General features: G+C 60.4%; 1 protein-coding gene across 1 annotated transcript; it reads left to right on the top strand.

Moving 5' to 3' along the window:
• The first annotated feature begins 33,087 nt into the window (after positions 1–33,087).
• MYT1 (myelin transcription factor 1) lies at positions 33,088–68,023 on the top strand. The gene is made up of 21 exons (XM_060122998.1): positions 33,088–33,142; positions 34,131–34,161; positions 39,335–39,397; positions 40,387–40,634; positions 42,037–42,801; positions 43,916–44,050; positions 44,515–44,605; positions 45,683–45,796; positions 48,987–49,201; positions 50,554–50,678; positions 51,206–51,463; positions 54,087–54,241; positions 55,222–55,284; positions 55,399–55,467; positions 59,703–59,765; positions 60,095–60,178; positions 63,540–63,761; positions 64,336–64,427; positions 64,991–65,094; positions 67,419–67,562; positions 67,883–68,023. The coding sequence occupies exons 1-21, from the start codon at positions 33,088–33,090 to the stop codon at positions 68,021–68,023; spliced, it is 3,237 nt and encodes a 1,078-aa protein (XP_059978981.1).
• The last annotated feature ends 289 nt before the right edge of the window (positions 68,024–68,312 follow it).

The raw sequence follows: 68,312 nt of genomic DNA, 5'->3' as shown, positions 1-68,312 counted from the left end.
CCCCCTGCTCTTGCGCGCGCGCGCACGCGCACACACACACACACACACACGTGCACACGCACATGCAGATGAGGTGTGACCCCTGCAGGGTGCAAGGCCTCGAAAAGGACAAAATCAGGGGAGGCTCCCAGCCAGCGCTCGCAGCGAGGGCAGCTGCCGTCCCCGACCCCGGGGCCCGTGGCCTTCTTACTCCCTCGCCTCTGTCTGTCTGTCTGTCTGAGCCCGTCTGGTTTCCGCCTCTCCTCTCTGCTGCTTCTCCCTGTGTCCCGTGCGTCCACCACCGTGCTCATCCCTAGCCCTGGCCTCCAGCCCACTGCCGCCGGCCCCTCTTCCCACCCAGTCGGTTGCCCGCTCTTCCTCTCGGCCCCTCGGTCCGGGCAGCACCGTGCCCACGGGAGGCTCTCGTCCCCGCGGGCTGGACGTCCTGCAGAGTCACAGGGCCAGCTGCTCACTCCTTTCTGGGTCTGGGTCCTTCTGTCTCCTCTTTCCTTCCTCCCCTCCTCCCAATGGCCAGGGCGGGATGAGGGGCCACCAGACCTGCTGTCAGCTTCCTGGGGCCTCACGCTTGGGGGTGGCCTCTCAGCTGGAACTACAGCCCCTCACCCTCTGAGCCCCTCACCCTCTGAGCCCCTCACCCTCTGAGCCCCTCACCCTCTGAGCCCCTCACCCTCTGAGCCCCTCACCCTCTGAGCCCCTCTCACTCTGAGCCAGCAGCCCTCTGATACCAGCCTGCAGGGAGGAGACACGAGGTCTCTCTGGGTCCATCTGGACCTGGGTGCTGAGCTGGGCTGTGCTCGCCCTGCCCCAGCTGCCCCCCGGCCCTTAGCTGAATCTGCTGAGAGCTGCCTGCAGACCCCAGGACCACTGGGCTCCAGCCTCCACCTCGAGCCCTGAGGGTCCTGCAACCTGGCATCTGGCCGTGGCCGCCACCCTTGGGGTGAATACGTGCAGAATCCAGCCGCGGTGCCCGTGTTCCCAGGCGACGGCTCCTGCCCTGGCGCTGCCCCTTCCTCTTCTGGGCAGCAGGCAGGCCTGTTCATGGGTCGAGCCATCCCTCCTGCCTGAGGAAGGTGGGGTGCCTGGACCTCTGCAGTGCCGGCTAGCGGCAGGGCCGGCCGTAGGGGAGCCACCAGGCAGACCCCATGGGGCGTCTGGGGCCCACGTGGGGCTCTACTGAAGCACCACCGGAAACTACCCTCCCAGCCCGCGTGCCTCATGTCCCCAGGAACCCCTGCAGCAGATCCGCCCCTGGGTCACTTCGGTCCTGCAGGGCAGGGGCCTGTGTGAGCCTCCGCTGGGAATACGGCTGAGGGTCCCGAGGGCTTTCCTGGGGCGGGCTGGCTGTGCTCAGCTGACCTGGCTTCTGGTCAAGGGGAGGGAGGGGCCACAGGTGCCCAGAGCCCAAGAGAGGCTGGTGTGACCACCACCCTCGACAGCCCCGCAGGTGGGGAGCCCTCCCGGGGCTGCTGGCCAGAGGTGAACGCTCTTCAAACTCTAAGGGGCCCGCAGGCCACCTGGGGTCTTGTTGGAATGAGGATTCTGACCCAGCTGTCCAAGCTCTTGCGCTGGACCCCCAATCCCTGAGCGCACTGAGCGGGGGGAGGGGATGGAGGAGCTGAGGCCCCCGAGGCCCCAGGCCTCCAGGGAAGACACCGGCTTTGTCTCACTGGACTTTGAACTTGTCCGAGGGCTTTTGTCACGGGCTGGGTTATGAGGCCATTTGGTTTCATTAAGGGGAACAGCACAAGTGTTCCGAGGTTGCCCCCGTTGTGCCTCTCGGTAATTAACTCCCTAATTAACTGCATCCAAGGACACATGTCCCCAGGGTTTGGGAACCTGGGGGACTCAGAATCACTCACTGCAGGAGGCTGGTGTCTCCAAGTTTGGGAGGCCGGGCTGGGAGGCGGGAAACGGTCAGCAATGACTCAGCGCAGGCCGACCGGTGTGGCCCCATCTGGGCACCCGCAGGGCAATGTCCCCGATGCCCTCGCTTTGCAGACGAGTCAAGGAGGGTTGGCTCATGCGATGGAGGTAGGCGTATCTGTCACTTGAGATGAGGGACCGTGACAGACATGGAAGGGACCTCCTGCCCAGCTTCACCATCCCTTCCCCGTTTATCCCTGTTCCCCATCAGCCACTGTTCCCCTATCTGCCCCCAACTCCCCCCATCTGTCCCTGTACCGCCCCCCCATCTGCCCCCGGTCTGCCCCCGATCTGTCCTGATCTGCCCCCGGTCTGCCCCCCATCTGCCCCTGCCCTCCCCTCTCTCCCCGTTCCCTCACCAGCCTCTCAGCACATTTGCCCCCCACCTTGCTGCCCTGTAACCAGGTGGCTCACCTTTATTTCTAGCCTCATCTTGCCCCTGAGCCCCCGACTGGAACCCATGTTCTGGGGTCAACAGGGCTGTCAATCTCCACAGACCTGCTCTCCCCCGTCAGCCCCTTTCGTTGCCCCTCCGAGGGCTCAGGCCAAACCCTGGAGTCCCATGTGTCCCTTGATTGGCCCCCACAGACCCTCAGCAGCCGGCCCTTCCCCCTGCCTGTATCCTAACCTGGGCAGCTTCCCCCTGGGACCACCCGCTTGCCCGTTTCCTGCCCAGCTGCCCTCACTGGAGGCCTCAGAACAGGCGTGGATACAGCCAACTGCTGGCAGTGAGGGGCTGTGAGGGGACGGGATGGCCCGGGTTCTGTCCACATTTCCCTCCTGCCGGCTCCAGGATGGTGAAGCCCGCCCCCCCAGCACCCATCCCTCTAGCTTGCAAAGCAGCCTGGGCTGCCGCGACTCAGACTCACGCTGGCCCGAGTGCTGTCCTCACCACCCTCACGCTTTATTTAAGGGGCGAGTCTGTGAGGATGGGACCATCCCACCCCCCCAGGGGCCAGATCTGAGGACTTCTGCTCTAGAGGAACGTCGGAGGGGGGCCCTCGGGTCTCATCTGACCCTTCCCACCTCCCAGGGGTCGTCCTCAGGCCCTTTCAAGGTCTAAGAGCTCACCCAGCCCCACCTCGCAGGTCTCCCGTAGAAACAGTGAGTGTGGGGCTCTCGCCACGGGCTGTAGCTGCCGCAGGCTGCATGGGCCTCACCTGTCAGGGGCAGACACCTGCACAGAGGCAGGGGAGTACCCGAGCTGAGGGTGCGATGGAGACCTCGAGGAAGGTGACACCTGAGTTGCCTCGGGGTGAGTGGGAGCTTCCTCCCGCCATCAGGGAAGAGCTGGGAGGGTTCAGCCGGGTCTTGTGATGTCCGACCTTATTGCTCCAGAGGCCCTGGTGTGCGGCAAAGGTTCACTGACAGGGGGTAGGGCAGGAGGGGTCACCCCAGAAAGGCCTAATACATCCCACACCGACACGTGCCCCTCCCCTGCCCCTGTGGGTCCCCCTCCGAACCCCGCATCCCTGAGGGAGTTGGTCCTCTCTTCACCTCCCCCCCTCGCCCCAAGCTTCACACCTGGGTGGTGGGGAGTCCATCGTTCCGGGGGCCACAAGGGCCTGCCCCCTTGGTAGTCAGTGTTTGTGTTGCAGGCAGGTCCAGGCTATCCAGACCTGATCCCATCCCACTTATCGTGACTGGTCTTTGACTAGGTTTCTGGCCTAACTTGGTCTGGGGTTAAGTGGGGAGACAGGGAAGTGGGAGGAAAGGGAGGGGGCGGGGAGGAGAGGGGGAGGGGAGGGGAGGGAGGGAGGGGGAGGAGAGGGGAGGAGAGGGGGAGGGGAGGAGGAGGGGAGGGGAGGGGGAGGAGGAGGGGAGGGGAGGGGGAGGGAAGGGGAAAAGTAGGAGGAAGAAGGGGAGGGGCAAGCGGGAGGAGGGGCATCTTCGGGAAGGGCCCCTCCCACCCCTCACTTGCTGGTCCCTCAGTGTGAGGGGCTGTGTCTTTGCTCCCTCCACCTGCAGGCGGGGCTCATTGTCTGGGGCCCGGGGCCCTTTTGTGTGGGGCAGGGAACCTCATTGGCAGGGCATCGATTTGTGATTATCTGCTCCCTGGCCCTGATTGGCTGCATGAGAAGGGAGCTCTCCAGGGCCCTGGGACACAGAAGTTTGTGTCACAACTTTTTGCAGCATGAAGTGACCGTGTGTACCAGCTTCGGAGTGGAGGTGTGTCTGCCCAGCCAGGATGATGCTCTGCGGGACCTTCCTGGGTGCGTACCTCCCCCCTCCCCACACTGAGCACCAACCCCCCCCCCCCCCCCCGGCACCGCCCCCCGCCCCCGCCTTGTTCACAGGTTTCTGCCAAGACGCCAAAGGGACTAATTAGATGTGTCCCCATCAGCTCTCAGTGCTCTTTTCTGGGCAGCTGAGGAGGTGACAGACACATGCTCCCTCCTGAGCAAGGCCAGGGCCCGTGGACACTGATGGCGGGGCCTGCAGGGCCCCGTGCCGCCTACCCTGTCTTTGGCAGGTGGGGGGCCGCGGGTGGGGTGTGTGTGACTGGCGTGTCCACCCAGGACTTGCTGTAGTAAAATGCTTTCCCTCACAGGCAAAGTTACTCTGCGTGTGAGAGACTTTAACACAGTGCAGTACTCTCCCAATCATATGTGTGATTGTGTGTGTAAGTGTGTACACAGCGTCAAAGGGTTGGTGTGTTTGATGTCTCAGCGCGAAACAGTCTCACAATGTAGCCAGAGTGTGTGTGTGAGTGTGTGTGAGCGTGTGAGTGTGTGTGAGTCAGCCCAGGGTGCTGGAGAGAGTGGCCCTCGGTTTTGTTTGCTCCATCTGCCAGAGCCTGCCTGGGGCAGGGCCCCCCCTCGCCCTCAGCTGTTCGTATACAATATTAATGCTGACCATTGCGGCTCCACACACAACGGCCCTAATTGTCGTCTGCAGCTTTAAGGCGGGCGCCCATCTGCAGGGAAGCTTTCAGAGGGAAAGAAGAAAACCCTCACCCCCAGCTGGTCACCGGAGAAGGCGGTGCCAATTACAGATGCAGAAAGTTTAGACCAAAATTACTTGAAAGAGTTTTTATGAAACAAACGAACTGACACTTGGAATGTCTGTGTGCAGATTTGCACAAGTAATTACACTTTATTTGAAATGATCTTACCAGCTAAGCGATCCTTGAGCCTGCCTGCCCAGCTCCCACAAAACACTTCCTAAGCGAGTGCTGCAAGTTTGGTGTTGCACATCTCCCCATTTTCTCCCGCGTGGCGTTCAAGGACCCTCCCATCAGGCAGAGGGTGTTTCCCTGTGGATCTTCCGAACTTAAGAGTCACAAGCGTCCTCCCCACAGATCTTTTATGAAATAAAGCTTAGAGGAACAACGTGCTCCTTGCTTAGTTATGGAAAAGAAAATATTTTATGATTTAAAATAATCCTGACAGTTTCCCCCGTGTGAGAAAGAAGGTTTTTAGTGACACCTTGCTGCTGTCACTTACAAGCAAGGCTGGGAGCCTTGGTTTGGAATCGCCTCTTCTGCCGGGGCTCAGCGACCACGGAGTGCAGGTCCCGGCCGTGCCAGGGAACAAAGGGCCCGCGGGCGAGGGAGCGCTGTCCAACGTGCTGATCAGAGCCAGGCTCGTCTGGATCCCACACTTAAGCTGAAGGAAGCCACCAAACCTCAAAACTTGCCGGCTAAGGCCCTTCCCTGCTCCCTTCCTGTAACTTCTGCTTGTTCTCTCGATGGAGTGGGACGAGATTTTGAACCTTTACACATCTGAACCGGCTCCTGCAGCTATGGCCTCCTTGGCGTGGGGCTCCCAGGGCTGCTTCTCCCCAGGTTCTGGGAACAGCACCAGTTTGAAGTTGCTGAGCTCGTTCGAATGCTCCCTGAGCAGCCTCACGTGGAGTCCAGAGGCCCCACTCCAGACCGCCGGGCTGCACGCCTTGGGAAGCTGTTTATCCAGCGGGGAGGTGTGAGAGCTGCAGGCACCTGAGGGTGTGAGCAAGTGTAATTTGTTGCCTGCAAAAACAGCTATGTCATCCCAGGTCCTTTTGTTGCACATCCTGATCTCTTCTTGCTGTTACCTCTGCTTGCTCTTGTTTCCTGAGTTTGACTGCTCTGTATGTGAATTAAATGCTTTCATGAAACACTGGGTATTGTTGGGGAATTGGCTGATTCAGCGCCAGCCCTCCCTTGATTCCATCTCCATCCTGGAACAACGGCGTGCAGGGCTGTCTGAGCCTGCAGCCTGCCGATAAGAGTTTAATAGAATTTCTGAATGCCAAAGGTTTGGGATGTAAAACATCCCAGCACTCCCAGCGTGTCCAGAGGAGACAGAATATGGCTTTTCAGAAGAGCTCTTAACTGAACGTGTCCTTCTATGCTAATGGATGTGAGCTTAGAAAAGAATAAAAACAATGTTCAGCTGTCATGGCAGGGGCCTCAAGCTGTTCTCGTTTGGCTGATTAATATTTCATCCTCAGTTTGACCAGTGAGGGCTTTTGCCTTTATTTCCTTTTGCTCACACTAAAAGATCCCTCTGAGTACATTTTATTTGTTGAGAAGAACGTGTGTGTATAAGAACTGAACATACTTGCTTTTCGGATGAAGCTTGTTGGTTCACATGTGATGTGGAAGCAGCTCTGCAAGTCGAAAATAATTGCTTGTGGAAGGGTTTTAGCTGACCTTCAATAATGTTCTCTTAGAGAAAGCTAAATGTTTCAGTTCTGTCTCATTCATGCTTTTGGGGGCCTGAGCGCTTCAGTGCTAATTAGCGTAGGGGCGGTGTGTTCCTGCGTAACTTACCAAGATCTGATATTTACTGTGTCGCAATCTCTGCACCGAACTTCTGGGCCACGGGTCTCGCTGGCCCTCGTGCTGGCCTGTGACAGTCCCTTCTGTGCGGGTGTCTGCAATTCAGCTTGTGTCGTGTTTCACAGTACAGTTTCTGACAACCTGATTATGATAAAGGACAATAGTTTGCTAGCTTTATCTGTAGGGAAAGGGAATCTGGATAGCAAGCAGGAATACCCTGGCTCCTGGGTACTCTTAACTGAGGAAAGTCCTACATTTATCCTCGAATGTGGAAAAAAAAAAATCACAAACCCAGTACCTAAAAAAGCAGACGGTTGGGTTGCTTGAAGAGCGGGTGGGCACTTCCATTGTGTGTGTTACGAATTTTTTCTCTCCCGATTTTCATTGGCCAGCTCCTTGCAGGCAGTTTGAAAAAGACTGAAAAAGATAGAACTTGAGTGGTTGTGCTTCCCTCTGGCTGGGATAAACTTAGTGGTTTCAGGGCGTAGGATACTTGTGGCTTCGGGAGTGCTCAAGCTCTCTGTGAGAGGGTTTTATTATTTTTAGACTTGAAACAAAAAGGGAATGTGTGATAAAAGCAAAGTACCTTTTCCTGATCTACTCTTTGTGTATGTGACTATGTTTTGGTCTGTGGCCGTAGGAACCTTTTATGCACTTGAACAATATATCCGTATCCATTTAAGTCACTGGTACTTGAATATGCAGATGAGCCAATATGTAACCCTGCTGGCTCATCTGAGTAATAAATTCTGCAGCTCGTGCTTTATGATGGTAGGTCATATTCCTAACCACCGATAAATATTGTAAAGTACTTTCGCTGCAGCCGTGCTAACCCAGGGCATCTGTCATTCCGGTCGCTGCTATTAGGAATTATTGGACTGAACCACTGGTGGAGAAAGCAGAGGGGGGTGAGCCTGGTGATTGTGACGCTCCCTGCCCTTTTGTGTGTTTTGCATAAAAAAAACCCAAATCGTGCTGCATATTAATTATGAATCAGTGTGGGCAAGCGCGAGCACCTTCTGTGGGCTGAGGCTTGGGGCGGGAGACAGGGGCTCTGCCGGCCTGGACACCTCTCGCTCCCCGTCAGCAGATCCATCTTTCTGATGCTATACTGTAAATTTATTTCACCTCAGAGAGTAAACAGATATATTGGAGCCCCAAGGGTTCATGGGTAGCGTATTTACAAAGGAGCCTCTCCGCCAGCCCGTGCCACCGCTGCTAATGAGAGCGGTCATTAAGTAAATGAGACGTCGCCTTTAGCTGGCTTAGGAGTTCGCACACTAAAGGGAGAGGATATTTAATTGAAACCCGCACACAGGCTTCCCCACATGCGACCACCGGAAGGGAGGCAGCTGCCTTGCCTCTCCTCCCCGAACACCCGCACCCCCATGTAAATTTCATGATTGCTTTCCGTGATGTCATTTTGAAAGAGGACAGACAATAGCTGTGGGGAAAAAGGTAAGTCAACGTTACGTTCTTTCGCTGACAAAGGCAGATGCCCAGCGCTTGGCTTCTCCCCTCGGGTGGAGACGGGGAGAGAGTACGCAGGGTTAGTTTCTGACGTGAAGGCTTTCTTTGCTGGAAAAGCAGGTCTGGGGATGGCTTTTTAAAGCTGCTCTGTTGGACCGAGGCTTTCTTTTCCTCCTGGGTCTGCCCGCGGCCGTTTTCCTCCGAGTTCTCTGTCCCTCCTTGGCTTTGCTCATGCGCTTGGCCACTCTGAGAATCTAGGGGACACATTGTGCGTCTGACAGAAAGACACTGGGGGACCTTGTGTCGAGACGAGAAACTTTGTGTGCTTTTCTGAAAGAGAAACACAGATGTATCTGCAGCCGTGGGACCCAGGAGCTAAGTTCCCCGGGAGAACGCTGGCTCCTTAAGCAGAAGACCTCTCTCTCGAGGGGGACGCCGTCGGGACCTCATGCGTGCTCCCACCCAAGACAGAGCAGAGATGGTCATGTGAGCGTCCTGTCTTTGCGTGTCACGTATTTCTAAACTTAAGGAACAACAACTAGGGTGCGTGTGTCTGCAGGATAGATGCCCTGCAGTAAATATCGCTGTCCCTTCGCCTCCTTTTCTCATTATGTGATCGGGGTCACAAGTGTGGTTGCTTATAGCGTTAGCGTAACTGGATTTTTGTATTTAAAACTAGAAATCGGGTTTAGGCAGGAAGTCCGTGTGAGCCTTGAATGATGTGATGCCGTTGCCTGGAGGGTGATGTGTTCTGGGCCGTGGACTTTGTCTGCTGGGTTCACTTTCCTCTTTGTGAATCAGGAAGGTAAACAAGCTGCCCGTGGCCCCTGGGCTGTGGTGTGGCGGGTCCTTGTTGTGAAGCTGCTATGAGTCACCGAGGGCTTCTCTGCTCTCAGCATCACCTTTGCATCCGTGGACATCATTGGCCGGTAAAGTTGGGCTTTAATTTCTGAAACAAAACCTCTGAGAGGTGGGTCTGGTAGCAGGATGTGGGCTCTGTCTTGGGCCATCAGACTGTGTCACTGTAATGGCGAGAAAGACGGCGATAATTATCATTATCCTTTTGGGAGAGGGAGACGAGGACTTTTGCCCCAGTGGTTAAAAAAAATCAGAGAGACTTGAGGACACCTCTGAGGCTAGTGGCTGAGTGAACAAAAGGCAGGAGAGTGTTGGGGCAAACCAGAGGAAGCGGGCCCTCAGCCTCGGTGTGAGAGGATGTGCTTGGACTTTGCCTCTTCCGGCCCAGGGAGGCTGGGTGGCCACTGGGGAGAGGTCCAGGTTCCTCACCACCAGGGCTCCCCTCCCACTGGCCCACGGCTGTGATTCTCACCTCCTTCCATATGGCCCTGTTAATTAATGGTAAACAGAAGAATGGGAGAGCAGGGCTTGGAGTTTTGTGGCGCCAGTGGGAGAGAAGGCTGGCTTAGGGCTCACGGGGCAATTTGCTTGCAAAGAGAAGGAAGTAGCTTCACGAACCCTCTGCCCCGCAGGGCTGGAGACTGAGGCCCCTGCAAGGTGCCCCTGCCTCCCGGGCACTCCCGGGGTGTCCACTGGTCTAGGGGGCTGACCAGGGCCCTCAGAGAGTTGGACTTCGAGACCTCTCATTCTGGACCCCGCGGGCTCTGACCCTTTTGGGCCATGGCCCCAGATACGGGCCCGGGAACTCACTGAGGGCAGGGGCTGCTTCTGTCTAAAGTGTGACCCGGGGTGGGGAGTCTCTGCGACCCTCAGGCAGTCCCCACAGGTCTGGAGGCAGCCCCAAGTATTTGGAGCCAATGCTCCAGACCCTCTCGGAAGAGTCTGCCAAAGGCAGTGATTGCCCGTTGCCCCGAACGCTCCTGGTGCCTGAGGGAGTAGGACCCGCCCTGAGAGGTCCCCGCACACGGGCAGAGCCTTTGGGTCTGCAAAGTGGCCCTGTTCCTGGGATCAGAGGAGGTTGTCCTGGAAAGCCCTGTCAGCCCAGAGGCGTTCGGGAGGGGCCCGCAGAGAGTGCACTGGCGCAGGAGAGCGCTCCGGGCCCTCAGCCCCGCGGGTCGCCGACCCACAGCTGCCCGCTCTGGCCGGAGCTTGGCCTGTCCCCTGGCCTTGGCTGGGGTGGGGCTCTCCCCGGTGCTGCCCTGAGCCAAGGCCCTTCCTCTCTGGGCCCTACTGTCCTCCTCCGGCCTGGGGTCGCCGAATGTGCCCGCGAGGACCTGGGTCACTCTGTGTGATGGAGCTGGGGCATTCGGGGCGGGGGCAGAGGGGATCTGAGCCAACGCTGGGAGCCGGTCGGGGTGCCTGGGGTGTGTGTGCAGCCCGGCCCCTGCGGGTGGTGCCCAGCCCGGGCGATGGTTGCACGGGTGGAATGCTGCTTTGCATGGCCCAGCACTGGCAGAGACGGCAGGACAAGGGGCCTGCAGACTGAGGTTGTGGGGCAGTGCCCCTGGGCCTCGGGCCACTGCTCTGATGGCTGCTTGGGGCCGAGCTCCCCCTGGTGCACGAGGCACTTCCACTCTGGTGAAGAGGGGGCGGGGGAGGGGCTGCTCAACGCCTCCCACCCCCCACTGCCTGGGCTGGGGAGGGGGGCCAGGGGCGACCAGAGCACGTTGCTCAGCCCCGGAGTGGACAGGGTGGCAGGGGCGAGGGTGTCTGCCGGGTGGGCAGGGGCTGCCTTGTCACCTGGCCCCCCAGGCAGGCAGGGCACTGGGCAACCGGTGAGCCTTGCGCGTTGGAGGGATAAACGCCGGTCCCAGGCCTGGAAGACCCGTCCAGATCCCCTTCTTGCTGACGTTTATCTTGTGGAAAGCCTGGCTGGGGGCCCTCCCTCCACCCCTGGCAGCTCCTTCCTTGTAAACTCACTCCGAAGTCAGCTGTCTACAGAGGCGATTTTAACGGGAATTTTGCGGTGTGAGTTTATGGGAAGACGGTCTTTGGGACCCGGCACCGCAGGGAGATTGCTCAGCCAGGGAAACGCTGTTCCCGGAGGCATGAGGGCAGCTGCCACCGGAGCTGCCCCCGCGCGGGCTTTCTGCTCCCTGAAGACCCCAGGGCCACCCTCTCGGGACCCCTCCCGGCTGCTTGCAGGGCTTTGGGGTGGAATGCCTCGAGGTCCTCGGCATACGTCCTGTCCTTCACAGATGGCTGGATTCCCCCAAATGTTGCTTAAAAAACCCTCAAAACGAAACGAGAGATGTCTTCCACCTGGCTTAAAATGCTTTGCTCTCAGACGTGTTTGGGCTGATGGCTCCAGAGAGGACGGAGTGGCGAATGCTCGCCAGCAGGGGGCGCTGCTCGTGCTTGGCCTCCCTCTGCTTGGAGCCTGGTGTCCATGCTCCCTCCTGTTTTCATTTTTGAATTTACGCTTTAAAAAATGCAGTGTTATTTTAATCAGATGCAATGAAAGTAACTCCAAGGATGGTTTAATCTGCCTCTGTCCAGGATTAGTCCTGGCCGGAGGGGGCAGAGCCCTTGCCCAGTGCTGGCCGCTCTGCGTCCCCGGGCCCCCCTTCTGCCGCTCAGGCACCCGGCGGGGCCGTGTGGGGTTGTGCGGACACGTGTGGTGTGTGAGGGGTTATTCCGGACTGCAGCCTGGGAGCAGGGTCCGCACGGAGGGTGCGCCGGGGACAGGCCCGAGGCACCGCGTGGCGCAGGGTGGCGGGCAGGGCGCAGGGCTGTGTCCATCCGGACGCGCCATCTGGCCGAGCTGCCGCCAGACAAGCCCTCACGCCTGGCTTCACACCTTGATCCTGCTCGATGTTGGTCTGAGGGCTCCTGGGGAAGCCATCTGGGGCCTCTCCTTTTCCCCCATTTTGTTGCCTAAAAACTCCACATTAAAGCAGCAGCGTGAGAGAGAGCTCCCCGGGGCTCCAGGCTGGACGGCTGCCCTCCCCTCGGCCTGCAGCCCCCGACCTCTCTCGGCTCAGACTCCGGACCCAGGGCCCACCTGCCGTTGCCGGGGAGTGAGGAGGGTCTGGCTTCTCCGTTATTCTTTATCCCCGTGCCTGCTTTACTCGGTCCTAGAGGGTTAGACACCTCGGGTCGCAGGTCTGGGGCGCGGCCCTAACTTCCTGCGTGCCAGGCGGTGTCCCTTCACTCTTCACACCTACAGGGTATAAAACGGCTTGGCCCCCGTTGTCCCCTATGGGCAGCCCGGTGGTTCCTGAGTGAAGGGGGGCACAAGGCGTTTCACAGACTCAGAGCTGCACCTGTGACATAACTAAGGTGCTCTGAGACTGTAACTGTACTGGGCTCCCAGACTCAGTGGTTCACGACGGCCTGCTTGGTTACCAGACTGCTAACTGAGCAGTGGATTGATTGGTTAACCATCAGTTTGCATGTGTAGTTATGGAACTTCTCACTCAAGTCCCACACCTGCACAGCCTGACCGCCCAGGAGGTCATCCTCAGACCACACTGACCCTCGCTGCCCTCCTGGGTGCTTTCCCACTGCGTGGGAGACGTCCTGGGTCTGTCTCCAGCCTGTCTTCCAACCTGATTCTCCCTCCCCCATCTGGGCCACCCCAAGATCCCTGATCCACCTCCTGTCTCCTTTCACCTCCAGCTTCTCTTCCACGGCCTCTAACAGACGCCGCCCGGGGCCCCTTGGCGGACCCTCCCAGGCGTCACAATCACGCCCTTAGGTGTCCGATAGTTGAAGCATCTCTGCTATGGTATTGGATCCGCCTTGTGGGTGTCCCCCCTTGCCTTGGAGGAGGGCCTGCAGGCCACCAGATCGGGGCCTCCTGGCGGGCAGTGCCTCAGCGTTCGCGGTTCTGGTACGTACGCAGGTGCTGGCCTGGCTGCCCTTGTAAACACGGGCACTGAGCTGTCAGTGCTGGGCTGGAGACAGCCGGGGAAGGTTCTGAATCAAGGTGGCAAGAGAGTGCTTAAGTGTTCAGTTCTGAGTTTTCCCTCCACCATCTGTGAGCGAAGACCCTGTTGGCCTGGGTGTAAGGTTAGGCTCTGTTGTCCAGACGGAGGGGGTGTTTCTGTCATTACCTTTTGTGGTCTGATTAGGTTCTGGCTAAATTACTTAGATGTTCGTGGCTCTCCTTTTAGTTCATGAAGCCCACGCCCCAGCCCTGGCTTCCTGGGGTCTCAGTGTTGTTTTCTTCGGCTGCACCGCGCGCGGCGGGTGGGATCTTAGTTCCCTGACCAGGGATCGAACCCACGCCCTCTGCATTGGAAGCACGAGGTCTTAACCACTGGACCGCCAGGGGAGTCCCACGGGGTCTCATTCTGCAGGAAAGCATGTTAGCTGTGAGGTTCCCCTCCCCCAGCACACATAAGGCAGCACTTGTCACGGCGTGTGAGAGCTGTGAGGAGCTGTGAGCTTGCCGCCTTCCTGCGTCCCGCCATTCTGATGCTTCTAGAAACACCACTGAAGCCATCAGAGAAACCCGTGGAGGCCCCGAAGTCAGTGCATCAGCCCAAAGGGAGAGGAAAGGCGGCTTGTATTTGATACTGAATCGCATTAGCAAACTTTGTAGCCCCCTTGAAGGCTGCGAACGGGTCATGGGACCGGCTGTAGGCTTCTGGGCCAGGATTTGCTGGCTCAGCTGCAAATCACATGTGCAGCTTCTGGGTTCCGAGCCTGCTGCCTGGTGTGGTTCAGACCCTGCAAGCCCCAGGGCCTGAGCGCTCGTGCTCCGCCGCGGCCTGCACCTCTGGCACGAGGGGGACCCCAAATGGGCCCTGGTGTGAGCGTCAGAGGCCCACTGTTGCTGTGATGCCATCCCAGAGAGCATCCTGACAGCTCCCGAGCACGCGTGTCAGCGAGGGGGAGGAGGTGGGGGGCGCAGGGCCTGGAGGGGCTCTCCCCACCCTGCCATGCCCCCCTCCTGGCGATGGACGCCTTACTGCCCAGAGCCATTTGGAGGCAAATGTATGGTTTGCGTTCTCTCCAAATTCTGTTCCGTGTTAGCGCTCTGCGTGTCCCGCATGCCCATCCAGACTGGGAAATTCACATGCACAGCCCCCCAGTATTTCTAACTTAAAAGGCAGCAGAGTGGGCAGTGTAGGAGGCTGACAGGTGGGTGTCTCTGCTGGCCACCCCTCCCCCGAAAATCAGCCAGCACATGGGGGCCATTCTGAGCCCTGGGGCTGGGGCTGCAGTGGCAGCCCCCTGGGTTCACTCTCCTCCCCCAGACAGGAGTGCTTCCACGTCCTGGAGGTAGAGGGACTGGGGTGGGAGAAGGAGAGTGGGACTGTTGTCGAACCCCGTCCCCCAGGCTTCGAGGCCCCAGAGCTGCCCGGACCTCCTACCCCCGTGTCGGTCCCCTGTCCTGAACGGGACATGAGCCAGGGCATGGACAGACCTTCAGGGAGCCGCGAGCAGCTTGGATTTATCCTGTTTGTACGAGAGAGAGCCCGTTCTAGTCGGGTTAACTGCAAGAACCTAAGTAAAGTGTGGTCTCAAGGAAGAAGGAAGCGGCCATCTCTCCTCTCCTCGGGCAGGACAGTTCTGTCTCCTGCAGGGGAAATCCCGGGGACCCTGGGGGTGTGGGGGGCGCGGCGAGGACGCGGGCGCCTTCCCTGGCCTGCGTCCTCACTCGGTCAGTCGGGTGGGTCAGGGCCGTGGAAGCCCCCAGCCCAGTGCCGCCTGTGTCCATTTCCCAGGCCCCGTCTCCAGCCTCCTGTCCAGGCCTTTCCTGTTGGCCTGGGGGGTTGAGGGAGGGCCTCCCCCGACCCCCACCCCCACCCCGACTCCTCGTCTGGGGGTGAAGCACGTGTGCCTGGGTGGGGGTCAAGGTCGGGGTCACTCGTGTTGACCGCTAGCGCTCAACTCCTTTTGGGGTGCGAAGGCCCTCTGTGAAATCCTGTGCCTCCGCCTGGAGCAGACACGGCCTGCGGCCTGCGGTCCCCGCACCCGCCCGGGTGTCGGAGGCCGGGCTCCACACCATTGTGCCTCTGCCGGGACGCTCAGCCCGCCCTGGGGCTGCGAGGCCCCCCACCCCTCGGCATCCGGGGGCCCCTCCCCTGCTGGCAGGCTCCCTGACAGGCCGCCTGGGGAGCCGGTCCTGTGATTGGGTTTGGAAAGTCTTCATTACTGCCCGGCAGTGTAGCTGTTGTTTTTACAGCGTGGGTAAGGTTAAAAGAAATAATAATAATCATATAAGAAGGACTCAGCCTCAGCAACTGCTTGCAACATGCTATTTGCATTTTTAAGGAGTCACTTCTTTGAGACAGCCTGGGTGAAAGGTCACCATTTGCATATAAATGGAAAATAAAGTGTACGATGCTGGAAGTTACATCTGTATTATTTTCTCAGCAGTGAGCTGCTGTTCGAGAGATTAGGGGACGTGGCTTGCGTTTGGCTTTTATTGAATAGAGAAAGCACCAGCGCGGCTGATTTAGAAGGAAAATAATGAGAATCGTGCAGAGCGATGGAACTGCCGGCTCCCCTGCCCCCAGCGCTCTTCTCTCATTTTCACCTAAACTCAGCAAAAGCAGGTCTGTCTTTGCTCCACTCAGCAAGTCTTCATTTTACTTCTCTCTGAATTCCAGCAAGAAAGAAAAAAAAAAAAAGGAAAGAAAAAGAGCAAACCTTGCCCTCATTTTCCCATCGGCCCTGTTTGCATTTCCTGCCGAAAGCTGGTCCAGTGGGTGCGACACCAATGCTGCCTCCAGACCCTGGAAACCAGGTCACAGACAGGCCTGGAGCAGAGAAGGGACCGGGGGAGGGGGAGAGGGGGAAGGGGGAGAGGGAGAGGCCACCCAGTTCAGCGCTCCCGGGGGCTCAAGGTGCTCCACCTGTCCTGTGCCTGGCCTGGGACCCGCAGCGTCCAGGGCACGGGTGCCGCTCCCTCTTGGATTTTCCAGGCTGTCAGACTCTCCCCGGGGTACGCCCTGCCGCCGCTGTCCCCGCCTCTCCAGGAGGTCCCTGGGAAGCCAGCCTTGACCCAGGACATTTTAGCCTCTTCGAGGAGCTAGGAAGCTGGAGACGGGCTGCTGGAAGGGCCTGGGGAGCCCCCGGGCCCCGGCTTCAAGCTCTCTTCGCAGAGGCCTCCCCTGACCACTGTTACTGCAGTCACACCCCACACCATGTCAGTTTTAAAAATAGTTTTTGAAGCAATCTCAAACTCACAGCAACTTTTCAAAGGGTGTCCCTCCTGACCACGTGAGGGTGTGTTTGCCACTCTGTGCCACTCTGTGCCCGTCACCCGGGGTCATCTGCTCCTCAGTAGCGTCTCGGGGGGGGCTCGGAACCACGCGGTGTGTCGGTCTTGGTCAGGTGTGACCGCCCCCTCGGAGGGCGCTGGGCGCCAGGTGAGCTGTCCTGGGGCCTGGACGTGGGCTGCTTGGTGACACCCAGGGGTAGCTCTGTCCCTGGGTTGGGGGCCGTCATCCCAGCATCTCTTGCTGCAGGGACACTTTCCCCTTTGCCATGAATCAGTTATTTGGGGGAAATAGCACATTCCTCTTCACATACCAAGGTATTCATTCTGATTGACCTCTGAGCAGACACACGGCTTACTTTATCTGGTGGATTAAAATCATTATTTTGATGCTCAGGTTATCCTGAGTGCTGGCCTCTGTGTCCTGCTGATGCATCTGTGACTCTGAGCACTCTGTGCCCGGGACCTGGAGCCACCCCTGGACCTGGCGTGGACGTGCTGCCAGCCTTTCAGTGGACACACGTGTGGACACACACACATCTGACTTTATTTCTTGCTGAGAACCACACGTCCACACTGATGCCTCTGACTGCATCCCCCGGGATACGTTCTAGATCTCTCCCTTTCCGCACGAGTGGCTTTCTTCCTTCAGCAGCGAGGGACCCAGTCTCCTTCGTGTGCTCACTTACTCCATCAGCCACGTCTCTGCACCAGATTATTTCTCACACAAGTTTTGCTTTTCTTGCAGATAATCTTCCCTGTCCCCTCTGCTAACTTTCTTAGCGTCCAGTGGGGAGCGTGCTTTTGAGACTGTCTCTGGAGGCGTTTTCCTTGACGGATATTTTGTCTGGGCCCAGAGGGCAGAGGGAGTTGATTTTCAACCTTACAGTTTGCAGGTCTGGCTTCGCCGTTGGAATGCCGTCCCGAGGATATCTTCCGTGTGTGACCTTCCCGCTGGGGGGGTCTCGGGCCCTCTCGTTTCTCCTGGTGCGTTAGGATCTCACGGTGCCTGGCTGGGTTGGAGCGACCTTCCCGCTGGGGGGGGTCTCGGGCCCTCCTGTTTCTCCTGGTGCGTTAGGATCTCACGGTGCGTGGCCGGGTTGCAGCAGGTCTTTTTCATTCACTGTGTCGGGCACTTGATGGACCTTTCAATCTAAAAACAGAATTTCCTTTAGTTTGGGGCAATTATCTGTTCTTATTTAGTAGATGTTTCCTTCTCATTTTCTTGGTTCTCTCTGGAGCTCGGGGGTTGGCCATTAGGTCCTACGCAGCTTTTCCTCCTTTTCTCCCATCTCTCTGTCTTTTTCTTTCTTTCTTTCTTTTGGCTGCGCCGCACAGTATGCGGGGTCTTAGTTCCCCAGCCAGGGACCACACCCTCGCCCCCTGCAGTGGAAGCGCGGAGTCTTAGCCACTGGGCCGCCAGGGAAGCTCCTCTCTGTCTTTGTCTTTCATTTGCTTTGCTAGCGTGTTTCTTCGACTCTCTCCCAACTCTTCCACTGCATATTTCATTTTGGTTTTACATCTTATTTCCAAACTGGGGAAGACAGACGTGATGGTGTGAAGCCTTCTAAAAAAACTCCCATACCAATCTCCATGTGCTCCTGCTGGGGCCAGGCCACTTCCACTCTGTCCAGCTGTCCCTGGTTCTGTCCTGGCTCCCGCTCTTAGCCGCCATCCACGCTGCAGAGGAGGGCCGCTTCCTACGATGCTTACTCACTCATCCACTGAAGGTTCCCAGGTGCATTCCCAAGGTTCTGGCCCACAGGTCTAAGGAAGGTCCTGGGAACTCCCTTCGATGTTGGAGGGATGCTAAACCTCCTTCTGCAGCCCTGGGAGCCGTGCAACGTGGCCTGGGCCCTCCCAGGGCCTCCAAGGGCCTCCCGTGTCTGGGAGCACCGTCTGCACCTCAGGGCTTTGGGGTCAGAGGTTCTCTGACTTCAGAGGGTAGAATTCTGGGCTGTGGCTGCAAACCCCCAGCTCCCCCGCCCAGTGTCTACTGTGACCTGTGGTCAGTTTTGTGTGGACCTTCAATTGTTGCTACAGTTTTATTCTAACCCCTTTCTTCCTGCCTTTCTGGGCTTTGCCTTAAACCCGAAGAGCTGGAAGGGGAGGGCGAATGAGGATTGAGATGAAAGTACGAGAGAATTTTTCTTTTTAAATGTGTTTATATAGTCGCCCTTGGGTCTCTGCTGAGGATTGGTTTTAGGACCACCTCTCCAGGATACCAAAATCCACAGATGCTCGAGTCCTTCATATAAAACACTGGAGTATTTGCATGTAACCTACGCACATCCTCCATAGACTTCAAATCATCTCCAGAGTACTTATAACACCTGATACAGCGTAAATGCTGTGCAACTCGTTGCTGGCAAATTCAAGTTTTGCTTCTTGGAACTTTCTGGAATTTTGGGGAGTATATTTTCCATCCATGGTTGGTTGAATCCGTGGATGCGGACCCTGCAGACATGGGGGCCGACTGTACCCGATTCCAGGGTCCAGGCTTTCAGTGGATGTGTTCGGTTCATGGCTTTGAGGTGGAGAATGTTCTTCCAAAGTTGCCTGAGGGCTGGTGAAGGCTGAGGAGGCCTGCCCTCTCCAGGACAGTGGGGGCCCCGGCCTGGCAGCCCCACCGATGCACAGGCCGGACACAGGGCCATGTGGTCAGTCTTGGGGGTGAGGGGAGGCGAGGTCGGCTGCAGCCCTGGCTCAGCCACGAGCTGCCGACAGTCCTGACGTGGCAGAGTAGGGCCGCGTGCGCTGCTTGGGGTCACGGTGCCCCTGCTACACAGAAGCACTTGTCTCCTCGTGGCCTGTGTCCCCAGAGCTGCTGCGGGGTGGGGTCTGAGACGCCTCACCCTGCCCCCCAAGGCCCGTCCCACACTGCTGCCATTAGCTGTCCTCTTCCTGCACCCCTGGACCCAGCCCTGCCTCATCTCCAGGTGGGCCCGGAACACAGGCCCACAGAAGCCAGGCTGGGGGAGCCAAAGGCGGCCTGCTCGCACCTGCTGCCCCGTACGAGGGTCTTGGGTTGGGGGGCCTCACGGACCAGCCCCAGGCCTCCGGGCCAGCGGCTCACACATCCCGGAGGATGCAGTTCACCCCTTGTCCTGCAGCTCCTGTCATCAGAAATTTATTTTTGATGTGAGCCTCCACTGCATGGGTCTCCTACAGCACCCAGAGCACAGCGAGCCTGCCGGCTGGACGGCCCTGGCGATCGGCGCATCCCTCGCCCGCCCTGCGCTCCCGGCGTGGACGGGAGCCCCGGCCCTGCCCCAGAGCACAGCAAGCCTGCCGGCCGGCTGGACGGCCCTGGCAATCGGCGCATCCCTCGCCCGCCCTGCGCTCCTGGCGTGGACGGGAGCCCCGGCCCTGCCCCAGAGCACAGCAAGCCTGCCGGCCGGCTGGACGGCCCTGGCAATCGGCGCATCCCTCGCCCGCCCAGCGCTCCTGGTGTGGACGGGAGCCCCGGCCCTGCTCGTCTCCTCAGGTTTGCTCACTTGGGCCGACCCGCGGGCCTCGGCCCTCTTTAAAGTCGGTCATCGCACCCGTGTCCGGGTGGGAGTTCCGTGCGTCAAGAGCTGGCCTGTGGGACTCTCACCATTATGCTCCCTCGTGTGTGCCACTGACTTTTAAAAAACAGCTTTACTGAAATATAATTTACTTGTCACAAAATTCACCCATTAGAAGTACACAGTTCAGTGGTCTTAGCATATATATAGGGTTAGGCATTGATCACCACAGTCTAACTTCAGAACATTCTCGTCCCCACAGAGAGACCCTGTGCCCGCGAACAGTCGTGCCCACTGCCCCTCCCTGAGCCCCGGCACCACTGATCTACTTTCTGTCTCTGTGGGTTTGCCGTTTTCGGACACTCTGTAACTAAGGGACTGTGCAGTCTGGGATCTTCTTCCACTGAGCTGCTTCCCCTGAGGTTTCTGAGGTTCACCCACATTGAACCCTGGACGGACACTGTAACCCTTTTTATTGCCAAATACTATTCCGTCATGTCTTGTGTCGTCCGTTCAGCAGTTGATGGGCATTTGGGTTTTTTCCACTTTTTGGCTAGTATAAATAAACCTGTGATAAAGAGTTGGGTACAAGGCTTTGTGTGGACATATGTTTTCACTTCTCTTAGATCTATACCCGGGAGTAGAATTGCTGGGGCCTATGGTATGTCTATGTTTAATATATATTTTTTTGCGGTACGCGGGCCTCTCACTGTTGTGGTTTCTCCCCTTGCGGAGCAACAGGCTCTGGACACGCAGGCTCAGCGGCCATGGCTCACGGGCCCAGCCGCTCCGCGGCATGTGGGATCCTCCCGGACTGGGGCACGAACCCGTGTCCCCTGCATCGGCTGGCGGACTCTCAACCGCTGCGCCACCAGGGAAGCCCGATGAGGAGCATCTTTTATATGTTAACTTTGGAGGAATGCCTGTTCAAATCCTTTGCCCACTTTTCTTTTTTTTTTTTTTTTTTTGGCGATGCCGTGCGGCTTGCAGGCTCTTAGTTCCCCCACCAGGGATCGAACCCGGGCCCTGGCAGTGAAATCACCGAGTGCTAACCACTGGACCACCAGGGAATTCCCCTTTGCCCACTTTAAAATTGGGTTATTTGTTTTATTCTGGAGTTGTAGGAGGTCTTCCTATACTCTGAATACAAGTCCCTTATCAGACATGTGACCTTGCACATGTTTTCTCCCAGTCTGTGGGTTGTCTCTTCACTTGACTCGTGGTGTTATTTGACTTCCCAAAGTGTTCAACTTTGATAGTGTCCAGTTCATCCATTTCTTCTTTTGTCGCTTGTGTTTTAGGAGTCAGAGAAACCACTGCCTAACTCCAAAAGTCAGGATGATTTACTCCTGCGTTTTCTAGGAGTTTAACCCAGATGTTGAGATCTCCGATCCGCTGTGTGAGTTTTTACGTATGCTGTGAGGCGGGTGCGCCTTGATTGTCCTGGTTATTCTGTGTTCCTTGATCTGCCGTATCAGTTTTAGAATCAGTTTATCAATTTTTGCAAAAACAAAACAAAACAGCTGGAGAGTCAAAAGTGCTCAGATACTGGTGAGAGCCAGAAAATGACAGGCAGGATTCAGGGCGCAGGACAGGCAGCAGGGAGGGGAGAAGTCAGAGGAGGAGGTGGTAGGATGGTCAGTGGGGCAGAGGAGCAGAGGCTGGGGGTGAGCCGGAGTGCCCCAGGCGAGGAGGGAGGGAGCGAGTACCGGTGCAGGACGGGCAGGCGGCCAGGATGGTACCGGTGACCCTTCAAGGGCTGCTGCTTTGGTGGAGGGCTGGGAGCTGGCCTGGGGAGCAGGGACGGAGTCAGCTTCTCGGGGCCCCTTAAGAAATCGGGCTGTGAAGCAGGTGGAGATGTGGAGCCCCGGGGCTGGGGTGCGGAGTCCAGACACATTGTGTTTTGTGAGTGTGGACGCCTCAGGCTCGTTGCAGAGTCGAGAAGCCCCAGGAAGGGTCCAGTTAGGGCAGGTCAGCAAACATCTGAGAGGAAGATGGTCTACGGTTGCTTCTTCGAGGACACTTCGATTGGCTTTGGGAAGAAGGGCCTGACAAGCCCCGGGGGCAGAGGTGGGCTCAGCCAGGACGGGACAGAGCGGGGACAGAGGAAGGCGGGGGATCGGGGGCTGACAGGTCCTCCCGGGTGGGGGCCTGGGAGGGCCGAGAAGTGGGCTCCCTCTAAGCAGAGACCCTCCTCCCTTGCTTGCCGGGTGGAAGGCCGATAGCGACAGCTCTTGGTTCCACAGGCAGGTCACAAGAGACGCACACTCTAGTGAAGACTCTGAAAGCATTTTGACAGGACTTTCTCTTGAGTCCACAGGGTCTCTACTGCCTTCGGAGCTAAACAGTCCACATGCCAAAGTGGCACGTGTTGGGGAGGCCTGATCTGACCCTGAACACTGGCGTCATCAGAAGAGGGACAGACCTGACTCTGGCCCCAGGAGGGCGATGCCAGTTGAGCTTCCAGGAGCCTCCCTGCCCTGTGGGCCCGAGTGTGGCTGTTAACAGGCCCTGGTTGCTTTTCTGAGCTTGTCTGGCAGCCGGAGTCCTGCCAAAGTGAGTTTGGGGCCTCTGTGGGGTCAGGCGCTGGGGCGACACGGAGCAGGCCATCCTGAAGAGAGGCCACGGCCAGGGCCAGCGGTTCCCAAGCGGCCTCTTTGTTCTGTGTGTCCCGGAGCGGGGCTTCAGATGAGCTCACTAGAGACCTGAGAGCCCAGGAAAAGGGCCGGTCTTGAGGAGAGCGCTCCCCACTTGTGACCCCGGGCAACGGAAGCAGGCCACCCTCACGCGGCCACTGTGCGCCGGGCGCTCGGGCTCCGATGGCTCTTCCTCCCGCCCTGTGGCTGCCGGCCGCGGTTTGGGCGTGTGTGGGTGTCAAGTGCTGCCTCTGCGGCAGCTGGGCTGCTGCAGCTCAGCGCGTCCACGCAGCGGAGGGCTTGTCTGCGGTGGGACGTAGGCGGGTCCCAGTGGGGGACCACGGGGCCCTGGGTTATCTCCAAGCAAAGGAGAAGCACCATCACGCTTTACTGTGGTGGCTGTGGTTTGCTACCAGAACATTCCCGGGAAAAGGAAGGAATCGTGTCAATTACGGACCCACGTCGTGCGGTACTGGTCTCGGGGTGTGTGACCCCTGCAAGTTCCCTCCGCCTCCCAGGGCTGGTGCTGAAGGCATCGCTGGGGTGCTGTTGTGAGGAGATGCTGGGCACCTGTTCTTTTTACTCTTTCCTCTTAAGCTTTACAGACCATAGTCTTTATTTTATTTTTATTTATATTTATTTATTGATTTATTTTTGGCTGCGTTGGGTCTTCGTTGCCGCGTGCGGGCTTTTCTCTAGTTTCAGTGAGATGGGGCTACTCTTCGTTGCGGTGCGCGGGCTTCTCATTGCGGTGGCTTCTCTTGTTGCGGAGCACGGGCTCTAGGCGCACGGGCTTCAGTAGTTGTGGCACATGGGCTCAGTAGTTGTGGCATACGGGCTTAGTTGCTCCGCGGCACATGGGATCTTCCCGGACCAGGGCTCGAACCTGCGTCCCCTGTGTTGGCAGGTGGATTCTTAACCACTGCGCCACCAGGGAAGTCTGGGGTAGATGTTCTTAAGGTCCTCTTGGTGTGGCCTGAGCAGGCGTGGGGCACAGGGAATGCAGGTGAGGGGAGGGTTCCCCTCAACAGGGCTTCGCTCCAGGAGAGGGTGGCGAGGCCCAGTGAGCTGGTTCCCTCCCGTCACAGAGCACAGAGTCCCCCTGGCACAGACTCGCGCCCTTCACCTGCTGGGCTTCTCCAGGAAGCATGTGGGACCGAGAGCAGGAAGGCCTGGGAGGGAGGCTTCCAGGACACCTGCTGGGACGCCGAGGGGGAGGGACCCGTCCTGCTCGCAGCAGCACAGATCTCAGGGTATGTCCTTCCCTCCAGCTGCCAGGGAGATATGCCCAGTTACCCCACTCATTCACATATGTCACCATGGTAAGAAATTCCCCTGGAGCCTCGCAAACCAGCCCAGGATGAGGGTACCTGCAACGTCTCCTCTGACGGGAGGTATGTGTGGAAAGGGAACCCCATCTGTGGCCAGGGGTCTCCCAGCCTCCACTGTCACTCTAGATGCAGAATTCCTACCACCCGTCTTCAAGTGCGATGCATACCCTGTGGCCAGGGCCGTTCTTGTCAACTCGCCTCCCCGGTTTCTTCCCTTCCATCGCCTTTGGAGGAGACTGTCTGCTCCCTCCTCACCACAGATGCTGTTTGCTGTCTCCTCCTCTGGGGTCCGGGGCCCTGGGTGACTCCTCTCATAAGTTTGATTGGGTGGGGCTGGCTCCTCTTACCGTGCGCTGATGGCCATGGGGTAGCTGGCCCGAGATGATCGGTTAACACCTCTCTAGCGGAGTCCAGTCCTCAGGGGGGTCCCCTGCAGGTGACCCACAGCTCGGTGAGGGTGAGGCACACAGTTGGTGCCAAATTCTGGTGGTGTCACCCATTCCTTTGAAGATGGTGCACTAGGCCGTCTCCTTGACAACCAATCTGCTTCCCTCCTGTGCTACTGGAGGTCAGAGGAGGCCCTTTAATGGGTTGGAGACATTTCCAGACAGGAGGGCACTGTGGCCGGAGGACAGGGCTGGGCGGGGCAGGAGTGGTGGAATTACAGCAAAGCGGCATTTGGGGATGCACATCAAAACGTGAGGAAAGAAGGATGATGGGTGTTACAGCAGTGAGCCTGACCGGCCTTCAGCGGAACCCAAACTCACTTCCAAGGAGAAGCAGAGAGCAGGATGCAGGACTATTCATTTCCTGTTTTTATTGTTGGTTACTTCATGACCTTCCTTTGAAACGCTGCAGTTGTAGAAAGCTGGTTGTCATGGAAACAAGGGAGTGCCGTGCAAGGAATAGGTACACGATGCATTTCTTTGTCCGGTCCAGCTGATGCCTATAGCCTCTGCTTTGACGTGTGAATTTATGTGAGGAATTAAATATTAACTAGAAGTATTGCCCTGGAGAGAGGCAGGAACACAGGGAGAGGAAAGATGCCGGGAACCCGGGCAAAGGGGAGGCAAAGCGTTGGACCTGATTCGTGCCAGCCCCCTGGTCGGAGTGGCTGTTAGTGGAAATCCCCCCCCCACTTTCTGACAGGTTCCATAAAACAGCGCGAGAGCTGGGACGATGGTGCAGGGGTGAGGGTGCTAGCAGCCTCTGAGGGCCGTCCGAAGCAGAGACCGATTTTCCCCCAAGCGCTCCTGTCCTGTATTCCTGAGATGGTCAGGGCTTTCTGGTGGACTCCGGAAAACAAGGGTCGTATGGGTGCTGTGTCCAAGAGTGGCCCGAGTTTCTCGATTTCTCCCCTCGAGCTGGCATGGCTGGCGTTCATTAGGTTTTCTTTTTCTGACTCTCAGAAAATGAGTTCCGGGGTGAGTTGCTGAGTCAGAGGTGGACGCACGGAGACAAGACCGACAACTGCAGGACCCCGAGACTCTTCCTGGGCGGACACGGCAAGGTGAGGTGCTTGGAGCGCAGCGCCCAACCTGGGGCCCCGGGTCCGGGCAAGGGTCCTTCTCACTCCTTGGCGTGGAGCGTGGAGGCGACTTCTGGTCTAGTCATTATCCGTCTAGATTAGGCCAAGAATAAGTGCAAGCTAGGACCATCCATGATCTTTAAAATGAAAGGAAGAAAAGTGCCTCTGAGTAGAGGAAAACCACAACGTGACGGCAGGTCCCGTATCTGCCAGGCCCCTGCTCTGGGGCCCGGTCCCGCCCGGGCTCCGCGGTGCACTTCAGTACTTGCTCTTCTCCCCGCCGCTCGCTGGGCAGCCTTTGCTGCAGGGACTCCTGAGGTCTGCTGATCTGGGTGACTGCAGTCCTCCCAAGTGGGGGCCTGCGGTGCCCTGCTCACACCTGCCTGGAGCTCGCTGGTGGAGGTGACTCGGGCACTCCCCCTCCACAGGGACGCTCCAGACCCAGATATCACGTGCGCTCACACCAAACCTCTCATTCTGGACGTGCTCACTCCCCATGCTGGGCTCTGGGTGAAGCCAGGTGCCCAGGCTCAGGTGACCCTCAGAGATGGAAGTGTGGGTGACGACGGGCTCGGTGGGCATCCCTTCCCAGATCTCAGATTCTGATCTCTCATATTCTTTGACACGTGGACGCTCTCCACCCAGGATCCAAGCCATGGCCCAGAGCATGGCCACGGAGAAGTGGCGGCCGGGGGACAGACAGGCAGGGCTGCGAAGTTTTAGGCGGCAACGTCATCTGAGGGGGCTTGCATTCTACTCTCGAAGCCCAGCGTTTTTCTTTTGAATCTGGTGACTGGACTGTACGTGGCATGGGTCTGTCCTAGCACCTCGTCAGGCACCTCCACTCACACTCTTATTCCTGTGTGGTCATCTGTGCTCTGCTGAGCCGTGTTTGAGTTCAGCTCAGACAGTAATGCTGGCCCAGTCTTTATTTCAAGTTTTGTTATTTTGCTCATCATGGAATTTTTGCATTAATTTAGATGTTTTAAAATATTGCATTAAATTATTATTTAATTTGATCACTTAGTTTTGTTTCCCCCTTAAATCTGCACCTGACTGAATGCCGTACTCGCCTCACCCATCTGGCCCTGAGCGCTCAGGGATCACGTGACCAAGAAGCTACCTGGTTTGAGGCCAGGGGCTCTGGGTGCCGTGTCTTCACAGTGGCTGGCGTTGTGTAAGGGGCAGGTAGGAAGGCTGCAGTCACCCCGCGGCTCAGGTGTGATAAGCTTGGAGCGTGTGGGACCTGCTGGGAACATGCCTGGTGGCCATGCTCAGCTTCTCCCCCAGCGCCGACTGTTTCACACCTGCTCCGTTAGGGTCATTTCCTCTAGTTTGGGCAGACAGGGCCAGAGTTACTGCTCTGAGCAGAGAAGCGAAGAAGAGCGAGCCAGAGAAGGAGGGACTATGGGGCTGGCGCCGGGGGCACCTTCTCACCGAGGAGGCCAAGAAGGGGTGGGGACACAAGAGGGCAGAGCGTGCACAATGGCAGGACTGGCCCGAGAAGGAGGCGGGGAGCTGGGGAGCTCGGCGCCCCGAGGGCACCCGGAGCAGAGCAGCCCTGTGTGGGGGGTGGTCGCAGCCGCCTCGGCCTCTGAGTTCAGCACCAGGCGTGTGGACAGCTCAGAGGTGGGTGTGGAAGGGGCTGGTAGACGAGATTAGGTGGTTGTGTGCTTCGCGGGAAGTGCTGGGCACCGGGCTTTTATTTTTTTTGATAAACTTAAGGAGGAAAGGAGCAGGTGTGGATGGTAGGACCTTAAAGCTCTTCTTGACCTTGAAGAAGGAAGCACTTGGGCCCCAGATCATGGGTGTTCAGTGGATGACCAGAGGTACGCAAGCCAGGAGCAGGGTGACTGCGGGGATGCCCAGCAGGGCCTCCCTCCTGCCACTGCAGGACGCGCCTGACGAGGGGAGGAGGCGGCCCCAGCTGTGTCCTCTGACCTGCCTGCTTGGATGTGGCTAGATTTCTACCCCGAGGAGGTGGAAACTCCATTCCTGCTGAAGTTTTAGACAGATGGACCCAGGCATGGCTGCTGTATCAGGGTGTCTATTATATAGTTATAATTTTAATGTAGGGGTTGGAGTGAGCCATGACCCCACGCTTGGAGATGCCAGGAGAGCCCCTCCCAAGATGCGTGTTAAATAGTGCTCCATGGGGTGTCCTTTCTACAACCCGAGGAGAGGGCTGGTCTCTTCAGCTGCCAGTCGGCTGAACAATGGGTGGAGCGTCAGAGATCTTCAGACACACAGTCAGACGTCCTCCGAGGGGGACACAGGCGTCACCGCCGGGAAGCAGGGGCGCTGTGACAGCTGTCAGGAGGCGCAGGGTGCGTGTGTGTGGTTTGGCCTCAGCCGTCAGAGAATGGAGAGCAGGACGTGTGCTGAGGGTCCCGGAGACGGCAGGACTTCAGCACCTTCCAAGCAGGAGGCTGCTCTGGGGTCTGCCCTGCTGCGCTTGCGGGCTGGGCTGCTGGGATGGCTGGTGGGAGACGGAGCAAGGAGCGTACTTGAAAGCTGCTCGGAAATCCTTCGAGGGGGCGTCTCTCCAGAGGTAGGAGCGCGGGTTTGTCCCAGCGCTCTGCTCCCAGGCTGTGTGCACGGTGAGGGAGTAAGACCAGCCCAGACCGTGCCCCTGCTCGGCCCTCCTCTCCCCACGTCACCCCTCCTTCTAGGCAGGCTGCCTGGTCCTGCGAGCCGGCAGACACTTCCCCTTCTTCGTCTGGGTCTTCCCGGAGGAAAAGGGACGCTATCACCCAAACAATCTTGTGCATTTTAAAAGTTGTCCTAAGTCCGTTCTAATCCCCAGCTTTGCACGCGGTTGCAACACGTTCTAAGTAGAATGGGGCCCAGCCCGAGCTCCTGGACCTACTCCCGCAGCCCGGGGCCAGGGGGAGTCCTCTGTGGTCCCAGGGGCCCTGGACTCTCCAGCAGCTCGGGGCTCTGGTCTCTGCTCTGATGGCTCCTGGCCACCTTCCCCAGCTCCAGGATCTCAGAGACGTTTCAGATCGTCCCAGTTTGTCTGTCCCTCTGCCTGTTTGTCTGACCTTACACAGTATGCCCCGAGCAGTCAAAGAGGTCTCTGCAGGGAGACACTGACCTCAAAAACATGAATGATTGAGCTTATTTCAGATGGAGATGAGCAGGCCAGGGGGAGAGCGAGAGAGGGGGTGCAAAGAGGGAGGACGCCGGCCTGACCACTGAGAGGCGCTGGCCACCCAAGGGTGCACCTTCTCCACGGGGCAGGCGCCCCCGCCCCCTGAGGCCCTCTTCCCTGAATGTCCTCAGGTCCTCTCTGATCCACGGGGCCTCCCCACTCCCACCCAGGCTCCCACGGCTGAGCAGCCCCTTCCTCTTGAGCTCCCCCCCGACGCCCTGACATCTCCCCTTCTCTGCAGTGAGGGACCTGCTGCCTCGGGTCGCATAGTTGGTGCTACTCAGGCCAGGACAGCCCGCAGGGGCCGGAGTGTCAGGCGACGTCCACGGCTGCTCAGGGCCAGGCTCCAGCGTGGAGTCTGGTTTTCGTCTAGCCCTTAGCCATGGTGCAGAAGGGCAGGGACGTGGTATAGGGTGGAGAGGGGGGAAGCTCTTCAGCTGTGAAGGCCCTGGGAAGAACCAAGAAGGAAAGAGAATGAAAGAGAAACAGAGAGAGACAGAGAGAGTCAGAGAGACGGAGACAGGGACAGAGGGAGAGAGTCGGAGAGAGAGATTCAGAGAGACACAGAGAGACAGACAGACGGAGGGAGGATGACTGAGCCAGAAAGAGAAACGGGGGAGGCAGCCCTCCAGAAACCACCTGCAGGTCCCTGAACTGCTGGGTTCTGGGGGTAGAGTTGAAGGTCGCACGAAGCCCGTTGGACCTCTGACTGGACGTTCCTGGGGGAGAGTCCACCCTGTCCACTGTGTCACTGGCTGTGCGTCTGGATTCTGAGAGCCCTTCTCACAACCACAGCCTAAGAAGCTATTGGTTTCAAGGTTGCTCCGCACGTTTGCTCTCTTGGTCCCCGAGTTTGTAAACATCCAGCTCGGGGACCTCAGGTTTGGCAAGGGTGCCATGTGGAAGGGGCTGGTTTTGTAACAAGTCATTGTGAGAACCGTTTACATTTAAGAAGAGCTTACACGATTACCCTTGACTTTACTGAAAAATACAAAACAGAGCCAAGCATCGCCACCCCCGTGAGTGAGACCATCACGTGACACAACAAAGCAGGTTCAGAAGAAGGGCGAAGAGACCGTTCTCGCTGGTTAAGAGATGTGGTCAGGGACTTCCCTGGTGGCACAGTGCTTAGGAATCCACCTGCCAATGCAGGGGACATGGGTTCGAGCCCTGGTCCAGGAAGATCCCACATGCTTTGGAGCAACTAAGCCCGTGCGCCACAACTACTGAGCTGTACTCTAGAGCCCACGAGCCACAACTACTGAGCCCGCATGCCACAGCTACTGAATCTGTGCGCCTAGAGCCCGTGCTCCACAACAAGAGAAGCCACCGGGCTTCCCTGGTGGCGCAGTGGTTGAGAGTCCGCCTGCCGATGCAGGGGACACGGGTTCGCGCCCCGGTCCGGGAAGATCCCACATGCTGCGGAGCGGCTGGGCCTGTGAGCCATGGCCACTGAGCCTGTGCGTCCGGAGCCTGTGCTCCGCAGCGGGAGAGGCCACAACAGTGAGAGGCCTGCATACTGCAAAAAAAAAACAGAAACAAAAACAAAAAGAGAAGCCACCACAATGAGAAGCCCACGCACCGCAACGAAAAGTAGCCCCCACTCACAGCAACCGGAGAAACGCCTGCGTGCAGCAACAAAGACCCAGTGCAGCCAAAAAATAAATAAATAAACAAACAAACAAGTAAATAATTTAAAAAAAGAGAGATGTGGCCAAATGGGCTGTGTTTGCATTTGTAAATTACTCTCCCATAGTTTTCCTGTTGAAGACAGAACGACTGAAATGTTAATTAGAGCGAAGAGCTGGTTCAGGGAGCCCAGGGCAGCCGCAAGACAGGCCGCTGGCGGCGGAAAGCAGTCGGCATCACAGAAGCAGCGTGGACCAGTTCTTGAGAGATCGCTAGCCCCACGGGGTGGGGGCGTTGAGGCCGGTAGGCCGGGATGGGGCCTTTCACCCTCCGGTGGGAGGTCACTCAACTCCGTGTGGGTCTTTCAGAAACAAACTTGACTGGTTTGTGCTCGGAACAAGGGAAGAATTTCAAAAATAAATTAATGAAAAATTGGGAAGTGTCTCCCTGTCTTGGCCTGTCTTGCTCTGGCGGGGGCAGAAGGCGGGGCGGCCGGCAGGCTGAGCAGGGCTACCCATCCCCACGTGAGGCACCGGTGCTGAGGGCGGGAGGAGGCAGAGAACCACCCTCAGAGAAGGAAAGCAGTAAAAAGCCAGTGGCGCTGGCTCAGGAATCAAGGTTTCCCTGCTTGCCCGTCGGTGGCGGCACCCGGCTCTCAGAAGCTCATTCTTGTATTGAAGAGCTATAACCCTAGTTCTTCCTCCCGTAGTTCAGTTTTTCCCCTTTGCACATCAAAGCTTCGTGCACTGGAGAGAACTTCTCACTTATTGACCATTTGATGCAGGTAAATTGCAGATGGAAAGGTGCTTGGCAGAGTGAATGCCACAGCTGTCAGCTCTGCCGACAGGAGCTTGCAGAGTGCGGCAGCGCCCGCACGCATCCTGCAACCCTCTCTATTCTGTGCTCTGTGAATAATTTATCTTCAGGAAATCCAAATTGCCAAGGCACGCTTTAACCTAGCAGAATGCTCGCCAATTTCCTTGGGAAAACTGACAAAAAAAAAAAAAAAAAAAAAAAAGAGCTGTAGATTGCATTTCAGCCGAGAGCGGCCTGGCAATCAGAAGCCGCGGCCCCTTTGTGCCACCGCATCGGAAGCCGCTGTGCTGGGCTCGGCGCAGACGGCATTTGAAGGCTCATAAATGTGATGAAGTCCCTCTGACACCTGCTCCTCTCTTCGCTTTAAATGTGAGCCATCGGTCCACGGGGAGCGCTGCTTTAAAATAGGAATTACAGTAATTGTCTTCCGTGCTGTCGGGAGGCTGCAAGCGCGCAGCTCTCAGCTCTACCGCCTGGAGTCGACGGCTGCGTAAATTACCCCAGGTTGTGATTTCCGTCCTTAACACAGCACACGAATCTCTGTGCGTTCGTGCTGCCCGGGGTTGGGGGCTCACTTTGCAAGTTCTAGCTTACTAGCAGGGGAGTTAATGGGAGGGGTCCCTTGTCTTTCTTCCTGAGCGGGACCTTAGCTGCTTGTCCTGTGCTGGCCTCTGGGGACTGAAGCCCCTTCCCTGGCTGCTCCTTTCCCACTGGCTGGCTTTGCTCTGATGGCCTCTTGGGGGCCTGGGAGGTGGGGCTGCTCCCTCCCCCGCCCCCCACAGGGCACACCTGCTGGGAAGAGGGCCCCTTCTATCTCCCACTCGGTCCAGCCCAGACCCAGCTGGGGATCCCGTGTGATGACCTGTGCTCCGGGGCGTCCCTACCCTCCTGGGGCTCTGCCTTGTTCCCTGGAAGGATGTGGGCAGCATCCCCCATGGAAGTGGGTCTGAGGCAGAGAATGCGGGACAGGAGCTGATGGGCTCAGGCAGGGTAGCCAGAGGACGTGCGGGGTCCCCGTCCCCCTCGAGGGCCTCCACTCCCTCTCTCCTGGGGGAGTCAGCATCTCTGGGAGGGTGGCCTGTGTGTCGGGTCCAGGGGACGCCTCGGCCTGCGTTCCTACCAGCTCTCACCCCCGTCTGCTTCCCGCCTCCAGAGCCAGTGCCGTGACCATGGGCCCTTGGCACGTGGCTGGTCAAACTCAGAGGGGCTGTGACTCCAGGAGATGTGCAGGATTTCTAAGAGTCAGCACGAAACAAAATCCCGTTCATAACTTTTTCTATTGATGCTGTAGAAATGATGATGTTTTGGAGAGATCGGGCTGAGTAAAGTTTAGTATTAAAATCAATTTCACCCGCTTCTTTCTACACTTTTTTTTTTTTTCCGGTACGTGGGCCTCTTACTGTTGTGGCCTCTCCCGTTGCGGAGCACAGGCTCCGGACGCGCAGGCTCAGCGGCCATGGCTCACGGGCCCAGCCGCTCCGCGGCATGTGGGATCCTCCCGGACCAGGGCATGAACCCGCGTCCCCTGCATCGGCAGGCGGACTCTCAACCACTGCGCCACCAGGGAAGCCCTCTTTTTACACTTTTGATTAGAAAAGTTTAAATGACGTGGATGACCTGCACTCTCTTCCACTGGGCAGCGGTGCCTGGAGGCCCCTGTGCTGCTGGAAGCACCCGCGCATTGGGGTGCCCATCTCATGTTGAGGATGATCAGGTCCCCAAGCTCAGGCTGCCCCCCTTGGCTCTCCGTGGGACAACGCACGGGGGACAGTGAAGCCCGCTCAGGTCCCAGGCACCTGTTTCTAACAAGACGACCCTCGAGTGCCGGGGTCACCAACTCCCAGGGGAAGCTGGGCTCTCAGCATGGCGGGGTCAGAGTCTGCGGTGGGTGGTGTCGCCAGGGGACCGTGTGTTACGACACCCCGACGTTAATGAAGGCTTGGTGGCTGCAGCTTCCTCCTCGGATGTGAGCCTGGGGGCGTCAGGAGGGCCCAGAGCAGGAGATGAGGGACGCTGTGGGGCCAGTGGTCTCCGCCCCGAAGCTCGTACGCCTCACCTGCTGCTCGCGGGTTCGCAGGCCACTCCTGCCACGTGAGCTCTTCCTCGTCTCCTGTGTCAGCTTCACAGGCCCCGGTGAAGCTTGAGACAGAAAATGCCTGGAGGTGACGCTGCAGACACAGGGGGTGGCTCTGCCGTCTTCCTGTTGACAGCGCAGTTGTTTTTACTTGCAGATGAGCTTAGAAAATGACGAGAAGAGAGCTCGCACGAGATCCAAGGCCCTCCGAGGTGAGTCCCCCCTCCCCTCCCAGCAGGGTCTGGCCAGGGCCGTCCACAGCCTGCCTCTGGCCAAGAGTCCCAGGTCCTCCCGCAGCAGTTGTCCTTAGGAGGACAGAATCCCGCAGCAGTGCCTCGCCCCTGGGACGCTCCTCCCCTAAGCCGGGCGCCTGGTGGCCTCAGGCTTCCTCAGCCTCAGGGTGCATTTGAGGGCCACGGCCACTGGGGGGCTTTTGGCCCAGATGCACCTGCTGGGGAGGAGAGGAGGGGGCAGCCCCAGCGCTGCAGAGTGGGGAAAGCAAAACCTGGTTAGACCTGTTCTGTTTGGGAAGGAGAGGCCGCCAGCCTCGCACCACCAGCCTCTCTGCCTCCCAGATTAGTCTTGGCGCTGAGGGCACTGGGATGTTGCTGGGTTGGACTGGCACTGGGGTAGGGAGAGGGGCTGAGGCCCTGCTTGCTCTGCAGGGACCAAGTCCCGACACCCTGGCCAGCCTTGCCACCCCGACGCCACAGGGCACACACTGCTCCTGTGCGTGGGTGGCCCTCAAGGAGGGGCCAGACGCCCCGAGCTTCTCAAGTGTCTGCCAGTCAGACTAATGCAAGTTCTTGTCCCAGTGGCCCCATCACTGAGGAACCAGGTGCTTGGGCCACCTGTTCTCTTCTCCGGCCAGCTTTATCCTCTGGGTCCTCTTTGCAGCCAGAAGATGACTGCTCCCTGAGAGTAGAGAAAGAGATGCTGTCCCAGGGAGCCTGTCTTAGCTGGGGCCTCTGTCCGACTCTGCAAAACCAGCAGCCACCGGGGGGGGGGGGGGTCTGACATGAGCACCGGCTTGGAGGACGCAGCTCCCTCTGCGAGACCCTGGAGGACATTCTAGGAGGGAAAAGCGGGGTTCGGGACGGGGTCGCCCCCGCCCTTCAGTCGCTTGTGCTGTGGAGACACACGTGCCTTTTCAGTTCTGCTTCCCACACGAGTTTCCCTGTTTCTCTTTCTCTCACTCAGCTCCCCCAGAGCCCACAGGTGCCGACCTCAGGTAAGAAAGGCTTCCTGCCCGCACCCAGCATGGTGCACGCCTGTGACCCCGTTCGTCCTAAATGTTGCACTGGGCGCTTGGAGTTGAGCGACCGCGCCCGGGCCCCTGCTTTCCCTAACGAGGCTCCTTTCTGCCTGGCCTGTGTGCATCCGTCCTCACCCTGCCTTGTCCTCTCCCGCCTTGTCCTGGCACCACCATGCAGCCAGCCTTGCACAGTGGCACAGATGTGCTCACACCTTGTCACCCCTGGGACATGACTGTCACCATGGTCCTCAGCCGGCAGCAAGGTGCTGTCTTAGTGGCTCCTCGGCCAGAGATGAGGGGACAGGCTGTCCCCCGCCCGAGTCCTCCAGTGACTTGAGGGCAGCAGTGGCTTATGTACCGGCTGAGCTCTGTGACTTTCCAGATTCCAGGCCGGCCTCACAGGGACGGGCATCCTGAACAGGAGGGAGGACAGACACATGGCAATTTCCTGGGTTGAAGCAGGAGGGGCCAGGCTTCCTCCCCAGAGGTCGACTTGCCCTCGCCTGCTGGCTTCCGTCCTGGGCTTGGCCAAAGCCTTTGTGTGTGTGTGGAGGGGAGGGGCTGGGGGAAGGCCAGAGAGAAAGCCACCCCAGTGCTTACGGGCTGGGCTGCCCCAGCATCGCCCCATGTGGCCTTCGGACTGCAGGTCCTGTGGGCCTGGGCTCTTCCTGGGGCGTCCAGGGCCGGCCCGGGGGCCATCTTGCCCAGGCAGAGCTCCAGTGAATGGTGTCCAGTGAGTGGCAAGGAAAGCAGCCTCTCGCATCCCCCCTTTCCGGGCGAGGGGTAGTGCCAGTGCGTCTGGCTCAGAACACTGGAGACGGAAGGGAGGGCCCCCCGTATGCCAGGTGGGCTCTGGGTGCCCCGTCTAATTTTTATAAGTTTCCTGTGAGATGGGGCCAGACTTGAACTGTGGCCCAGGTAACCTGCAGGCTTGCTGGAGGGATGAAGGGGCTCCGAGCCCACCCTCCCGCCCCTGGGGCAGCTCTGGTGCTGAGTTCACCACGGTCCTGCTCTGCCTGTGCTGCGGGGTTGGGGGTGACGGCCACTCCCTGATGGACATTTCTGTGGGCTTCCAGACTCGAGGATGGAGACAAACAGAGCTTTCTAGTTACTGAGGGTGGGTGCTGTTATTTCGTGCTCCCTGTGCCCCAGCCTGGAACAGCTCTCTCCACCTAATTGCACGGTTCCAGGGCATAAGCCACTTCTACGTTCTTAGGGGTGAAGATTCTCACTAGACAGTGAACACGTCTGGGGCTGGGACCATCTTATTCTTCACCAGATAGTGGTTGAGTGGATGGCTTCTTTTGCCAGTCAGGAAAATGAGAGGACCCCAGAACATCCCAGCATCTCTCCAGCCTTTGAGGCTGTAACCTGGAGGCGGGAGGGGAAGCACGTGGGAGCGGTGCTCAGAGCCCCGCGCATGCGGCGAGCCCTGCAGCGGCTGCACAGTGCAGTCCGATCTCAGGGATTCTCATGGAAGCACTGGCGGCTGCTGGTGTTTCTCCATTTGTGAAGTGGGGAAACTGAGGCTCGGAGGGTTAGAACTCACACAGCCGGAAGAGCTGAATCATACACCCTCCTGCTCAAAGGCCAGTCCTGGTCACAGGGCTGGAGGGTGAGGGGGGCACAGCAGACAAGCCAGGCCCCTGGAGTTGCATGGAGCACAGTGGCCAGCTCCCTGGAGGGTAGGGGCCTGCGGGTGGACCAGTGGAGGAGACCCCACGTGACGCTCAGAGGGGCCGCAGACCGCAGGGTGCAGAGCAGGTCTCCCGGGGGAGGTGCTGCTTCCCTTGGGCTATGTGACGTTCACCTGGGGACATCCTGGGGACATCCTGGGGACAACGAGGGAGAGGAGGCTGGGCACAGGACTTGAGTTTTGGGAACAGATGAAGTAATGGAGGAGACTGGAAAGGCAAACCCAGAGGGCTAGGTTTCTCTTGAAACTTTGAAGCAAAAATGACCCAGAATAGATGTATTTTGAAATGTTCTGAGCGCGGACTTGACCAGTGTAAGTAAGGGGACTGTGTGGGCATCTGGAATTTGTGCAGCGTCGTCGATCTCTTGGTCTCACCCTATTTACATGGTAATAGTGAGGCCCGCGTGCAATCTGATGGAGAAACTGGGGAGAGATGCACTGACGTGTTCTAGCAACGATGTCCTCAGCAATTCTTCCCGTTTCTGAGAATCGATGCTTAGAGGAAAATCCACGTGGAACGTGCCACTCACGCCTGAGTTCACAACCGTTTGTTGGCCACGAACCACCCGTGGGGCACGATCCCTGAGGCTCTGTGATTGTGCGCTCACCCCGCGGGAAGGGGCAGGTGCCGCAGCCCGACTCCCGCCCCCAGCACATGGGGGGCTGTGGTTGGTCCCGGCGGGGCCTTCGCAGTGGGCGCCAGCACAGGCAGAGCGACCCTGGAGCAGACTTGCCGCTGGGATGTCAAAGGAACCCCTTCGGAATCACTTGACGGGAGGACGGGTCACAGGGAAGCTGTACCCGCGGGACGCACTCTGTGGACGAGGGACTTGCACCCTGTGGACCCAGAACCTGGCCCGCTGCCCCCAGCGGCCCTTTCCCCATCGCAAGCAGAGGCTCCGGGAGCCGCTTGCCGGCGAGTGGCGGTTGCTAGGAAGCGAGCTGAGGAGCTGGTGGGCCTGGACCAAGCAGGACTCTCAGCTGCCTCCTCCCACCCGGAGCCCCTTCAGCTCTTGCTCTGACTTGAAGCCGAGTCCCTGAGAGAAAGCAAGCGGGTCTGGTGGCCTTTCCCTTTGCGCAGTGAAGAGCCAGCAGACTCCCCCTCCACCCCGGCCCCGGTCTACATGGGGCCCATCTGCTGTCCACGCTGCGGGAGGCGGCTTATGCAGGGAAGGGAAGGGGGTGGGTGGCCCCCTCTTGGGGCATCCTTGGGGCGTCTCCCAGTCCCGGGAAGGACGCCCGTCTGCCACGCCCGCGCCCCAGTCCGCAGCCCGCCTGTCCTCACCTGAGGGCCTCCTCTTGAGCCACTGGCCAGCTCCTGCCAAGGCGACAGAAGGGAGCCCTCTACCTGCCTCCGCGGGGCCGGAGGGAAGCCAGTCGCTTCCAGGGGCTCCCACTGGGGCACGGCTCCTCCCGGCCTCCGCCATGGCCTGAGAGCTACTGTTTATGTCCAGATCCTCAGATCCCTCCGAGCCATCGCCAGGGCCCCTCTCAGGTTGACGGCAGGCAGGCCCTCTGCCCACCTCCCTGTCTCTGCCACACTCAGGGCCGTGCTGTGGAATCGGGGGAGGGCTTGGCCGGGTCTCCCTCGTCCTCCATGCTGGGGAGGGGCTCCAGAGGCCTGGAACCAGAGCTGGTGCCTCACCCTGCCCTCCGGCCCCGCGCACACAGAGGGCACCCTGCCAGCACCGGGGGTGCCCGTCGGGTGACCTGCTGGCACTGAGCCCCTGGGGCTTGCTTTCCGCGGGTACTCTGTGCTGGAACGCGGGGCGGGGCGGGCCTCCAGGTTCCTCTCCCCGGGCGCCCTTGGCAGCTCTGCGCATGCCTGGCCCGCTGCCCTCGGAGGGCCGGCCCTCAGGGCCGGAGGCCAGGTGCTTCTGAACTGGTGGGCGGAGGCGTGCTCGGAGCAGGCGACGTGTTTGGGGGCAGTGCTAGTGCTCCAGCAGCTAGCACCTAATTGCCTGACTGACTCAGTGATTAATCGACTAATTGGGACCTCAGCTTCAAATCCCCAGTAACAAGGAGCTTTTGTGAGGAGTCTCAAAGCTAGTTCTTGAGAAAGTGACAGCAAGTGTGGGGCATAGATTTCAGTGAGAGGCCTCGGGCAGCAGCAAGTCCTGTCTGTCTGGAAAGGAAACCCACACAAAGTTCGCATGTTCCCCCCCATCCTCCCCCTTCCTCTCCCTCTCTCCTTTCCTCTCTTCTTTTAAACACCAGGAGACGAGCCACGGTGGCCTCATCATGGGGGGCTGCAGGGTGCGTCCCCCTCAGAGACCCCGGCTCCCGCAAGGGCCACCGTTGCGCTGGGGGGCGCGACCCTGCCTCCACGGACTGTTCTGTTTCTCGCTGATCCGTCAGCGAGCGTGGACCCCACAGTCCTCTGTAGTCAGGTCCGTGATCGATCAGATGAGACACATCAGTGTGTCTGCACAGACGTCCAGAGTGGGGCCCCTTTGTGAACCTCAGGAGCTCACAGCCTTCCTTCCCAGGCTCTGGGAGAGCCTGCTCGGAGGCGGGGGGCTCAGACCCTTCTTGGATGGGGACACCCTGCGGTGATACCTCCCGGGAGGAGCTCGGGCTCCCCCTGTTCCCACCACGGGTTCTCCGTCTCAAGAGCCCACAGGGCCCTGACCTCAAGCCCCACACAGGCCCCTTGCTGCCCTGGGGAGCTGACTGCTGGGGAAGCGGGTTGGGTGGTCTGTGCCTGGGACTGGAAGTTTCCAGAGCTTCCCACCGTCTGGTTCTGTGGGGAGGCAGATGATGGTGAAGGGAGAGGAAGCCCTGGAACTGTAAGAGGCCAGGCTTCGGCCCACCGAGGTCTCCCGCAGCTCCTGGGTCATCGGCCCTCCTGGCTTCACCGCCCTTCACGGGGAGCTGGGATCACACCAGGCCGCGGGTTCTGGAGCGGGGTCTTTGCTGCCACCCGCAGCCGGGGTCCTGTGGCCTGGGTCAAAGCTGCACCTTTGCAGAGTTGCTCCTGCCGGGGGGGTCGGCTGTGTACCGGCGAGGGGCCCGCCGGGCAGGGCCTCGCAGCATCTGGAAGGCCCTGGAGGATCCCCGTGTTTGTGCTTTGCCCTTGGGCCAGCTTCACGTGCTGCTCTGGGGGCACCCTGGAGCTTCCTTGTTCCCAGCCCCCTGGAAGCCTGGTGGTGGTTTGCCTGCAGTGGGAAAGACTCACCGTGGAAAAAGGAAGTCGTCCAGCCTTGCTTTCACACACACAGATCTTTAATTAAACACTCTTATAAAATTGTAATGCGCCATTCATTATATAAACGGGGGTGAGTTATTTCATTAATTTTTCGCAAACTGCAAGCAGCCATCTGAGATGAACTGTTTGGAGACAATCTTCTGCTTCCCCGGGTGAGGGTCTGGGGTGGGCCCCGAGATTCGGACCCTCTCCCCATGCCCCACGGGGCCCGCCCCCAGGTGACTACCCCGCTTGTCTCCCCCCAGCTGCCCCACTCCCGGATGCGCGGGCTCGGGACACATCCGGGCCAAGTACTCCAGGCACCGAAGGTAAGGAGGCTGGAGGGCCCTCAGCAGGGTTCCTGGGAAAGAGGCTGGGCTGCTGGGGGTTGGAGCTCCTCTGCGGCTCGGGACCCTTTGTGGGTCTAGAACCTTCCACCCCTGCTCTTGGCTGCCGAGCTGCGGTGGCCTCCCACGTGACCCTCTTACTGGGAGGCCGAGCGCGGCCGTGGCGTGCCTTTCCGGTGTCTCCCCTTTGGGGCTGCTGTGAGGCCGGAGGAGTCTGTGCGGGAGAGCCCAGAGCAGAGCCGGCACACGCTGGGCGGCTCTTCTCACTGCTGTCTTCCCGGGGGTCTGCTGGGCCTCAGGGTCCCCCGACTGCGGTGCCAGGCTCAGGAGGTGGGTGAGGGGTCTGGAGGTGTGAAGGGTCTGGAGGTGAAGGAGGAAGGGCCTGGGCACTCCCGACAACCTGCCTGGGGGGCGGTGGGCACGGAGCAGAGCAGCCTGGGCCGCCCCCCCCACCCCCGGCCCCGGCCATCCCGGGGGGGATGACTGTGGCGTGGACAGGGCCGTTGAGATTAGGCCTTCCCAGAGAAGCAGGAAGTGAAATTTAAAGCACAATCAGGGCCTTTTTTTTTTTTTTTTTTTTTTGCGGTACGCGGGCCTCTCACTGTTGTGGCCTCTCCCGTTGTGGAGCACAGGCTCCGGACGCGCAGGCTCAGTGGCCATGGCTCACGGGCCCAGCCGCTCCACGGCATGTGGGATCCTCCCGGACCGGGGCACGAACCCGTGTCCCCTGCATCGGCAGGCGGACTCCCAACCACTGCGCCACCAGGGAAGCCCAATCAGGGCCTTTTTAATGCGGACAATTACTGTAAAATTTTGAACACATCAACCTGCCAGTCTTGAGTTTGGGGCTTTGGCGGAGGGGTGGTGATGAGACGCAAAGAGAAATTTTCAGGACAGGGAGAGCGCTGCAGAGGGTGAAGGCCGGGGGCCCGGGAGGTGCTGACAGGGTGGCCCGGCCTCCTCCCTCCCAGTTTACTGAGCTGCCCTCTGGCCAAGAAGAGGAAGCTGGGGGGCGCCGAGGCCGAGCACCTGGGGTCCAAGCGGAAGGCGCACCCCCTGAAGCTGGCTCTGGACGAGGGCTACGGCGTGGACAGCGACAGCAGCGAGGATGCCGAGGTGAAGGGCGCCTCTGTTTCTGATGAATCGGAAGGAACTGCGGAGGAGGACGAGGCTGAGGCGTCAGGACAGGAGGAGATTCATCGCCCCGAGCCAGCTGAAGGTGCTTTGTTGCTCTTTCTCCCCTGAATAAAGGCGCTTAGTGTGGGCCCGGAGAATCGCAGCCTGTGAGCAGGCGGGGCTCCCGCGAGCGAGGAAGCCCTGCAGAGAACAAGCGCCTCTTGTCTGACGTTTGCAAGGCTTCCTGGGGAGGGGCTGGCGCTTGGGGCTCGGGGGGGCCCAGAGGCTCATCTGTATGTGAGCATTGTGGACCTGGATGTGTGTCTGTGTGTGTGAGAGGCGGTCGGACAGATGGATGTGGCTGTGCGTCTGTGTGGCGGAGTCTCAGATAGACCCGCCCCACTTGGCCTCAGGAGAGCCACCTGCAGGAGGGGCAAGGGGCCTGCTTGGCATCAGGGGAGCTGGGCGGGGCCCCCAGCCCTCGGCAAACACTAGTGCGAAGGTGGGACACGTCCATGTCCCGAGTCCCTGGCTGACTGTAGGGTCCTGGGGATGTGGCTGAGGCCCGAGGCCCCAACCCCGCGACACCTCCAAGCTTCTGGTGCTCTCGGCTCTCAGGGCCTGAGGTGGATTTTTATTCATTTTGGAGCCACTCCAGGGAGGGTCCTCATACCCGCCTCCCTCCTGGCGACCCGGCTCTGCCTGAGAGGGTGCAGGGCCAGGGGACTCTCGCTTGCTGGGTTTCTTATAAAGGAGGGAGTTTGGCGCTCAGGCATCGGCCCTGGCTTGGCCCCTCCTAGAGTGGGAGGACGTGGGCTGGCTGCTGAGCCCTGGGGGGTGGTCCTTGTTGATCCCAGGGGGCCTGGGTGTGGTGAGCACCCACTGCGTCTTAGCCGTGGCAATTAAAAGCCTTAAACTTTAAAAACAGCTTTTGCTGTTTATCAGTTATGAAACAAATTTTTAAAAATTGGATCCATTCTTTTTTTTTTGTGGTACGCGGGGCCTCTCACTGCCGTGGCCTCTCCCGTTGCGGAGCACAGGCTCTGGATGCACAGGCTCAGCGGCCATGGCTCACGGGCCCAGCCGCTCTGCGGCACGTGGGATCTTCCCGGACCGGGGCACGAACCCGTGTCCCCTGCATCGGCAGGCGGACTCCCAACCACTGCGCCACCAGGGAAGCCCTGATCCATTCTTTAAGCTCCATTTTATGAAATGTAGATTCGCCTGATATAAGAAAGTACACATGACAGGGAGGACCGTTAATCAAAAGTATCAGAGTAATTCTCAGCTTCAAATTACTGCGGTGGTTTCTCCTTCCACCTCCCGACATAAGTTTACTGTGATCTCCAGATCCGGGCAGAGGGGCTGACAAAAACGGCCACCCCGAGCCCATTTCTGGGGGTTTGATGTCGCCCGGCGGCAGTGGGGCAGGCTGGAGGAGCCCCGCCTGGAGACCTGTCCTCTATTCCCCGTGTGCCTCCCACGCAGTTTCTGATTTTGTGCAGGGAGGAGCCCCATCAAGGCCCGTTTCGGATCCAGTCCCATCAGCAGCCTCACGGGCTCCTCCAAGGGCAGCTACAGCAGCTATCAGGAGATCATTGCAACTTCTCTCCTAAATTTGGGCCAAATCGCCGAAGAGACACTGGTCGGGGAAGACTCGGGCCAGGGGGCCAAGCGGGGCGCCGGCATCGTGCGCCTGGTGCGGGAGGAGGCTGAGGAAGGAGCCACCAGCGGTGCGGGGGAGAAGGGTGTCTTCGTCCAGCCGGAGGACGCAGAGGAAGCGATCGAAGCTACCAGGGAGCGCTCCCAGGAGCTGTGTCCCCAGTCCCTGGAGGGTGTGGCCAGCGAGGAGTCCAGCAAGCAGGGGGTGGCCCTGGGCACTGAGCGGGGGGATGCCCCGCCTGACGCGATCTGCCAGGAGCAGGCCCCCCCCGCCCCCCGCCCGGAGGCCTCTGAGCCCCGACGCCCGGCGCCGCCCAGCCCCAGGCCCGCGTACTCCGTCCTCGTGGAAGTGCGCTCTGATGACAACGGCAAGGACGAGGACTCGAGGTCCCAGAAGTCCACAGTCACGGACGAGTCGGAGATGTACGACATGATGACCCGCGGGAACCTGGGCCTCCTGGAGCAGGCCATCGCCCTGAAGGCCGAGCAGGTGCGGGCCGTCCGTGAGCCGGGATGCCCACCCGCCGAGCAAGGCCCGCTGGGCCCGGGCGAGCCGGGGAAGGCGGCAAGGCCCCTGGACGCCGCCCGGAAGAGCTACTGCAGCAAAGGTAGGCTGGGCACCTGGGCACCTGGCCCTGCCCCGCCCCCTCCCGGGGGTGCGCGGTCCCGGACCCATGGGCGAGTCCTGAGGTCTTTACGGGCTGGGGGGCACGGGCGGGGGGAGGTGGTGTGGGCCAGACAGAAGCGGCCTGTGGTCGGTGAGGCAGGTGGCCAGGCTGGGAGCACTGAGCAGTGCAGAGCAGGCCCGAGCCATGGAGGACAGTGGGACTGGTTCTCAGGGACCGACTGACGCTGAGGTGCAGACGCCGTACGAGCCCTGGACAGAGAGGCCGGCGACAGCGAGCGCAGGGAGGCGGTGCCCGGGAGAGGCTTGTGAGCCCCTTAGGGTGCCCCTGCCTGCCCGGTGGTCTGAGGACAACTTCCTCCCATTTAAACCACACACACAGAACCCGCCAGGGCCCTGCCCTCCCTGGGGTGGGCTTTCTGAGGATGGTCTGTGAATTCTGCATTGTGGCTTCCCTACCAAAGGGGACGGATGGCTCCTCTGGAAGTTTCCCTGGGACACTGGCTATGCTCTGGGGACCGTGTGTGTCCTGAGAGGCATTCCCTTCTGCCCCACACTGAAAGTGACCTCTCTGGGCCTGCAGAGGCTCTACGAGGTCAGTAACTGAGATTTGGGGTCAAATTTCTGCCCAGGCCTTTATTAGCTGCTTTGGGTAAGTGACTCAGCCCCTCGGTGCCCATTACTGTCAAATACAAAGGACGTGTCCTGGCAGAGACCTTGTCACACGGCTTTACCTCTCTGTGCAGAGGCCTGGCCCCCAGCCCGAAGCCAGTGGCCCTCGCATGACATTAGCAGGACAGGGCAGAGGGTGCCAGCCGCCATCCGGGGGGGTCCCCCCTAAAGCCCTGCGGGTTCCGCTGTTTGTGGCTTGCCGCAAGCTGTGGGGAGCTTTTCCACGCGGACGGCCAGTGTGGACGGTCTCTCCAGGGTCCCCGTGCTGTCCAGCCACGGTCCCTTTTGGGCTCTTGGGCAGTCTGGTCACTCTCCTCTCTGGACAGCCAGAGTGAAGGATGGTGAGCTGCCCTGCCGCCTCCCTGCTCACCACCTCCCGCCCAGCTTCCCGGCTGCCCTCTGACGGATAGGCCTTGTGTGTTTAGATCCCTCAAGAGCTGAGAAGCGTGAGATCAAGTGTCCGACACCAGGCTGCGACGGCACCGGCCACGTCACTGGGCTGTACCCGCACCACCGCAGCCTGTCTGGCTGCCCCCACAAGGACAGGATCCCCCCGGAGAGTGAGTAGCTCTGCACGGCTCAGGCCGCCTCTGGTGTTTGGATGGTGTCCACGTAGAGGAGTGGCCACCATCTGTCCCTGTCCCTCTGGACTGGCATGCCCAGAGGCCCAAGCTTGGGCCCTACAAGCGTGGCGACATGGAGCACGCCCAGTTATTCACCTTGAGATGGCAGCCTGGGTCAGGGCCCCTGGAAACCGGCCACAGACACGGGCACACGGCGGGGAGGCCGGGCCCTGGACCGGGGGAGGGGCCGCCGTCTGTGTTCTGAGGGCTCAGGAGAAAAGCCGTCCTTGCTTCTAGGCGAGGGGCAGCGATCGTGACCCTTAAGTTTGTAAGGTTTCTGCCTCAGGGAGGCCAGGGTCACCGTGAGAGGGGGCGGGCGTGGCCTGACTGAGCGGGGCCTGGGGCTCCTGCACCCTCCGCGCTGGTGGTGCTCACCGGCCCCCCCCGACGTTGTCTTGCAGTATTGGCCATGCATGAGAACGTGCTCAAGTGCCCCACTCCTGGCTGCACAGGCCAGGGCCACGTGAATAGCAACCGTAACACGCACAGAAGGTACGGGGCTGGGCCGGGCTGGGCCGGGCTGGGCTGGGAATGGTGAGGGCCACGGTGGGGGGTGCCTGCAGTGCGTGTCCCAGCCTGGGACACGGTCTCCCTGTGTGCTGCCCTTTGGGGTGAGTGCACGGTCAGGGCAGACCTTTGGCGGGAGCAGAGCAGCACCTGGAGGGGTGGTCACCTGTGCCACTGTGAGTGGGGGTCCCGAGAGACCAGAGGGCGGCTGGAGGAATGGATGCGCGCAGCGCAGGGAGGCCTGCAGCCTGTGGGGAGAGCCAGGTAGAGACCCTGTCCTGCTGAGAGTCGGGAAACCTCTGGACACTAGCTTGTGCTCAAGGCAGAACCTCGGCAGAACTAGCTTGTGCTCAAGGCAGAACCTCGGGGCCGAGCCTGGCTGCTCCATAGGGGAGCTGAGCGCCTGGTGCTTGAGATGTCTGCCCGGCTTCTGGTGAGAGGTCGCCCCGCCCTCGCCCCGAGCCACGCGTAGCTGCAGCCGTGGCGGGGCGTGAAGTGGCTCCGGCAAGTGACACTCCGCTGGAAAGACTGGCCGGCATTTCTGAGGCCCAGTCACTGAGAAGAGGCTAATCCCCAGCACCGCTGGGGCGATCGCACTTTCTCCGTTCTGGCCGTGGAAGCTGCAACCGTGGCGTCTCGGGTCGGGTGCTTCCTGGGCAGGACCTGTGCCCTCCTTGTGTGACCCTGGCAGACCATGTCCTCCAGGGTCAGCACCCAGCCTGCGGCCCGTGGGCTGATAGACTGTGAGCAGCTCTGGTTGGTGGTGAGGGGAGAGGAGGGAGGTGAGGGGTGGCCCGGGCCCCGCACCCACCCGGAGGAGGTGCCTTTGCTCAGAGCCTTGAAGAACTTCCGGGCGCGTTTTGTCTCTGTGTCATTGGCTTAGAATTTCCAGAAACAGAAGCTGGCTCAGCAGCAGGTGCTTTGAGGGCTTGAGGACAGACCTGGGGAAAGGCCCCTCTATAGGCAAGGCAGCCTTCCCTGAGCTCCTGCTGACGCCTGGCTCCCGGCTCGGACGGGTGGGGCCTGGAGGAGGGCTCAGCTGTCCTCCTGTCCTTTCTCTAGTTTGTCTGGGTGTCCCATTGCTGCTGCCGAAAAATTAGCCAAATCTCATGAGAAGCAACAGCCACCGACGGGAGACCCTTCCAAGAATAGCTCCAGTTCGGATCGGATCCTCAGGTGAGTGAAATGAGTCGCAGACCGGGAGGCGTGTTTTCGACCCCGGGTCCGTGTGCCTGACGTGCAGTGAGGCCAAGCTCAGAGTCTGGAGCGGAGAAGGTTTGTTACAAGAGCCGAGCCAGGAGGACAGGCGGCTCGCGCTCCGAAGACTCGACTCCCCGGTGGCTGTCAGGCAGGGTCTTTACGGCCAGTGTGAGGGGAGAGGGTCCAGGATGGGTGATCAGCTCGTGGACCCGCTTCTGATCAGCTGATGGTGAGGGAATCTCAGCCTTACGGTTCCAAGCAGTCTGGGGTCCACGTGCTTGCGGTCAGCATGTCATCACCATCCTCCACCGGGTGGGGGTCTTAGTTTCTGCAGAATGACTCAGAAATGCGTGTCAGATTGTTCCCTCTGTCTCTTCAGGAGGAACTAGGAGCCCTGTGACTCCGTTGTCCTATTAACTGACTGAACCTGCTCTTTGGAACTGGGTGGGAAGGCCTAGGGGGCTTCAAGGCTGTTGTTTTTTTTTCCTACAAACAAGAATCAGGGACGCGCAGGGGCTTTTTTACCCAGGAAGGCCCTGCAGGGTCCTGCTAGGCTTCACGGCTGCCTCCGCAAGTGCCCAGGGGGCTTCTCGCCTCTCCGCCGCTGTGTGTGCGTGTCCACGCTCGTGTGTATGTGTCTCCCAGGGGGGGCTTGGAGGGTGGTTTCGTGGCCCCGACACCCGCACGGCTGCCCCTGCCTCGCTGTCCCCGAGGGTGTCTGATGTCACCGCCTGGGATTGTTCAGGGATTTGTTTGTGGAGTCGCTGGTCCTGTTTGGAGAGAGTGGGTTGCACCAGCCCAGGACCCCTGCTGTCTAGGGAGCCCTGGGAGCTGCTCACCCCAGGACAGACCCTGAACTGGGGAGCGGGGTGGGTGCCAGTGGCACCCTCCGGAGTGCCGCTCCCCGTGACCCTTGAGGTGCTGTGTGTTTAGGTGCATATGCACACGTGTGAGTGTGTGTGCACCCGTGTGTGCGTGCAGACACGGCTCATCAATGAGGGGGCTTCTGAAAGACCCTTCAGAGCGAGTCTGCTTGGTGTGAACTCACCCGCAGGCCCCTGTAGGTGCCACGAACAAGGCCAGAGGCTGAGGAGCTTTCCCAAGGCCACACGCTCCCCGGCAGCCTGCCTTCAGAATCGCCTCCCAGTGGGACCGGTTCTCTGGCGCCCACCGTGCTGGGCGACTCTCCCTCACCCCCCGTGTCCTTGCTCAGCGGACTCCCTGCTCCCTCATCTCCGAGGAGCTAGAACTGACAGATCGTCCCGTCTAGACTCTCTGTTCCACGTCTGTCTCCCAAAGGAGAGTGTGGGAGACCAGGGCCACCGTCCCCTGCACAGGCCCGGCGTCCAGCAGTCACGAGCATGGGCGACGGCACAGACCATGGTCTGGAGGTGGGCGGGCCACCTCCGTCACCCAGCTGTCCCTTCCCTGGCATGTGCCTGGCAGAGCCTCTGCCTGAGCAGCGTGGCCTCCCACCTTGGCCTCAGGGTCACGTGCAAGTGGTCTCCGGGCTGGGCCTCGCCCTCCCGCACTGGGGAGCCCTTGCAGCCCCGCCCTTGGGGCGCCCTGCACTCCAGCTGGCTTCTTTCAAGCGGGTGGCGCTCAGGGTGGTGGAAACTGCTTCTTTCCTCCATCTTGTTCCTGTTCCTCTGGCTTCTTGTCGGGTTTCTTGCCTTGATCCAAGTCACTGACAAAACGTCAAACTACCAGGCAGGTGCGTCGTGGCGAGGCCAGGGTGGGGGCCAGGCCGCTGCCAACTGTGGGGGCTGTGCCCCGGGAACGCGACTCCGTCTGTCTGCCTGTAAAGTGGGCCGACAGCGTTATCGCCTTCAGCAGTTTCTCATGAGGCTGGATGAGGCAGGGCTGTCTTGTTCCCGGGCCCTCGGGGAGGAGGCCAGATGGTGGCAGCTGTGGCCCGGTGCAGAGCTTTCCGTCCAGGCTCCGCGTGCCCCATGGAGGGGCCAGTACCCCAGGTGTGGGGAGAATCTCTGCAAAGCTCTGTGGGCATCACGGACCCTGAGTCTGCTGCTGGCGGGAGCCCCGGCTGAGGAAGCCACCAAAACGTGGCGCAGACGTTAAGTGTAGGACTCGTCTACCCCCGGGGGTGCCTGAGCACTACCAGCCGCTTCTCCGATGCCACTGGCTGGTCCAGAGGGGCCCCGCCCTTGCTGGGGAAGGAGAGCCGTCGGTTTCACCAGCCACTTCTCCGATGCCACTGGCTGGTCCAGAGGCGCCCCCGCCCTCGCTTTCCCAAGGCCCTGCAGAGCCAGCCTATCGTGGTTGCAGGGTCTTCCTGGCACCCGGCTCCCATTTTCGGGTCACACCTAAGTTCTCGTAGTGCCTGGCGCCCTGGGGGCCTCACCACTGGCTCCTTCTTAATTCCGCCCGCCACCTTTTCCAGACTGAAGTCACTGCGTGGCTCTCCCAGGCCTCCTCCGCTCTTCTCTCAGCTGACTGGTACACAGGCCCCTCCGCAGACCGGTACAGACCCTGTGGCCTTTCTGTGCCGGGCTGGTCTTCCTCCCGCCATGGCTCCAGTGCTGTCAGGGCCGGTGTGTTCGCACCATCTCTTGTGCATTTAAAAATCTGAGCTCTTTCAGAGCTTCAGTAACAGTGGCTGAATGCTTGCAGCGTCCTTTCCTGCGTGTCTTTAACCCTTGCAGCAGCCCCTCCAGGGGCATCTCAGGTGACTTTCAGCAGATGACCTGGAGGGCCAAGGGCTGAGTCGGCCGCCCTGAGGCTGATTCTCAGAACCTCCTTCATGTCCCCTCCAGGCACCCCAGCTCCCTCCCCTCTGGGGAATTGTCAGTTATTCCACCACCAGAATTCTGCCTCGGCTGCCTGCCGCCCTAAGGATGCTCCTCTAGGGCTCCCGGCAAAGGCCTCAGAAACCTGCTCTCCTCATTCCCTCTGTTGACGCGGTCCGCAAGGGGACACGCGCTGTTTCTTCAAGGCTCCTAGTGCTTCGTCCCTGTGGCAATTCTTCCTGCACATCAGCCCCTAGGCACCCTGTAGTGGTGGACGTGAGGGAGGGCCTGCCTGGGTCTCTGTCCGCGCCGGGGTCTGAGGGATGGCTGGGCCAGGCCATGGCACGGGGCATTGAGATGAACAGCACAGAGTCCTTGCGTCCTGTCTTCATGATTCTCATCTCCGTCTCACGCCCCAGGCCCATGTGCTTTGTGAAGCAGCTTGAGGTCCCTCCGTATGGAAGCTACCGGCCCAGCGTGGCCTCCACCACACCCAGGGCCAACCTGGCCAAGGAGCTGGAGAAGTTCTCCAAGGTCACCTTCGACTACGCAAGTTTTGACGCTCAGGTTTTTGGCAAGCGCATGCTTGCCCCAAAGATTCAGACCAGCGAAACCTCACCGAAAGCCTTTAAATGTAAGTTGGGGAAGCTGCTCCCGGAGGTGTAGCGTCTGAGGGGCAGCGGAGGGGAGCCCTCAGCAGCAGCGTGTCGGTCCTCTCCACCCTGCGGCCCAAAACGCCCCAATCCCCCGTGGCGGCCTTCTCAGAGTCCGTGTCTCACCCACGTTGCTGCCCACACACTCACCATCAAACTGGATGTGCCTCCTCACTACACGTGAAACAAGCCCAAGTCCGTTATGCCGTGCGTGTCCACAGACTTAACGACGTCGCTGCCGTGGTTCACCCTACGAGCGTGCCCTCCCCTGGCTGTCCGTTCCCAGCCAGTTTATTCCAGCTCAAGGGCTGGGGGTCTGGGAGGGTCAGACAACCGCTGTGCTGAGCCTGGGTACCCGACAGATGCTTCCTGCGCGGGGACCATCTTGCTGGATACAATGTGACATTAGCAACAAACTTTCCGGGTGCTCGTGGCGCTAACAACATTCATTCCGCCAAACCTTCCGGAACAAGCCTTCCTGGCTTATTTTTTGGGGGGGAGGGGTCGCTTATTGCACTAATTTGTGAGTTGCAAGCCTGTTAGCCCTGGAAATACAAACAGAATGGAAAAGCGCCCCAGTGCACTTGAGATTGGAGCTGGCGGCCCCTGGTGGCTGTTGTCAGCCCCCAGAATTGGCAGTGATGAGTCTCCTACAGGTTAATGATACAATTGCCACCTGGAGTGCGAGTGTCTCTCCGGCGTGTTAGGACTGGGGGCTTCATGCCTTCTCGCAAGGCACCCACTTACGCTGGGGCGCTGGAAATTTGCTGGCGATATCCTGATTACTCAGAAATCATACCTGAGAGTGACCTTACGGTTACAGCACAGTTACTAGAAAAGATAACGTTTGATGCCCTCCTGTGTCGTGTTTATTTGAACTAATGTCATTCACCAAAGCCGTGGCTCTTGGCGGAAGGGGCGGGGCGACACCGAAATCAGCCTTTTGAGGCGTTGTGATAAACTTTTCCTACTTGAATGATATTCCAGACGCTCCTCCTACTTGCAGACTTTAGTCTCTAATGAGCATCACCGACAGACAACTTGCTTTGTTTGAAATATCGGGGGCGCTCGAACGTCTTTGGAGGCTTTGCCCTTTCTGCCCAAGTTAGGTCAAGAGAGAAACGGCCTTCTCAGTGCCCGACGGGGGGGGGGGGCTGCGGTGGGGCCAGGCTCCCAGCCATCCCGAAGTACCCCCCACCCCCACCCCATGTCTGCGTGGCCGCCTCCCGTTCAGGTTGTATATCAGCCTGCTCTTGTTCCCTTTTTGCAGCCAAACCTTTCCCAAAGGCCTCTCCCCCCAGGCCCAGCCCCTGCGCTTCGTCCTCTTCTACAGGCTTCGACTACGCCCATGACGCGGAGGCCGCACACATGGCCGCCACGGCCATCCTGAACCTCTCCACGCGCTGCTGGGAGATGCCCGAGAACCTCAGCACGAAGCCGCAGGACCTGCCCGGCAAGGTTGGTGTGTCCCCTGCCAGGAGCCCCTGCTGAGGCAGAGAAGGGGGTTGGGATTTGCAGTCAGGGGCACGTGCTGCCTGCGCGAAGGGGGCTCAGCAAACCCAGGGTCTACTAGGTGATTACCACTCTTTCCTCTTCTCCCTCCTGACCGTTGACCCTGCTGGGCAGAGACATTGGATGGGTCCCCTCCGAACTCCGTGCGCTGTGCCTAAGGGGGCCCAAGTGGCTGTGCACACGTGTGTTCCCATATCTCGCCGAGTCTAAGGGCCCTGCGCGTGTTTTTGGGCCCACACGAGCTGCCGTGTCAGGGGTCTGGTTTTCCAGCGCTGGAAGCCTCAAGGCAGTGGGCACTGTGGCCCACATCAGCCTCAGGACGCTGTCTTCCCGCGTAGGCTCTTCTCTTCCTGTTTGGGTCTGCTCTCCTTGGAGGGAGACGCTGTCTGGGCTTCCGGTGAGCTGAGTAAGGGACCAGAGGCACGCGTGGGAAGGGGGTGGGGTCTGACACAGGCGGCACCTTTGCAATGCAGGCCACGGACATCGCGGTGGATGAGAACGGAACCCTGGATTTGAGCATGCACAGACACCGCAGGCGGGAGAACGCTTTCCCCGGCGGCGGTGGCGGCCCCGGCGTGACCTCACCCGATGCCTCCCAGGGCCAGAGCATCACTGCCCCCAGCAGCTCCGTGACCTCGCCCCAGTCCAGCCATGCCTCCCGCCAGGACGAGTGGGACCGGCCCCTGGACTACACCAAGCCCAGCCGCCAGCGAGAGGAGGAACCCGAGGAGGTGGGTCCTGGGGTCCTGAGCCGGCAGAAGGTCGAGCAGGCGCTGGTGGTCAGTCTGCCTTACCCCAGGGCGGGTGTGAACGCGCTTTCGCTCCAGGCAGAGCCTCCGTGTGTCCTGCCCCTTTCACCCAGGGTCCTGCGCCCTTCGGGCAGCTAAGCCCACCTTCTTGGAGGGGTTTTCACCATTGGGCCAGTCTGTGGCCTTGTCCCCTCCGAGAGAGAGGTGGCCTTCTCGCCTCTGCAGAATCACCGTTCAGCACCAATGCGGTTCTCCGAGAGCACGGGGAGGAGAAGGGCTTTTGTTCAGACCCCACGGGGGATGATTCGGGAGTGGCTCCGAGTTCCTCGTTTCTGTGGGCCTCCCGCCAACCTGCTGTGTCCAGATCAGGGACACCCAGAGCTCTGGCAGCAGCCTCTTCTCACTGTCACCAGGACACTCCAGGCGCCTGGCTCCCTGGACGGAGGCAGGAGAAAACTCCTGGCCTCAGAAGCCCCTTGGGTGGCCAGCGGCCAGAGTCCCAGGACAGTACTGCCTGGTGAAGGGCCGCACACCAGGCTGCTGTGCTGGAGCTGTAGTCTGGGGGCAGTGGAACACCCCCTTCCCAGTTACTCCACCCAGCTGAGATGGGGGCTGATGCAGGGCTTCTCCCCAGAAGAGCCTCCCGAACAGCAGGGCCCTGCTCTGAGGGCTCAGACCAGGTGGCCTCTGCACCGTGTGGACAGGCCTGTGGGCGCCCCCCAGCCCTGCCCTCCTTGCCAGCCCCCACTCCCAGGAGGGCAAGGGGGGCAGGTCCCTGTGCAGGAGTACGGGGTGGAGAGGGTCCCACCCTCAGGGCCAGCTAGGGCCCCTCTCTCTGCAGGCTTCGCATGCAACCCCACTTTACAGAGGAGCCGACTGAGCCCCAGGCCTAGGTCTTCTGCCTCAGTCACGTGTCTGCAACTCAATGTCTGGCCTCAGAAGAGGGACACCTCTTCAGAGGGAGCCCCCAGGGGAGGGAGGCTGGCTGAGGGTGCCCACCCGGGGCCGGCAGGAGGGCCTCTCCCTGGCTGGTGGGCCCCGCCTTCCTGTTCCTGTTCTGGGCCACCAGCGTAGCGTCCCCACGTCTGCTGTCACCCTATCCAGTTCTGCCCCCCGGCCCCTCCTTCGGCTCCTTCCCTTTCCCTGCCCCTTTCTTTGACCCCCAGCTCAGGCTGGCCTCTCTGGCCACGCTGCCCCTGCCCCCTCCACGTGCCCTCTGAGCATCCTTCTCCCCTCCCGGGACTGTCATGCCCTCTGTGGATGACCCTGGTCTCAGTGGTCCCTGGCCACAGAGGCCTGCCGCTCTGCCCCATGGTCGACAGTCCACTCTCCAGCAGGAAGCCTCAGCTGACCCCCAGGCCCTTCCTCTCCTCCCCTGTGTCCTGGGCACAGGTGCCCACGTCCTATTGGGTGACCCCCCAGAAACACCTCCTGCATCAGGCCTTCCCAGTCCCTCTACCATGGCCCTGGATTCCCTGCTCAGACTCTCCTTCCAGCTCTGTCCGAGGCTCCTTGACCATCCTCGTAGGGCTACTGCCCCACTCTTCAGCCTTGCCTCACCCAGCTCTGGCAGCAGCCCCGCCTCAGGTCCCCCAGCACCCCAACACCGCTGGCCCCGTGTCCAGGGGCCTCTGGGACGCTCCCTGCTCTGCAGCAGCCTCTACCCCTATGCTTCTGGGAGGCCCCCGCTTCTCCTGCAGACTGGGCTTGAGTTGAGGGGCTTCGTCCACCCAGCTGCGCCTTGTTCAGTAACAGTACCAGTGGCGACAGTGACCTCGGCGTGACATGGTGCCGAGGGCCCTTCCTCCTTCCATCCCCAGCCGTCCTGGGAGGGGCAGCTATTCTTTCCAGTTGAAAAGTGTGGCGCCCAGGAGGTCGGACAGCGTGCCTGGGACGCACAGCAAGTACCAGTCCTGAGATCTGAATCGTGATCCCCCGCGGGGGTAGTGGTCTGCTGCAGCCTGACCTGGAGGGCACTGACCTTCCTGACTCTCGTGGACTCCTTCCCTGCGCCCAGACGCAGGGACTGTCCCTGTCCACCCCCTGCACCACAGCACCCTGCCCGTGGGTGGCGACTCAGCACGTGCGGGCCCCGCTTTTGAGGCCAGAGTGCTTGTTCGGTGCCGGCTGCGGCCAGGTCGCCGGCTGGGGCTCGGTGGGGCCAGATGGTCCCGAGGTCGCGTACTCTGTGCGTCGTGCCGTCTCAGCCTCATAGCATTTCAACAAACACGTCCTTAGTGCCACTGCCTACTGAGCGCATCCCCAGCCCCAGAGGAGCCGCCCTCGGCGTACACTCGGGCGTGTAGATTGCAGCCCAGGACGGGTAGTGGGAGGTGACCCACCTGCCTGAGTCCGCGGAGGGCGTCAGGAGCCGTGGTGCTGGGCAGCGCCCGCGTCTCCTCGTTCCCGGGCAGCTCAGGAGCAGTGGCTGAGGTGAGGCAGCACCCCAGCCCCTCGGGGCACCGTTTCCTGTGTCTTCCTCCTGCTTCCAGAAGACAGGAGACTCCGGAAGATGCCTCTGAAAGGCCCCTCTCCCTCAGCCCCCGGGCCGGGCGCCCGGCCCCCCGCCAGCCGGTTAAAACCTCTCCCTGCTGGTCTTTTGCAGTCAGAGCCAGCAGCCCATTCTTTTGCTTCTTCTGAAGCAGATGACCAGGAAGCGTCGGAGGAGAATTTTGAGGAGAGGAAGTACCCCGGGGAGGTCACCCTGGCCAACTTTAAGCTGAAGTTTCTCTCCAAGGACATAAAGAAGGAGCTGCTCACGTAAGTCCCCACCTTGGGCGGCAGGACCCCTCAGGGCACCGCCACGGCCCTGAGAGGAGCTCGCCTTGGCGGGAGCGCCCCGTGCTGACCGTCCTGCTGGCCTGGCTGCCTTGGTGGGCAGAGGCTGGGCCTCCGCTACTAGGCCCCTCCTGGGCCAGGCAGTGGGGGAAGGCGTCCTCTCACCCCTGCACCACGCGGGCCTCTAACCCACTCCTTCAGGCTGATAAAGAGTGAGGGCAAAAGCCCCCGTCTGGCCCACAGAGCAGACAAGGGCCGAGGGGAGGGGACCGCCCCCGAGCGCCCGCTGCGCTCCTGGCCCTCGCGCCCAGGCCTGAGGTGCGCTCTGCCTTGGGCTCCATGACCTCAGCTCCGGCAGCCGAGTCAGTTTAACCAGGTGCCACTGGAGAGGGGGCGGCTACTGGTAGACGTGCGCTACCCCACGGCCTTCTGGCCGGCCCCCACTAAGAACCACCTTCCCTAGGGAGCGTGAGGGGCCTGGCCCCTGCCCCTCAGGTGATCCAGCCCCCACCGACGCTTAGAGTCTGTTCCTGGGGTTCCTCTTCCTGCCCCGAACCCCGCCAGCTTCCAGCTTCCTCCTGCCCTGTAGCTGGCTCGCCCCAGGATGGCTCTGGTCTTGTCCTCGGGGAAGGCCCTGCCACGTCAGGAAGGGGCTCCCTGCACACCCATCCCCCAGCACGCACACGTGTGCACGCACAGCACGTCTGCTTTGGAGGCACCCCGACTTTAAGCTGAGCTTCACGTGGGTTCCCTTTGCTCCTTGAGTTAAGTTGCGTGGGAGAAGCTTGTAGTCGGAGAGGCGAGGGCCCGGCCCTGCGGGCTGGTGGGGACGAGACGCTCCTTGGCTTTCGGGTGAGCCAGAGGCAGGTGGCAGCCGCCCTCTCCGAGCGGGCTCAGCCTGGGGGGCGGGCCTGGCGGGGGGGCCTCGCTCTCTGTTCTGACGCTCTGTTTCCTTTGTCCAGCTGTCCCACCCCCGGCTGTGACGGCAGCGGCCACATCACTGGGAACTATGCTTCCCACCGCAGGTTCGTCCCCCACTCGGGTCCGGCCCGGCCTGGGTGCTGCGTGGTGGGTCTTCCTCCTCTGCGCCTCTGCTCCCCCTCTCGGCTCACCCCGATATCCCATCTCTTCTCTTTCAGCCTCTCTGGTTGCCCTCTTGCTGACAAGAGCCTCAGAAACCTCATGGCTGCCCATTCTGCTGACCTCAAGTATGTCTGCCCTCCCGGCCTCCCGCCTCCTGGGCGGCTTCCTTGCTCTGCTCACTCCTTCCGTGAGGCTCCGGCCAGAAGCAGCCTTCTGCGGGCCTCTGGCACAGGCCGGCCCCGGCCCGAGGCCCGGGGCCGTGGGGCCGAGAGGCAGGGCCACGGAGGGGCTGATTCTGCTTGGCTGTCGCCGCTGCTGCCTGTATCTCCCTGCTCTGAGCGCCGCTGTCTGCCTGCCCCCTTGCGCCCAGGGCCGCTACGGGCTCCCGCGCTCCCCTCTGAGGGCCGAGGGCCGGGAGGGCCAAGCAGGGGTAGGGCCTGGCTGCGGCTCGTGGTGGCCCGGCCCGTTCTCTCCCTCTCCCGAGGAGCCCTGCCGGGCTGTCTGGCCTGCCTTCCTCCTGCCGTGGAGATTTGGGAGGAGTCCCGAGTTGGCCTTGGCTCGTAAGTCTCTCCGTGACTCGGGGCTACAGGCCGCGCAGCTCTTGCTAAGTGAGCTGGATGCTGGTGACAGCAGCGGAAACTCCGTGCGCTTCCCTCCTCATGCAGCCCCTTCCAGCTGCTTCCGTCTTGGCCCCTCGTGCCCTCGCCCCCACGCCCCTCCTCCGTGCTCACCCCTTCTTTGGCTGTGCCCTGTCTCTGCTCCCCCTGCCCCTGACGTCTGGGCAGGGCCGCCCTGTGGCACCAGCCACTCTCCTTGGTGGTCTCGTTCAAGCAAGGAGCAAGGACCCAGAGGTTTCCGGCTCTCAGCGTCCTTGCGGGGCTGGACCCGGGGCTGTGATTGCCTTTGGTTTCATGCCTTGAGCTGAGCTAAGCCCTAAGCCACAAGGCGCTGGCTCTGGGCTTCCAGGCTGAGCCGAGGTTGTGGAAGGAGGGCCCCCTCTTGGCCCCTCAGGTCGCCCCCTCTTCAGGGGGTTCCTACCGCCCTGGGCCTCTGTGCTGGGGGTCTGAATTCAGGCCGGGTTTCCCCGGCCCATCCCCGGCTGAGGCCAGAGAGGAACTGGGGCTCTGGTGCCTCTAAGGTGAGGAACCACGGTTGCCGCAGGCTTCTGGCGACCTGAGCTGACTCGGAAACGGGGCAGGAAGCTCCAGCTCTCTCAGCGGGTCCGGTCCTGCCGGCCTCATTTCTGTGGCTCCGGGGAGCCTGTCTGGTCCTAGCAGCCAGGAGAAGCGTGGCGTTGCCTCTTTGACCCGTGGGGCCTTCCGTTCCCTCAGGCAAGGCTGGGCAGGGGTCACGGCCAGAAGCGTCTTTCTGGGAACTATCGGCTTTGACACCTGCATGTTCTGAGGCTCAGCTCATCATGGCAGCCTCACACATGCGCTCACTCACCCCGTGTCCAGCCCCAGAAAGGCAGTGAGGCCCTCAGTCCTGTAGGTTCGACGCACTCTTCCCCACCGTCCTCTTCCCGCTTTCCTTCCTCTCTTCTTTTACCATCTTTCTCGTGGTCCTTTCTCCTATTATCTTTTCCAATTCGACTTGCTTTTCTAAGTGATCAGTTTTCATGGTTTTCCATTTTGAAGGCCTGCCTGGGTGGTGGTGGAATTCTAGAAGTGACCACACACCCTCAGTAGCCCTCTTCCTGCAGAGCCGTTAGTCAGGGCTCCTGGAAGGAACACGCAGACTCGGTCTGGGTCCAGAAATGTGGCCGACAGGGAGGGTCAGTGCCCTTCTAAGACTGAGAGCCCGTGAAGAACTGTAACCCAAACTTGTCTGGAAGTTAGCGATGGAAAGTTTTCCTCGTGTGAAAACAAATCACTCCCTAACTCCCTCCGACGCGCTTCTCTCCCGCAGGGGTCCTTCCGTGGAGCGTGCTCCATGCTTCTCGCAGGCCGCAGTGTGGGTGTGGCCTGGCTCCCCCATGCGCCTCTCTCCTTCCCCCGCTCGGTGGGGGTTTGGCACCCTGATCAGCCTCGTGGCAGTACCAGCTGAAGGTGACCTGTCCACGGGGGGCAAAGGCACCTGTGCCTTGCAAATGAGTCTTTTTTGGTGGCCCCCCATCAACACCTGGCTTGCAGTGACAGTTGCAGACGACGTGTTTTCTGTGTTTTAATCAAGTCCCAAGGGCGTTTGTTCTTCCCATCCACGTGCCCAGTGTGGTCAGGAGCTGGGGCGCGGCTGCCTTGGGCCGCGCAGCCCACTTCAGGTGTGGGCGTTCACAGTGCAGCCATACAGCCTGCAAGGGCGTCATGGGGGAGCTCTGCACGGGGTGGGGGACAGCCCCCCGCCACCCCGCCCCGGCCCCGGGACAGGGCTGCGGGTGGGGTGACGTCTGCTGTGCACCAAGCGGCGTGGATTCTTCGTCTTGCCCAGACAACGCACTCAGAACAGAAGGTGGGAGGGTTCCTGGAGCTGGCCCTGGGGTTACCCAGGGCCATAAGAGTGGCCGACGCCACTGGCGCCCAGAGCACACACCTGCTTTTCCAGCCGTGTGACGTCGTCCTGTCTCGGCCAGGACTCTTGGGGAAAAGCCGTTACATCAGGCCAGCAAGGAGGGTGGGGCTGCCCCGCCTCTGGAGGGCCCCAACGTGCGTGTTCTCGCCGAGTCGCCTCCCCCAGACCTGAGACCCACTCACAGGCACCGCCAGAGGCTGCAACTCGCAGGGGTGTCACCCACAGACCAGAGCTGTGCTTATGGCCACAGAGGCCTGGGACTGCCGTGGACCCGCCGTCCTGGCCACTGCCTGCAGCGCCCAGCTTGTGTGTTCCGAAGCTGCGAAGGACCAGGAGGGAGCAGCAGTGTCCTTCCAGAGGGTGTCACAAGGCCCGGGCCTCAGCGCAGAGAGCCACGCGAGGGACACCCTGGTGCCCTCCGTGCGGCCCGGAGGGCCTTTCTGAGCAGCTGACGCCCCGGGACCGCGGGCCAGGCAGAGACGCAGAGTGTCAGAGCAGGAGGTCCCAGCAGCTGGGGTTCATTTGGAGAGGGTGACGCTTACCTGGACAGAGGTGGTGGGTGGTTTCCGTTAAAACACAAAAACCTCTTTGCCCCAGATGTGACGGGCGGGAGGTGTCCCAACCTCAGTGGGGTCTGAGTTACCCCAAAGCCCGACAGGAGGGAGATGGACCTGTTGGCCGGCTGCCAGGCCAGGGGGGCGCTGATGTGTGGCACTTGGGGCAGGGGTGAAGAGAGGGGCCAGGAGGGAGGCTCCTGGGCGTCTAGCGCCCCCGTGTCGCCGTGCCAGCCTGAGATGGGCGGGCGGTGTCGCCCGCTGACGGCTGCCGGAGCCTGGGCGCGAGGGAGCCCTCTGTTGATTGACGGGCCGCCCGTGTCCTGCCCCGCTGGCGCTCGGCCCTCTGTCCTTCTGGGTCCACGTTTGTGCTGAGGAATGGCCTTGGCTCCACAGTTCTCTCTCCGTGTGAGGATGGAGCCAGGAATGGCAGATAAGCACCCAGTGAGAGCCAGCCTCTCCCGATGCAAGCACCGAGGTCCTGCCGGGTCCACAGGACGAAACCACGCCCTCACGAGGGGCACGGCACAGGCGGCACATCCACCCCGGAGGCCTCCTGAGGACCCACCTGCAGGATCGGGTGCTTTCCCCACTGACGCCAGCAGGAACGGATTCATTTCTCTTCAGTGGACATTCAGGGAGAAAATAAGAAAACCCAAGCCGGTGTATCAGAGGGGAAGTCTTACCTTCTACGTGATACATTCACCAAGCACTTGGGGTCACCCAGCTGGGCTTCTGTGCTTTGTTCCTCCCCTCCCTCCCCTCGGCCGGTGCCAGCCATCCCTCGGAAGCCCGCGCCCGTGTGACCTCGGCGCTCACCACGTAGGACTCACGCCCCGACGTCGCCGCTCCTGGGGGTGGCACGTCTCAGGGGCTCAGTGCCGTCTGTCCGTGCTCACGACGGCGGCAGCCCTGGTGGGAATAGGCCGTCTTCCTCCAGCAAGCTCAAGGAGGATGAGCCGGCCCTAGGTGTGGCGTCTGCACCCTGAGCGCTTGTTTAAAGGCCCACATGTGTTCTGGAACCTTCTAGTCCAGCCTGGTCCTCTGCAGGAGGCTGAGTCAGGAGCCCATCATCCCGCAGTGGAAACGTGCTCTCCTCTCCGCCCCCCGGGCTTCTTGGGGAGCGTGGGTGGCCAGGCTCCGAGGCCCGGAGGTCGTGGCAGCAGGCCGGCCGGGACACACGTGGCCATCTGTGAGAGCTTAGTGGGTAGACGACTTGTAGGGGGCTGAGTACAGAGGCGTCTTCTGTGGCCAAGTGACTTCCGCGGCTCTGGTCCCAGCTCCGCTCTCCTCCGCAGGTGCCCCACACCCGGCTGCGACGGCTCCGGCCACATAACGGGGAACTACGCATCGCACCGGAGGTGAGCCTGCCGTGCCCTGGGTGCCAGGCCGGAGCGGGTGGGGACGGTTTCCTCCTCAGACGAAGTTCCAGGCTCCAAGTAAGACATTAACGTTGCTGCATCCAGAGACGGTTTCGTCCCTTTCGTGGGAACTGCCAGTGTTCCCAGAGCCTGACCAGGGCGCCCTCTGACCAGAGCTGGGGGCTCGCGGTGCCGCCTCCTGCATGTGGCCCCGCTGCCGGGGCCGCCGGGGCTGCTGTCACAGGGCTTAAGGGGAGGGGTGAGGCAGGGGGGTGTGAGGCTTTGCGGTCCTTGGACCACTGTGGCATTGTTTCCTCTTTCAACACCAGCTTGTCAGGCTGCCCTCGTGCCAAGAAAAGCGGAGCCAAGGCTACACCCGCAAAGGATGACAAGGAAGACCCTGAGCTGATGAAGTGAGTCCGGGTCCTGCCGGCCTCTTGGCTGCCGTGCAGACTTGGGGTTTTCCGGTATTTTTATAATTTTAGAAGCTCCTTCTAGATTCTGTTTGCATTAATATAGCTGTGACAACGCCCACTTTTACAGACGTGCTCGCACTGTGCACGGGGACACCTTGCAGGCGGGAGCCGTGTGCACACGCACCCGTGTGCGTGCGCGGGCTCCTGTCTGGGCTTCTCGGGTTTGCGGCGTTTGACGGGCCGGGAGAGGCAGAGTGCCCTGCTGCCCACGCACCTGGGCACCTGGGCGTGGACCCCAGGGCCTGGCAACCCCAGGCACTCACGGGCATTGCGGTCTGCACGGCTCCTGGCCTGCTGGGAAAGGTCAGGTGCAAAGAGTCGAGGACGAGAGGGTGGTTAGAAAGACAGCAAGTCTCTGAACCACGTGTGCGCGCTCCCACACCTCTGAAGGGAGCTGACGCGCAGTGAGGGAGCCTGGGAGGGTCACCTTGAACTGGGACCTCAACAGTCCTGTGGGGAGGAGAGAGGACATCCTGGGCCTTAAGTGATCGGAGTGCCTGAAACCCTCTACGGACCTTCTCACTGGGGGTGCCTGACATGTCATGAACCCTGACCCAGACCCCGGCTCGCCTGGTGGGGGCTGGTATCGCTGAAAACTGATCCTTCCGGGAGGGACCCCCCCGAGCTCCCCACTGGCAGGTGGGGGCAAGGCTGTGCCACAGGTGCAAACAGGGTGACCCGGCACCCAACTTGCCCAGGACTTTCAGAGCTGACGCCAGGTAGAGCAGGCAGCGGGTGCCCCCAGGCGGGTGAGGGCTGGAAGGGAAGGGCTCTGGCTGCCTGGTGGCTTGGCTGGGGCAGGGCGCGCAGTTGCACAGGAAGCAGGTCTGCCCTGACTGTCAGGAACAGCTAGACGCTCACCTCTGTGGAGGGGATCAACCTGGCCCGAGGTTCCGTTGCTCCTCCCGGGAGCTCACCCCAGCTGCTTGGCCACCCAAACAATCTGCTTGGCCACAGAGGAGGGGCCTAATTGACCAGCATTATGCCCTTCAAAGGGGACAGCCCCACCGGCTGTTTGCTGTAATAAGGCAGTGGCTTGTTTATTTAATTTATACAGTAAAACTGTAATGAATGCTAAATCAAAAATGCAAAATACATGGTTGTTGGTATTGTGAATGCTGCCTACTAAATGAGAGGGTGGATAAAGAATATTTTTTTCTTCCGAGAACCTAGGCATTTGCCTGTGATCGTACAGACGCATCGCTGTTACGGGTTTAGCAAGGATCCTGCTGGTAGGGATGATAAATGAATTGTGCTGCATTTGCAGACGATGAGAGTCAAGATCAGCGTTTTTCAGGTTAACGGGGGAAAAGCGGTTTTCCTTTCCCTGATGTGCTGTCAACTTTGCTTTAAAAACAAACAGCAAGACTCTGCAGCCAAGCGGAGAATGTGACTTGTAGAAACCGTTCACCATTTACAGGATGGATGGAGTTTCTAAGGGCTCCATGGCAAGGAGAGGGGGCCGCCCACTTAGCACCTCCGTTTTATAGGATCTCCTCCCTGGCCATAGACTAACCGTATTTGTAAGTGACGAGCATCTTAGACAAGGGCAGGTGGCCGCAGACACCTCAGTCGGTGCGCCAGGCCCTGCTGCGTGGCGTGCCTTGGTCGGCCGGCACTGGCGTGGCTGCGGAGGGACCCGCAGAGGAAGAGCTCCCTCCTGGGCGTCTCGTGTCTGCAGCGTTTGAGTCGGTCAGCACGTTGCAGTAAATCCCTTTGGCCACGACTGAGTAGCTCACCTAGACAGTCTGTGGAGGCGGTGGGGGGGATGACTTGGGAGACTGGGATTGACACATACGCGCTAATATGTGTAAAACAGATAACTAACGAGGACCTGCTCTATAGCACAGGGAGCTCCGCTTCGCTCGCTGTACAGTGGAAACTTAACACAACATTGTAAAACAGCTGTACCCCAATAAAAAAAGAAGAAGGAAAGCCTGCGGAGGTTCCAGCGTGGCGGGACGGGAGCTGCACATCCATTGCCCGTGGAGAGGCCTCGGCGGCCCCCGGCCGCCCTGGCACCTGACCAAAGAGATGCGCCTCTGACCGGGGGTCCCCTGGGTGTGCCACACGTCTTAACATGAGGTCACCTGACAGCTCTGAAGATTTGGACCCGGGGTGTGGAGGAAAGACTCGCAGAGTCACCGTTGACATATCTGAGCCACTCACCACGAGGGCAGTTGCTGGGAAACCCCAGCAGCCCCTCCTGAGAAGACAAGGGTTTCGCAAGGAGAGCGGGAGAGAAGCGCTTAGATTCAGCTGGTGACTCTCACTTGGCCTCTTGATCTTGTAACGTCAGGTACCTCAGGTACCTCAGACGGCCGGGCCCAGTGCCCAGTGGTCCCCCTGGGACCCCACAGTTGGGAGGTGTCCAGGCTTGGCGGTGGACATAGAAGGGAACCTCCCCAAGTCCCCTGCAGGGGCCCCTGGCAGTGACTCCGCTCTGGATCGGCGGCGAAGGTGACCTTGGGCCAGCTTGGTGGACAGCCCACGTTAGGGCCCACGTGGCTAGGATGAGTGAGAAAGGGGTGAGAGCTGAGAAGGGGACGTATGAGGATGGGCCCGGCTGAGGAGGGCGCCTGTGAGATGAGTCCGAGTGTGCGGGCCACGAGGCAGCACGCTGTCCCCCAGCCCTGCCACCTCCCGGGGGCTTCCTGCCTGTGGCGTGTCTGTACCCCAGCGAGCTCTCTGTGAACTGGGTCCTCTGTGCTTGCTGGGTCTGTGGCCTGTAGAAAGCGGTGACAAGCGGCCAGTGCTCAGGGCAAGCTCCCAGCAAGTGGCCTCCGGGCTGATGCAGAAATGATGCCAGACCTGAGGCCACCAAGAGCCAGCCCCAGGCCCCAGGGGTCACTGCTGCTGGGGGTCGGGGCAAGAAGGTGGCTGCTGACCCCCCAGCTGTGCAGGGGATGTGAGGCCAAGGCTAGCGGGGGGAGCACGAGCCCTGTGCTGGGGAGGGAGCACGAGCCCTGTGCTGAGGATGTGAGGCCAAGGCTGAGGAGGGAGCACGAGCCCTGTGCTGGGGGGGGAGCGCGAGCCCTGTGCTGGGGATGTGAGACCAAGGCTAGTGGGGGGAGCGCGAGCCCTGTGCTGGGGAGGGAGTATGAGCCCTGTGCTGCAGGGGGAGCGCGAGCCCTGTGCTGGGGAGGCCCCGGGCCTCCTGTGCTTCCTGTGCTTCTCTTGCTCCAAGGCCTGGAGTTCGTCCAGGAGACCCTGGCGTGTCTTAGGGTCTGGCCTGGGGGGGGGGGGCGGTCTCTGGGCTCCGGCACCTGGGGCTCACCTCTGACCTTTTTGTGCCCAGGTGCCCAGTTCCAGGCTGCGTGGGGCTTGGTCACATCAGCGGCAAATACGCCTCTCACAGAAGTGCGTCGGGCTGCCCTCTGGCCGCCCGAAGGCAGAAAGAGGGCTCCCTCAATGGCTCATCCTCCTCCTGGAAGCCCCTGAAGAACGAGGGGCCCACCTGCCCCACCCCGGGCTGCGACGGCTCTGGCCATGCCAACGGCAGCTTCCTCACCCACAGGAGGTGACTATCCCAGCCTCCCTGCCCCTGCATCACCCAGGAGGGCCCCAGCTGCGGGGCTGTGGGCAAGGCTCCCAGGGAGGGCCAGACCAGGGCTCAGGTGTAAATGGTAGTTTCTCGAGGAAAAAGCAAGACCCGAACTGGTAGCCCATTCATTCCACGAGCCATTACTGAAAGTCCATCAAGTATCAGTCTCTGGAGAACAAGAGGACACCAGCCCCCCTGCAAACCAGCACATAAGTTAAATACCTAGTTTGGTGAAGGATGGTACACACTGCGGGGAGATAGCAGCAGGAAGCGGCTAGGAGGTCCTTTCTGAAATGTTGGTGTGGTGCTTGCCCTGAGCCGTCCGAGGGACAAGACTTCAGGGCAGTGGCTTGAGCTGGGAATGGCCTGGGCTGCTGAGGACTGAGGGAGCCTGGGGGCTGGAGTTGGGAGCGAGGGCCACCGGGGATGAGCGATGACATTCCAGACAGGATCCCACCAGGCCGCCAGCTCTCGCTGTGACATGTGACCTCAGACTGGCCCGTGGTGCGTGAGCTTGCCCTGGCTTTTCACGTGTGACCTTTGCTTCCAGCTTGTCCGGCTGTCCCAGAGCGACCTTCGCTGGAAAGAAGGGAAAAGTCTCAGGGGATGAGGTTCTCGGCACGAAATTCAAGACGAGTGATGGTAAGGCTGCCATCCTGCAGCCCCTGCACGTGGTCTTTGCGGCCAGAGTGGGCGGGTGGCACTGGCGAGAAGTGGGTCGGGAAGCAAAGCCTCCCTGGAGCGAGTCGCGGTGGGGACAGAGCTCTTGAGCTGAGCCGCTGGCCCTCCTGACCTGGGCTCAGAGCCTCTGGCTGCCCTGTGCCCTCGCGAGGTCCTTACGGCTCTAACCTGGGGGCTGGTGAGCCCTGCTGGCCGCGCTGGAAGCCATAGTGTGGGCCTGTGAACTCACTCAGGCTCAATGAAGAGGGAAGCTGAGGAAATCAGCGCCATTGGAAAAACTTCCATTTTTATCTCAGCAATTAACACTTGCCCCAGAGGCGTCTATTTTCCCACCAAGACCCAGGGCCAGGAGGCAAACAGCTGACACACGTCTGCTAGTCCTGAAGGCCACCTTTCCCAGCCTGAGATGTGGGCCATGAGCCAGGGCTTCTGCTTGGGAAGGGGGTCCCTGGGTCCATCTAGACATCAGGCCTCGGCTGACCCCCACTTGCGAGAGCCACGACTGAGGTTTCTCTCTGGGGCAGTGCTGGACAGCGACGAGGAGATCAAGCAGCTGAACCAGGAGATTCGCGACCTGAACGAGTCCAACTCCGAGATGGAGGCCGCCATGGTGCAGCTGCAGTCCCAGGTGGGTGGTGCTGCCTGCCTGCCCCCGCCCCGCCCTCCAACCCAAGGATCTCCTTCCCGTCCTCGGCCTCCTCTTCTGGGGAGTGTGCGGGGAGCCCAGCGCCTTGTCCAGCTTCTGCTCAGCGCGTGCTCTGCTCGGCGGCGTCAGGAGTCCTGAGGTGCTGGTGGCTGTTGGTCCCGTTGGTTAGTAGGAGCAGAACCCCAGTGTGGGTCCTCAGAGCCCGGCTGGTGCTGGGTTCCAGCCCAGCGCTGCCACAAACCACCTCTGTGACCTTGTGAGGCTCTCATCTGATCCGTACCTGGATGTCCTCCCAGGTAGCGTGGAGATAATAAGAGAACCTACTGCGTTCATCTGTTGTAAGGTGAATGCATTTCTACGAGGAAAGCGGTGAGCACGGTGTCCGACCCAGAAAGAACTGCTGTGCTGAGGGACAGGGTTACACGTTACTTTAGGTGTCTGCATCCTACCTCTCTGATTTCCCCAAATCGAACATTTGCAACCAGAAAAAACCAAGAACAAAACCCTACAGAGAACGGTGATGGTCTGTTTTGAAAAGAAGACCATGCCCTTCCCTTGCTGAGTGGGGGCCGGAGCAGAGCTAGGGGCACAGAAGGGGAGGCCGCGCACAGCCACGTCCCCGAGGACAAGGAGGTGACCTGGCCCTGCGGAGCTGGAGGGCAGAGGGGGTGGATGGGAGCTGTGAGATGTTGGAGTCCACGTGACTTGTGCCGCCCCTCCTTCCCCTGGCAGACGGGCCTCTATGCTGACCTCCTGTTACCCAGGAACTGGTGTAAAAAGAGCATCAGCCCATGAGGATCTGGAGGGAGTTTTGTCCTGCTGTGCAGCGTCTTCTCCACGTTCACAGGCAGTGGAAGCAGAGAAGGGGTGCAGGGGCTGTCTCTGGGGACCGAGACACCCCACTGGGTGGCTGTCCCCCCCCATACCTCCCTGCTCCTTTCCTTCTCAAAGTCCAAGGGATCTCCCAGTGTCAACACCCTTGGGAAGCACCTCTGATTTCTCTTTACTTGCCAATGCCCACCTATTTATAGACAGAGTATTCACTATCGTCCTCTTGGAAGGACTTGGATCCCCTTTCCCGTCCAGGGAGTTTTGAGTTGTGTGCTCCGCAGGAGGGCTCAGGCAGAGAAGGCAGGCTCCGGACCTCTCCTCAAAACGTTTTTAAAGCCAAAGGCTTGTCACTAGGCGGTGAGAGAGTGATGCTTCCCAGCCGCAGGTCACAGAGCCGTAGCCTCCTGAACGGCGGCTCGCCATCCTGCCCCTGAGGGATGGCTTGGTGTGTCACACACACTGCATGAGGTTGCCTCTGCCTGAGGCTCCTTTGAGATGCAGCGAGGCTGGGGGCTGCCCTCCCAAGCATGTCTCCTCTGGGCCAGGCCCGGGGTTGGCTTCTCTCCCACCTTCCCCATGGGGTGGTGACCCTCTGCACAGGGTTCTGCTCGCCCTGAGACTCATGTGTGCCTGTGGCACCTAGAGCAGGCGAGACGCCCATGGCCATGAGCCCTGTCATCACCGTGCTCTGCTGCTCCATGTGGAACCCTTAGAGCCCCTGGGAGAACTTCCAGGCTCCCTCCTAGTGCCCTGCTGGGTCCAGAGAAGGAGAAGTGTTTGTGCCAGAAATCCCAGGATGCTCTCTGGCGTGCTGGTTCCGCCGTGAGTCGCAGAGAGCTGCAGCGGCCTGCTTTGCTTGCCTTCACAGCTTTACTTTTTTTTTTTTTTTTTTTTTTTTGCTGTACGCGGGTCCCACTGTTGTGGCCTCTCCCGCCGTGGAGCACAGGCTCCGGACGCGCAGGCTCAGCGGCCACGGCTCACGGGCCCAGCCGCTCCGCGGCATGCGGGATCCTCCCGGACCGGGGCACGAACCCGCGTCCACCAGCATCGGCAGGCGGGCTCTCAACCACTGCGCCACCAGGGAAGCCCACCTTCACAGCTTTAATAAGGCACTTGGTTGGTCTTTCTGGTGGGGGAAACCCAAAGGCAGGTGGACGTCCCACAAGGTGTGTACGGTGTCCCTACCAGAGAGGAAGAACAGAAAGCTGGTAGCAGCCGGAACTTGAGCCCAGGTGCCTCAGTCTGTGCTCCTCTCCACCCCGTGGGGCACATAAAGCCGTGGCACCCCCGCCCTGGCTCAGTCACTGCATCCCCTCCTCCACCCAGGGACCAGGGTGCTGCCAGCCCTCACTTGCGGCAGGGCCTCTGCCTCCTCACCCTCTCGCAAAGGGACGTGAGGCGTGGCCCAGCGGGCACGCCCCGTGCGCTCCCAGGGGGATGCGTCGGAAGGCAGCTCCCGTCTCTGTCTGGCGCAGATCTCGTCCATGGAGAGGAGCCTGAAGAGCATCGAGGAGGAGAACAGGCTCATCGAGGAGCAGAACGAAGCCCTGTTCCTGGAGCTGTCCGGCCTGAGCCAAGCCCTCATCCAAAGTCTTGCCAACATCCGCCTTCCGCACATGGTAGGTAGCGGCGGCCCCGTGGCAGCCACGTCCTCGGGCTCTCGGGAGGGCGGGCGCCCCTCTGCCTCTGGGGTCTCGCTGGAAGGGCCCTGAGCTGGGGGTTCTGCCTGGGCAGACAGCTGGCCATGGTGGCTGTAGCACCCTGAGCAGCCTGGGCCGTGGTTGTCTCAGTCCGAGTGCCGCCCGTGGTGGGTCCGTGGGCTTGTCTCTGGTGGCGTGGGCGTGTGGGTCCGAGATTTCCCACATCGATTTCCCTTGCTTCTGGAAACCCTGGGGCCCCCTGCACAGATGGGCCTCGCTAACCTGGTTCTGTTCTCTAGGAGCCAATATGCGAACAGAATTTTGATGCCTATGTAAGCACCCTCACCGACATGTACTCCAACCAGGAGTGCTACCAGAACCCCGAGAACAAGGACCTCCTCGAGAGCATCAAGCAGGCCGTGAGGGGCATCCAGGTCTAGTCCTCCTCGTGTGAGGAGCCCTCGTGCTGATCCGGGGCACCGGGGGTACCCCGACTTGCCTCCATCTTTTACCTCCCTTGCCCTGCCCTCCCAGTGGAGATTCCCAACTCACAGTGACTTCTAGTTGGCAGCCCAGGGCGGCCTCGGGGGGTTTACCCAGAGGGGTGCCTGGAAATCCGTGTCTCCCTCGATGCGATGCGCTCGCCGGGCCGGAGGCCTTGACCTCTCCACGCGAGTGCGGGGCGTGAAGTATTACAAAGTGATTTATTTTTGCTTCTGAAAGCTCGAA

The sequence above is a fragment of the Lagenorhynchus albirostris genome, chromosome 15, assembly GCF_949774975.1.
Source record: "Lagenorhynchus albirostris chromosome 15, mLagAlb1.1, whole genome shotgun sequence".
NCBI lineage: Eukaryota > Metazoa > Chordata > Mammalia > Artiodactyla > Delphinidae > Lagenorhynchus > Lagenorhynchus albirostris.
Note: the sequence above shows the minus strand (reverse complement) of the source record. Positions and strands in the feature narration are given on the sequence as shown.

Excerpts from the sequence above, each read along its gene's own strand:
- MYT1 (XM_060122998.1), top strand. The coding sequence starts at position 33,088 with ATGAGCTTAGAAAATGACGAGAAGAGAGCTCGCACGAGATCCAAGGCC. Across the intron at positions 54,242-55,221 it reads ATAAAGAAGGAGCTGCTCAC|CTGTCCCACCCCCGGCTGTG; the intron begins GTAAGTCCCCAC and ends TCCTTTGTCCAG. Across the intron at positions 64,428-64,990 it reads GAAATTCAAGACGAGTGATG|TGCTGGACAGCGACGAGGAG; the intron begins GTAAGGCTGCCA and ends TCTCTGGGGCAG.